Source organism: Cervus canadensis, chromosome X (genome assembly GCF_019320065.1).
Source record: "Cervus canadensis isolate Bull #8, Minnesota chromosome X, ASM1932006v1, whole genome shotgun sequence".
Lineage (NCBI taxonomy): Eukaryota > Metazoa > Chordata > Mammalia > Artiodactyla > Cervidae > Cervus > Cervus canadensis.
The window spans coordinates 47,095,855-47,167,943 of NC_057419.1; positions in this window are offsets into that span (position 1 = coordinate 47,095,855).

Consider the following 72,089-nt stretch of genomic DNA (forward strand, 5'->3'; position numbering starts at 1 on the left):
GATTTACAGTATTATAGTAGTTTTAGGGGTACGGCACTGTGATTCAGTATTTTTACAGATTACATTCCATTAAAACTTATTACAAGATTATGGCTATAATTTCCTGCACTGTACGATATGTCTTTGTGCCCTTCTTTCCTAAGGACACATGTCATTGGATTTAGGGGCCACCCTAATCCAGGATGATCTCATCTTGTGATCCTTAACTTGATTAGGTCTGTAAAGACATTTTTCCCCAAATAAGATCACATTCACAGGTTCTGAGTGTACATATCTTTTATGAAAGTTGGGGCACCATTCAATCCACCACAGTCTTTGATGTTGGCCCCTTTGAGTTTGGACTGAGGTTGATGGGAGAGAAGCTGTTCTCCTGAAAGGTTTGATTCTCCCAAGGAGGGGCACCAGCAAGCGGCTCTGGTGCCCAGGGGTGAGGGGGAGGGCACGTTCCCTCCCCCTTCCCAGAGCCCAGTGTGAGATGGAGACAGGGGGGTAAGCAGCACCCTTCCGCCTCCAGAGCTGAGCTGCTCAGTTAGAACATTAAATTGTACATTTCACCTGTGGCGCCAAAGACAATAGCTAAGAAATTTCAACGTGAGACCAAAATGCAGATATCTTCAAAGGAAATATCAAAGAACCAGTTAAAGGACTTCAAACCCAGAGGAGAATGTAAAAGAGGAAGAGAGGGTACACTGGGTGTTCCATGAGCAGATTTCTTTGGTCTCTTGCTGGGAGCCCCACCAAAAAAAGAAGGTAAAAATATCTGGACAAGGCAATAGGGGAAGAGCATTAGCCAAGAGCCTAGAAAGAATGATGTAAGTGCTCCATGTGGAGAGCCTGGTGATGCTGATATTTGACCCCAGCAGTGATCCAGGAGCTGTGGACTGAAATCCCACACGTGTCAATATTTCTCCCCGGGTGGGGGCTGGTGGTGCTGCAGATCAGTGGTGGGTGAATCACAGGTAGCAGGCACCCAACCTGGGTAGGGTCCAGATGCATCTCTAAGAGGGATTCAGTTAGGAGGGCTGCATTGGTGTTCTTGGTCTTTCCGGGTAACCCCTTAGCACTCATCCCCTATAAGCCCAGATGTTTCTACCTGAAAGCACTCTCTCCACTTAGAAATGTGCTTGGGTCCTGGCTGGGTGGTCTCAAAGTTCTATGGAGTGAATGGCCCTTGGGAGCAGGGCTCAACTTGACCAGGTGGGAATTGATGAGCTATCAATTGATGAGCCCTCACTCCCAGTTTCCTTCCCTCGGGTGGGACACTCTGATGTGTGTTCTCTACCACCTCCAGGGGATAAACCCAGTTGTCCATAGCAGCGACCTGTTCAGAGCACAACCTGGACTTGCTGTCTTCCCTCGGCTATGATAACTCCTGGCGTCCCCTCCCTAATAAATGACTTGTATCAGAGTCCTTGTCCCTGAGTCTTCTGGGGAAACCCAAACTATGGCCAGAGCTTCTGTCAGAAGCTAAGGGGACCACTCGCAAATATCTATGAGAGAGGGATATTCATGAGGGCAGCAGGAGTGTCCATCCAAAGGCAGACCATGTGCCTGCTCACAGAAGATGCTGCTGGAACCTTTGGAGGGCCCAGAAAGGCTCCCATGGAAGACCCTTCCCTCCCCATGGAGGAACTAGTAGCCTTGAGCACTGGGCTTAGTCCAGGAGCACATCGTACATCTGTGCTGTCACATAATAAAAGCAAAACTAAACAAATGGGACCCAATGAAACTTAAAAGCTTTTGCACTACAAAGGAAACTATAAGTAAGGTGAAAAGACAGCCCTCAGATTGGGAGAAAATAATAGCAAATGAAGAAACAGACAAAGGATTAATCTCAAAAATATACAAGCAACTCCTGCAGCTCAATTCCAGAAAAATAAATGACCCAATCAAAAAATGGGCCAAAGAACTAAACAGACATTTTCTCTCCAAAGAAAGACATACAGATGGCAACAAACACATGAAAAGATGCTCACCATACTCTTATAGAGAAATGCAAAATCAAAACCAACAATGAAGGTCATTACAAACGCACAGTCCAGGATGGCTGCTAATCCAAAAGTCTAAAGCAATAAATGCTGGAGAGGGTGTTGGAGAAAAGGGAACCCTCTTAAACACTGTTGGTGGGAAGCAAACTAGTAACAGCTGCTATGGAACAGTGTGGAGATTTCTTAAAAAACTGGAAAATAGAACTGCCATACATGACCCAGCAATCCTACTTCTGGGCAATACACACTGAAGAAAACTAAAGATCTGAAAGAGAAACGTGCACCCCAATGTTCATTGCAGCACTGTTTATAATAGCCAGGACATGGAAGCAACCTAGATGCCCATCAGCAGATGAATGGATAAGGAAGCTGTGGTACATATACACCATGAAATTTTACTCAGCCGTCAAAAAGAATTCATTTGAACCAGCTCCTAAATGGATGATGAAGCTGGAGGCCCATTATACAAGAGTGAAGTAGTAGAAAGATAAAAGAAACATTAACTGCATACTAAACTATATATGGAATTTAGAAAGGTGATAACGATACCCTATAATTGCAAAACAGAAAAGAGACACAGAAATACAGAATCAGACTTTTGAACTTTGTGGGAGAATGTGAGGGTGGGATATTTCAAAGAACAGCATGTATACTATCTATGGGAACAGATCACCAGCCCAGGTGGGAGACAAGTGCTCCGGCCTGGTGCAGCTGGGAAGACCCAGAGGAATCGGGTGGGAGGGAGGTGGGAAGGGGGATCGGGATTGGGAATACATGTAAATCCATGGCTGATTCATATCAATGTATGACAAAACCCACTGAAATGTTGTGAAGTAATTAGCCTCCAACTAATAAAAAATTAAAAAAAAAAAAAAAAAAAGAACCTTCTCCACCCCTTTCTCCTCCTCCCTACTCACCAGGGAGCAGACGTGAATTTCCAAGACAGGGCTGCCTGCCTCGGGGGCTCCTCCGACCTTGCTGTCCAATCTCAGAGTGTGACTTGCCCCCTTCTGCACCGGGTGGCATTTCAAAAAATAAATAACTCCTCTCTTTCCTCCTCCCCAATCCTGGGAGACACAGAATATCCTGTCTTTAATCACTGCCTAAAATGCAGGATTTTTCTGTCCTGGATTAAAAACATGTTTTCATCCCAGAGAGGCCTGATGCTCCTTCCAGGGAGCCCTTCCTTCTTCCTTTGATCTTCTGGGAGCCTTTCTCCTGCCACCGGCTCTTGATGAATTAAACAAAAGGTGAGAAGCTGGGGATTCTACAAGAAGAAAGTCAACTGGTCCAAATCATGCAGGAAGGCACCCACCACGATGCTGGGAGGAAGTCGAGAGGAGATTTTGGGCCTCCCCTTACAGCTTCTTACTGCAGCTCAGGTGAAGGGGCTCAGAAGGTAACAGTTCCCTGGAGTCACCTGGAGCCCTTTGGAGGATGAGGTTGCAGGAGAAGGAATGGAAGGGCAAGGATGGATGGGAGAATTGGCCCTCATCTAGGGGCTTCCCTGGTAGCTCAGACGGTAAAGTGTCTGCCTACAATGCGGGATACCTGGGTTCAATCCCTGGGTCAGGAAGATCCCCTGGAGAAGGACATGGCAACCCACTCCTGTATTCTTGCCTGGAAAATCCCATGGACTGAGGATCCTGGTAGGCTACAGTCCATGGGGTCGCAAAGAGTCAAGAGACGACTGAGCGACTTCACTTCACTTGGTGGTAGTTGCATTTAGCCCAGGGCAAGTTAATTGGAGGACTTCCCTGGTGACTCAGTGGTAAAGAATCCACCTGGAATGAAGGAGGCATGGGTTTGATCCCTGGGTTGGGAAGATCCCTTGGAGGAGGAAATGGAAACCCACTCCAGTATTCTTGCCTGGAGAATCCCATAGACAGAGGATCACAAAGGCTACAGGGTCACAAAGAGTCGGACATGAGTGAGCGACTAAACAACAACTCGAGGACATGCCTTTGGGGCCTGTGCCACGTGCTTCCACGTGGCTTCAGTGATGGCATATCTTGGAATCCGGGTCTGCCTGGCTTGTTCCCAGGAGATATTTATGGGATCAAGGAATGAGCAAACCGTTTCCAGGATCCACAACGAGGTGTGATTAATTACCACAGCTGATGAACTTGACTTTCTTGCTTGGCCGGTTGATGGCCCTGGAAGAAGTTTGCAGAAAATAGTTGAGTGATAATGTCAGCTCTCTAGCATGGCCCCGGAGTTCATAGCACCGATACCCACTGCCAGAAGGAACGCCATGTTTCCGAGGGAGCTGCCTTTGCAGATTCCTCGATGGTTGGGACCATCATCCTGTGACTCTGGGCACCTTGCCAGGGCTTATTCTGCTCCGAATCTCCAGCTCTGAGCACAGTGCATTGCACACGGTGAGTGGCCCAGTCTGTGCTCTCTCAGAACAGACCCTGAGACAAAGAGATCCCAGGGTTCACATTGAGGGCATGTGGAAATGAGCCAGGGAAGGGAGGCAAGCTAGTGCAGGTGTGCTGAGGGGCTGGTGGGTGATGGGCTCAGGGTGGCTGGTACCTTTGGGAGAACTGTGAGGAATGTGCCCCAGGTTGGCCTCCACAGAGGGGCAAGGAAGCTGCATTTCTTCTGTACCAACTCCTGCCCCATCCCATTGGTTGAGGGTTGTTCCTTGGGTATGGCCTCTCAGCACTTCCGGGCTGCCTGCATGTGGCCTGAGCACACTTCTGCCACCAGAGAAAACCTGGAGGCAGAGAGATGAATGTCTAAGATAGGAAGCCCTTGGAGTGTCTGGGACTATCCACCTGCAGGGGCTGTTTCTGAGGTCTGTGTCATTTATTTTCCTAGAGGCTCTCCAGGGGAACTGGGCCCCAGTTGCCTACAGGGGTGTATTAGTCAGGGTTCTCCAGACAAAGAACCAATAGGACAGCTCTCTCAATATAAAGGTAGATTTACTAAAAGAAATTGGCTCACGTGATTATATAGGCTGAGAAATTCCAAGATCTTCAGTCGGCAAGCCAGACTCAGGAGAATTCAGAGTGTGAGTTCCAGTCTGAGAACTGGCAGGCTGGCAGCATAGTAAGAGCAGATATTTCAATCCAAGCTCAAAAGTGGGAAGAGACCAATGTCCCAGCTCAAATAGGCAGAGGGAGTTTCCTCTTACTCAGCCTTTTTGGTCCATCAGCCCTTCAACTGATTGGATGCGGCCCATCCACAGGCCCACTGCTTTACTCAGCCGACAGGTTCAAATGTTAACCTCATCAAGAAACACCCTCACAGACACACCCAGACTAATATTTGATCAAATATCTGGGTACCCAATGGCTCAGCCAAGTTGGCACACATAATGAACCATTTGTAAGGAGTAATCTCTTATTGGCCTCCTCCTCTCTTTGATCTCACTCTCCCTGCTCCCTCACTGTAATCCCTGGGACGATCTCTCAAATAAATGACCTACATCCAAATCCTGACTCAGGCTCTGCTTTTGGGGGGGGAGCCAAACTATGACTCAGGCAAAGTATGACAAGAGACCTTCAAATAGCTTGCTAAGGAAAGATGAAAGTGGAGGAAGGAAGTCTGTGGGAAGATCCGGGAAAACTTTGAGGAGGTGTGATTCGATCTGGGTTTTGGGAGAAGTGTAGGAATTTGACAGGCATCAAGGATGGGAAGGGAATTCCAGGGAGAGCAGAAGTCCAGGGACAGCAAAGAGAGAGATGGGGGAAATATCAAAATAGACTTAGGGAATTGGGAGAAGGGAAGTGGAGATCAGAGCACATGGATAAAGCTGGGAAGGTGAGGAGAGGCTGTAGGATTAAGACTGGAAAAAAGGTCAAATCCAAGTTGTGATGGGCATCACGTGCCCATCACAAGGTAAGAAGTTTTCACTTTATTCTGCAAATGTGTTCACTTTGTCCTGCAAATATTCTGAATGCAGGGTCTAGGTGACTGCAGCAGGGTATTCAGGCAGGAGTAGGATGGAGCCTGCTCTCTGACTGTTGGCTGGTGCTCCTGAAAAAGAGGGAGAAAAGACAGCCTGTTTCTTTACACCTGACACACTGCTTCTGTTTGCCCTACTTCTTTTTTCTGAGGATTTTTAGCCATTTTCTCCCTTTAGCATGATGGAGTCCTGGATAAAATTATGACAAAAGCTAGGTGTGTCTGCAGGATACCTTTTCCTTTTCTATTCCTTCCTTGAACCTCTCTGCCTATCCTTTGTCATAACTCCCTCCCTCCACTCAATGTCTTCATGTTCTCTTTCTCCCTCCTTTCCATGCAATTTACTTTTAGGGTAGTTTCTAATAGAGACGTGTATACTAAAGTATAAATGACTGGTAGGAAACCAGCATATTAATGTACATCAGGAAAAGGCATAATTACAACCTAAAAGGGGACAAGTCCCTTGTTTGGCTTGAGCCATAAGAATCGACCTTATAGTAGAATTTAAGTATGGAATGAGCTGAACAGTTTGTTGGACTTCCCTAACTCCATGCAACTGTGCCCTTTCTGCCTCCTGGCAAGAGCAGTGGGACCTGTCTCCCTGCCAGGCTGATTTTGGAGACATCTTTGCAGAACTTCCTGCCTGAGTCCTCACTAGTGGAAGGAATCGCTGAAGTGAGGCAAAAAGCCAGACTTCTGTTCTGTTCCTCAGTTATTTGGGTCCTGCAGACTGCCTCCTCCTTTCTCCTATGTGAGCTTCTTCATGGGATGCTCTCCCCCTGTTCCAGGGGCTGAACATGGTATCCTGGGCCACCTGGGGCCTGGAGGACCCCAGGCTCGAACCTGCCTCCCTGGGCTTCCCCATGGCCCAGCACAATCCGGCTTCCCAGCTGAGGACTGACTGGCCATGACAACTGCCTGAGCTTAAGCAAGACTTTTGGTAATGAAAAAACGGGGAAAAAACTACTTTAAAAAGGTGAAAACACTGCCTTGAGTCTGAAATTACCCGCAAAGTCACCTTTTTCAGTGCTCACAGACACACAACGCACTCTGCCTCCGCTCTTAGCAAACCATATGCTGCCGCTGCTGCTGGCCACGTCCTGGGGGATGGCTTTTTTCCCCTTCAGCAAGCCTCCAGAAATGTCATAGAAATTTATATGCTTATTCACAGAGCCGATAAAGCAGAAAACCGGCGTTTCAGCTATTTTTGTTTTGCTTTGCAGATGGAGAGTAAGAGGCATAAATCTCTTGCTCATTGGACTCTGTGGCCCGCCACTCTCTGTTTTGCATCAGATGCTGCTCAGCCCATGGGGCCAGTTCTCTGGGGCTTGGGACCCACCCCTCCCATGCCACCAAGCCTGTAGAAGAGTTGACTGAAGGAAGGGGCAAAACCAAGGAATCTCTACTGTCTCTTGGGGTACAGAATGCCAAAGACCCATCACCCTGGGTGCTCAATGGGGATTAACCGGGAGGAGAAGAGCCCCCAGTGGATGCTGCCCTTGTGGCCTCTACCCCTAAACACATGTGTTGGGGATGTCATGTGACCAATCCTAGTCTACCTACAGATCCTTGCGGTGAGGCTCCAAAATCAAGGATGTTTCAATTATTACTGTTGGGCAACCATTCATCCTGAAACTTTGCAGCTTTTCTTTGCTCATGGTTTCCTGGGCTAGGAAATCAGGAAGGGCTTGGCTGAGCAGTTCTCACTTGGAGTCTTTCATACTGTTACACTCAGCTGCCAGCTGGGAGTCATCCGAAGGCTGAACCATATTGGACATTCAAGATGGCACACCCCCAGGGCTGGCGTTGACTTGGCATGTCAGCCTGGAGGTCAGTTGACCCTGTGGATGGGGTCACCTCTGCGAGGACCCTCCAGCATGACAGTCTCAGGGTGGTTTGACTTCTTCATGGCAGTTAGCAACCCCCAGAGTGGGCGTTCTGACAGCTGGGTGGAAGCCACGTGGGCTTTTCTGACCCGCCTTTGGATGTCATGCAATGTCACTTCTGCTCCATTCTCTGGGCTATGGCGAGTCACTGAGGCTTGTGCAGGTTCAAAAAGAGGGGCCTAGGCCCTACCTTCTGGCCCAGGGGGTCACAAGAGGGCACTGAGCAGAGGAAGGACATGTCTGACTTAGATTTAAGGATTCCCCGATCTGCCTGTTTGCTCCAGAACTGGCTCTGAACCCCACAGGAACTTTGCTGTGAATAAGCAAGGAGGGGGAACCAGGGGGAACTTCTGCCACTGTCCCTCACTGCTGAAAACCGCTTTGGTGGGACAAACCCTCCACACTCACGTACATAATTTCTGACAAGGTGGGCTTCCAGGGTCAGTAAGTGCCTACCATGCCAAGCAGCCAGAAAATGACCTGCCGGCACAATATTTCTATTGGAGGAAAAACAGGGGAAAGGGCAAAAGTGGGTAAATGCACTCTAAGTCCCATTCTTGGAACAAGCATGCTTGCCTCTTGGCTCTACATCTTGCTCAAAACAGCCCAAGTCTGACCACTTCTCCCCATCTCTGCTTCCATCTGCCTGGTCTGAGACACCATCATCTGTCACTTGAATTATGACTGGGGTGCCTGCTGCTCCCCCTTGACCCCTACAGTCTGTTTCCCACACAGCAGAAAGGAGGGTCCCTCAGCCCAAGTCAGACATGTCCCTCCTCTGCTCAGAGCCCTGCTGTGACACTATATCTCTCTCAGAGTAAGAGCCAGAGTCCTTACAATGCCCTGCAAGACCCTCCGGGATGTGACCCCCTGTGATCACCTTGGCCTCACTTCCTCCTTGTCACTACCCCCCTACCCTTTCTGTTCCAATCACACTGGGATCCTTAAAAAAATTTTTTTAAAAAAATTGGACTATAGTTGATTTACAATGTTGTATGAATTTCTGCTATACAACAAAGTGAACCAGTTATACATATATACCTATAACCACTCTTTTTTAGATTCTTTTCCCATATATGTCATTATGGAGTATTGACTAGAGTTCCCTGTGTTATTCAGACGGCCCTTATTATTTTATATTAGTTATTATAATATTATATTATATATAATATTATATTATTATATAATTTATATTATATTATTTTATTATAATATATTATTATATAATTTATATTATATTATTTTATTATAATATATTATTATATTATTTTATATTAGTTATCTATGTTATATATATAGTCATGTGTTTATGTCATTCCCAATCTCCCAGTTTAACCCTCCCTCTTTTCTTCATGGTAACTATGTTTGTTTTTTTACATCTGTGACTATATTTCAGTTTTGTCAATAAGTTCATTTGTACCATTTTTTAAAAAGATTTTTTAGATTGTACCATGTTTATATCATATGCATATAAGTGATACCATATATTTGTCTTTCTCTGTCTGACTTACTTCACTTAGTATGACAATCTCTAGGTCCATCCATGTTGCTGCAAATGACATTATTTTGTTCTTTTTCATGGCTGAGTAATATTCCATTATATATATGCACCACATCTTCTTTATCCATTCCTCTGTTGGTGGACACTTAGGTTGCTTCCCTGCCCTGGCTATTGTATATAGTGCTGCTGTGACCACACTGGGATTCTTATGTGCTATGAACAAACCAGCTGTGCCTCTGCCTCAGGACCTTTGCACTGGCTGTTCCTTCTGCCTGGAATGCTTTTTACCTTAGATATCTACATGGCTCACTCTCATGCTTCCTTCAGGTCTTGCTCCAATGCTGCCCCACCAGAGATGTCCTCCCCATCCATTCAACTTAAGATCTTAGGCCTGTCTTATCTCTATCCTTCTCTCCCATGCCCTGCTTTAATTCTCTCCGTAGCCCTTATGGCCTCTTGACATATGGCATATATTTACTAGTTTGTTTACCATCTAGTGCCTTCACTGGAGTATAGGCCCCGAGGGAGCAGGTTTGTTCACTACTGCAGTCCCAGTGTCTACAACAGTGACTTGCACCTTGTAGGTGTTCAATAAATATTGAATGAGTGGACAGATTCCAGTCCTAACTCTTGAGGCAAGACATACAACAGCACCTTAATTCAACAGACCAGGGAGCAGCCAACTTTTTCTGCAAAGGACCAGATAGTAAATTTTAGGTTTTGTGAGCCATACAATCTCTACTACAAGTACTAAACTCTTCCATTATAGCCTAAAAGCAGTCATCACTAATGTTGAAACAGATGGGCATGGTTATGTCCAAATAAAATTTTAATTATAAAAACAGGTGATAGGCCAGATTTGGCCCATGACCCATAATTTGCCAACCCCTGATTTAGCAACAAAAATGCCCTCCACAGTCAAAAGTGTGGTTCAAACATGTGAAGCTCAGAGAAGTTGAGTGGCTGTTCTAAGGTCACACAGCATGCTGGAGGCAAAGTGGGGTAAAGAACCCAGATCTCCTGATTTTCGATCAGGGCTCAGGTTACCCAAGTTGCCTCCCTGTGGGCCACTTGGGGAAGGCCAGAGAAAATACTAACATAGAGCTCAGCTGAGAAGCTTCCATTAGCAGCATGGGAAGCTCGTATTAAGAGCTAATTGTGTTAGGTGTTAATTGCACCCAGTGTCAGGTGTTGGTATCACTGGCCTTAAATTGCTATTAAGAGATGGAGTGGGAAGGAGAGGCTGAAGGATTGGGACAAAGGCCAGGGGCCGAGAAAACAGGGTTGTTGCAGCTTGGGTCTAGGAAGCAGTCTCTGAGATGGAGCTTAAGGTACAGAACAATAAAACTAGGGAGGACCCTTGAGACTGACCCTTGATTTTCCCCTCCCCTGGAAGGGAGGTGGAGAAAACAGGAGTGGGCAGGAGAAGTTGATGTGCAATACAGACTCCCAAACAGCCTTGGCTAATGCCCCACGGAGCTCTGGAGCTAAGGGATGGTCCATTGGACGGGTCCTCAGTTGGGCTGAGATGGTGAGGCCTCCCTATTTCTGCACCAATCAGTCACACGGGTAAGAACCATGACCTTAGGGGAGACACTCGCTCTAAAAGACTGATATGTGTGCATGCTAAGTCGCTTCGGTCATGTCTGACTCTTTCCAACCCTATGAACTGTAGCTTGCCAGGCTCCTCTGTTCATGGGATTCTCCAGGCAAGAATACGGGAGTGGGTTGCCATGCTCTCCTCCAGGGGATCTTCCCGACCCAAGGATCAAATCCATGTTTCTCAGGTCTCCCGCATTAGCAGGCAGGATCTTTACCACTAGCGCCACCTGGGAAGCCCCAAAAGATTGACAGTCAAAGGCTATTTGCTGACACCACTTCCAGAGGCTGGGGCAGCAAGTCCTTCCTTCCTGAAAAAGGCTCTGGTCAGTATACCCTGCTATCCACTGCAGGGGTTAAGAGAGAAAAAGCAGAAGTACTAATGGGAAATTGGAAGGGGAAAGAAAAATAACTCACACAAGCCATAGCTAGGGCCATGGTCATCCACAGCCTTTGCATTTGGAATAGAAGTGCTCTACCTTCACTTTACCTGTTAGGATTCAATTTGGCAGTGAGTGATAGCAAACCCCAAATAATGGTGGCTTCAACACAGTAGAAGTAGATTTCTGTCAATGAAGCTGGAGTTACATAGCCCAAGGCTGTTGAAGTAGTCTCACAAAGTTGTCAGAGACTCATGCTTCTTCCAGCTTTTTGATCTACCCTCTTTAGCGCGTAAGTGCACTTTGTGGTTCAAGATGGTGGCAAAAGTGCCAGCCATTACCTCTGCAGGCCAACAAGCAACAGGAAGGAGGGAGAGATGAAGAAGGCATGGCTTTTCCATTTAAGGACATCTCCTGGAAGCCACACAGGGCAACTTAATCCCATTGACCAACAAATTTAGTCACATGGCCAGCCCTAGCTGGAAAGGAGTTTGGGACATGTAGATTTTATTCTAGATGACTTTTTTTTCTTCAACCAAAAGTCTGGAAAGAGTGTAGGACAGTTATTGGTAGGATGTACGCAGTGTCTGCTTCATACTGAGAAACTCTTCATTTTTAAAGATCAACTCTCAGAAAAACCTTCAAGGCCCCTTACCCCTAATGCCCTCCCCCACGTCCAGCTGGTGGTTTGTACTCTATAATTCCTCAGGACTTTCTCTGGGATTTATCTGTTTTTGTATCTTGACTGTGAACTCTCTGAGGTTGGGGACCTTGCGCTATTCATCTTCTCCCCACAGCATGTAGCACTGAGCCAGCTGTGCATAGTAGGTGCTCCATAAATGCTTGTTGAGCAAATTCCCGGAAAAATCTAATATGAACCTTAGGAATGTGTTGTATTTGACACCCTTATTCATTCCACCAAAGCTATATTTTTAAAGGGATTAATTAATAACTTTCATAAAACTTGATACACTGCTAACGAGTCCTAAGAACCCACGCAATATGAAAAAAAATATGACAGGTAATAGGTGGTTATTGATGACTGAAGATTTTCTCAATTTTCTTAAAGTTCAGCTAAATGTAGAATTGTGGCTGGTGTGCTATTCTGATCCATGTTGTTGACGGTTCACAGAAGCACATATTTCACCTGGAGCCTTGTCACCTGCATCAAAGAGGCATTGGTGAAAACCTCCAACAATGCCGTTAGCTCCTGTAGGAGGCAAGGGACTGAACCAACCTACCTGGAAACATGCCCCCTGCAGCTCCCCAGGACATGCACCTCTGCCAACTTTGCTGTCTCTCAAGGGAGAAGGGGGGTAACTTGTGACTTCAAGGGGTGAGGGGCCATGGGAAGAGGTTGTTTTTCAGAAGCCAGGTTCTTCACATAGTGGACACTGTTGTTGCCTTGTCCAGATCCCCTTTATGTGGTTGGTGCACCTGCCCATAGGTAGGGGCCGGTGTCGGCTATCATCAGTTCACAATTGCCTCTTTCTTGGGGGACTGCTCTCAGTCAATAGGATCCACTTTTCCCAGCGGTATCTGGGAGGTTACTCCCTACTCGGGGGTGGGGGAGAGGCACAGCCAATGACCTCTACCAGGGATGTAAAAGTGTGGACTCTGCTTTCAGGGGAGGGGACAACTCCATGGTGACTTTCCTGGTCCTGAGCTCCCTGTGGGAAGAGGGAGAGGTACGGAGCCCAGTTTGTCTCAGTTTCCTTGGGACGGTCAACTTTCATTCTGAAAGTCCACATCCCAAGAAACCTTCCTTCCTGGGCAAACCAGGTCAGTTAATTGCCCCCACCTTCAACTAAGCACATCTCTGTTTCGCTGGTTGACCTCACTCCTGTTCAGGTTTCTCCGGAGAGCCCGCCTTTAATAAATCGTGTGCACAAGCTCCGCCCCCACTCCAGCCCCGCCCCTTTCCCCCTGATCCTGACCCCTCTGAGTGCCGGCCAGTTTCCACAAGTGCTGTGGGCTGAGGGCAGGGGCTCCCATACTCATGAAAGGAGTTCACAGCTGAACTGAGCTTTCTGGTTTTCTGGTGACTCATCATGCCACTGCTCTTTTCAGACTTTCAACTGGTAGTTGCCCTCATGATCCTGCCTCCAGGTCCTTCTTTATATTCTCCACCCTTGGTGGGCACCAGGCTTCTGGCAGTCACTCCCACTATGGCCCTTTGATCTTAAATGAAGGCCCTTTCTCTCAGGACACTTGGTTTCTAGAAGATTGAATTCTTTTCCTTCAGAGAGATGGCCCAGTGTGGAGTGAAGTGCAGACTGGCTTCTAGCTCTGGCCCAGGGCTAGTCTGTGAACCTCTCTGTGTCAAGTTTCACGATCGCAGAAAAATGGCTCAGTGGGTTCTGGTGCAGGCCCAGAACTCAACAGAGTCACTTCTGGGCTCTGGGCAGTTTCCTCATCCACAGGGTGACTGGCCTGGATGTTCTCTAAGGGTGCATCACTCCCATGCATCTACATTTCATTCTGGGTGGGCTTCAGAAGGAGACCATTGTCTTGACTTCTTTGCTTGCCCAGCCTTGCAGCTTACCCCTGCCTCTTGGAGCTTTCTAGACTTTTCGTATAGGTCAGATCCTCCTCTCCTTTCTCCTGGGCTATTGTGGAACCCCTCACTGGTCCTCTGGCCCCAGGCTTTTCTCTGGCACATCTTCTTAAAATATCACGCTGCTTATCTACTTCACTCTTTAAGAACTTTCAGTGGTTCCCAATTGGTACAAACCAAAGCCCAAACATATTGGTAAGATGCTAAAGGCTCTCCATCTGGGATCCAGCTCCAGGTGTGGCCCTCTTGCACTGCTCATTCCGTGACCTCACCTAGCACCTCTTTGGACCTTTCTCGGTGAGAGGCCAAATGGGACTTGAAGAAGGATGCTCCATTCTGTGCAGTTTGACCCTGCCCCAAGGGCAGAAAATACGTGGTGCCCAGGTGCTGGAGAGAAACACCCCTCTGCCCCCTTTCATCACTTTTTTGACACCCAACCCAGAGGGAGAGCCAAGACATGGGTTTCATCCTATCAACAAGTGCCCAGAGGAGCTGGGTCTAGAATCAGGGAATGAAATGGGATGGAAACTTGCAAAGTCCTTGGAGGGTTGTTTTTTTTTTTTCAGGTCCAGTTCCAAGGCAGGGAGGCGGGGGGGGGGGTGCGTGAAGGGAGGGAGGGAATGGATGTCCCTGAGGAGCCGCGGGAGGAATGGAGGGCTAAGTGGCAGCAGATGAGCTTGCACACTGCAGTCACCTTAGGGAGCAGGCAGCGCTGCAATGAATAGAGACGGGCTGGCTCCGCGTGTCAGGAGCACAGACGGGTTAAACGCGGGGTTAACAGCGACTGAGTCACCATTTCACCTCCCCTAGGAGAGGAAGACTCAGTCTGCCACCTCAGCCGTAAGGAAAAAAGCCATTTTGATGGTTGGATCCGAGCCACACCGTACATCAGCAGCTGGCTCGGGAGTGGCGCTGTGGCTGCGTGGGGCTGCGAGTCCTCCCGGGGTGGGGAAGTGATAATAGAGGGCTGTCTGCAGGCTAGTCAGCAACTCCCCTCTCCACCTGCAGTCAAGCTTCAGAATCTATTGAGGCTGCAGATGGGGGGTGGGGGCCTGACTCCTCCCTGACTTCCGCCCCTGTCTGGGGAGCAGGACACATGGGCAATGACAGCTGAACAGGAGACATGGCTGTTTTATTCATCACTGGGTAGATTGATCTTGGCCTGAGATGGCTCCTCCCAGGACCCTTTGCCCTCCCAGGTTGTGGGTCATTGGCAGCCTTTCCCATTGGACCTTGACTCAGTCTCTTCTGGGCAGAGCTGCCATGTCCAGTCGTGTCCGACTCTTTGCGACCTCATGGACTATAGCCCACCAGGCTCCTCCATCCATGGAGTTTTCTAGGCAAGAGTACTGGAGTGGGTTGCCATTTCCTTCTCCAGGGGATCTTCCCAACCTGGGGATCGAACCCGGGTCTCCCGCATTGCAGGCAGACGCTTTACCGTCTGAGCCACCAGGGAGCCCTTAAGGAAAGCAGGTCTCATAAAATACAACATGAATGATGTCCCCAAGAGCAACATGGCAGCCCTGCCCATTGGTAACCTGTTCCTTTGGGCATATTTTCTGCACAGGAAGGGCATCACTTGTATCTTTAAGGAGCCAATTGGTCTTAGGGTCTTGCCCTGGTCTAGCTTGTACATAATTATGAAATAGGAGAAGTTTCCAGCTTCTTCCCCTCCTTGCTTGTCCTCACTTTGGTGGAGGGTACACCTTACTGTTAGTGTAGGTTCCACCTGCTTTCCCTTATAAAGTAACAATACACCAAAGGGGTAGTTTACATTAGGGCTACAGAAAGAAAACAGCACACACACACACATTAAAGTATATGTATGTGTAAGTGTATATATAATATGTATATAAAAGTATATATATATATTATTCAATTAACAGGGGAATAACTGCATACATCAAAGTCATAGTAATTCACAGTGCATTGTGCTATCTAGTCCCAACTGCTCTTCCTAGTAATGATTTTCATTACTAAGATCCTTACCCCCCTCAACTCACACAAGCCAGGAAAGTCTCTTTGCTAGATAATTGTCTTCCAGTTTTACCAGAAAGACATTGAGGAGGACTCTGAGGTCTTGTCCCATCTCAGAGGCCCTTGATTGATTAGTGATGTCTGCCAGGGGTTGGCAGGGAGATTGGGGGCATGTATGCTGTGTAAGTGCCATCCTTATCTTGAAAGGCTCCATGTGCCAGACTTGCTCACTTACTTCAGCTCATACTCAAAGGCTCCTCTTGACCTAGACATCTGCAGGCAATGTCTAAGGAAGTCTGTTCCCTCGAGGACTGGCCAGATCAGGCCCTCCTCTAACTAGAGACCTTGGTTCCCAACTGTGGTCAGTCCACTGCTGTAGAGCAGGGAGCACTTAGTTGCTTAGTCATGTCTGACTCTTTGCGACCCCCATGGACTGTAGCCTGCCAAGCTCGTCTGTTCATGGAATCTTCCAGGCAATAATACTGGAATAGGTTTCCATTTTGTATTCCAGTAGAGCTGGGAGAAAGAGTTTAATTTCCTTTGGGTTAGGATGAGTCCTTTTCTGATGGGGTCTGAACTAAAAATGGACATTCCATTGGAGGGATGCAAAAATGCTATGATATTTCCTGTGAAATACCATTAACATAGCTCCCACACCACCCACCTCCCATTACTGCAGCAACTTAGACACTATTCCAGGTCGATAATTTCATGTCTGATATTGAATATGTTACAACAACACTGATCAATAGATGAATTTGAGCTGAGAAATTAATGGCTGACAATGACCTTCATGTGATAGCCTGGGCATAGAGCATCATGTTGAATGTGCCTTAACTTTCACTATTGGAAACAAAATGAATGTAGATTTTATTCAAATGTGAGATAATGATGACAAGTGCACAAATCATAAGTATACATTTGATGGATTTTCACAAACTGAACATACCCGGATAACCTCACCCAGATCAAGAAATGGACCATAGAAAGTCATATCCTCCAGAGAGCAGAATAAGACTTTCCTACCATTCCCACCCCGCCCCTACCACTCCAAGAACACAGATTTTGATATTCTCTCATGGATGACACTGCATTTGTGGAAGTCTCAGAGTCAGTACACTGTTGGGGCAAAAGTTTCTGAGATTAGATGTTTTGAAGAGGATAAAAGGAACAGGTTCACTTTACATAAATCACCCCTCTCCCAAGGGGAGAATCATCCCTCTCCCCAGGTGGCACATCTCAGTACCAGGAAAGATCCCATCAGCCCATGCTTTCTTCTACAGAAGAAGTGAGAGTATGTGAGTAAACACTTGGCTCCCCTGGCAGTGTGGGATACTGCCACAGAAAGTCACTTCTTTTTTGGTCACACCTAGAATGCAAGGTGAACAGCATAACTAAAAAAGGACCAGGGAGGAGTTGAAAGAATAGCAGCCAGAGACTGTAAGCTATCATATTCAAGGGAACGCCCATAAGGCTATCAACATATTTCTTAGGAGAGATCTTGCAGGCCAGGATAGCATGGGCTGATATATTCAAAGTGCTAAAAAGAAAAAAAAAAACCAACCAAGAAAACTTCACCCAGCAAAGTTCTCCTTCAGAAATGAAGGAACAATAAGATTATCCTAGATAAAGAAAAGCTAAGGAAGTTCATTACCACTAGACCTGCCTTACAAGAAATGCTGAAAGGAGTTAGTCAAGCTGAAATGAAAGGATGCTAATTAGTAATGTGAAAACATGAAAATATAAAACCTACTGGTAAAAATAAGTATATAGCCAAAACCAGAGTACCCTAAAATTGTAATCTGGTGGTGTGCTAATCACTGAAGTATAAAAGTTAAAGGACATAAGTATTAAGAATAACTGTGGCTACAATAATTTGTTAATGGATACACCATATAAAAAGATGTAAAGTGTGACATCAAAAACATAAAATGTGGGGGGAAAGTGAAAGGGCAGAATTTTTGTATGCCATCAGAGTTAAGTTGTTATCAGCTTACAATAGATTTTTATAACTCTAAGATGTTTTATGTAATCCCCATGGTAACCACAAAGCAAAACCCTACAGTAGATACACAAAAGATGAAAAGAGGGGAATCAAAGCATACCACTATAGAAAAAGGTATCAGATTCACAAAGGAAGATGGTAAGAGGGGAAGAAAGGAACACAGGGACTATAAAACAACCAGAAAACAATTAAGAAGATGGTATTAGGAGGTTCTTAAGTACCAGTAATTATTTCAAGTGTAAATGGATTAATTTCTCAAATCAAAAGACACAGAGCAGCTGAATGGATAAAAAAATAATGCCCAACTATATATATATGCTGCCTGCAAGAGACTCATTCAAGTTTAAGAACACACACATAGGCTAAAACTGAAGGGATGGAAAAAGATATTCCATGCAAATAAAAACCAAAAGAGAGCAAGGGTAGCTATACTCACATGTGTAGCTATACTCACACACACAAATACACACACAGGAAAATTATTCAGTCATGGGAAAGAAGGAAATCCTGCCATTTGCAACAACATGATTAAACCTGGACACTAGGTTTACTGAGTGAAACAAGTCAAATACTGGATGATCTCATGTGAAATCTTTAAGAAAAAAGTCGAACTCATAGAAACAGAGAATAGAATGGTGGTTACCAGCGGTGAGAGGTAGGGAAAATGAGGAGATGCTGGTCAAAGGGTACAAGCCTTTTAGTTATGAGATGAGTAAGTTCTGGAGGTCGAATGTACAGCATGGTGACTATAGTTAATGATACTGTATTGTATACTTGAAATTTGCTAAGAGAGTAGATTTTAAGCGTTCTCATTACACACACAAGGCAGATAACTGTGTGAGATGACAGATGTGTTAATTAACCTGATTGAGTAATCATTCACAAAGTATATGTATATCGAATCACCACAGTGTACTCTAAATATATATAATTTTATTTGTCAAGTATGCCTCATATGGGCTTCCCAGGTGGTGCTAGTGATAAAGAACCCACCTGCCAAAGCAGGAGACTTAAGAGACATGGGTTCCATCCCTGGGTGGGGAAGATCCCCTGAGGGGAGGGCATGGCAACCCACTCCAGTATTCTTGCTTGGGAAATTCCAAGAGTAGAGGAGCCTAGCAGGCTACAATCCATAGGTTTGCAAAGAGTTGGACACAAATGAGGCGACTTAGCTCGCACATCTCAATAAAGCTAGAAGATAAAAAAACCATGACCAGTGCATTGGGGTTGTTTTCCGAGTGGGCGTGGTCAAATTGTTCTGAAATGAATGTTCTTTGCACATGTCTTGGTGAGCATATGGATGCATTGCAGTGAGTATATACTTAAGAGTAGGATTGTTAGGTCACAGGGTATGCTGATATTTAGTTTTTAGGTGAACTTTTCAAAATTATTAAAACATTGAAAAATAAGAAACATTCCAAACACAGAAAATTATGGGAAGTAATATGAAACACCCATGAACCTACCACAGAGGTTGGATGAATTTAATATTTTGCCACATGTCCTTCATTTCTCTTTCATATATTAAACAATACAAATTCCTAAATACAGCTGACCCTTGAACAACATGGATTTGAACTGCCTGGGTCCACTTATATGTGGGTTTTTTTCAATAGTAAATACTGTAGTACTACACCATCCATGTTGGTTGAATCTGCAGATGAAGAACTGTGAGTACGGAGGGATCTCAGATACATAGGGCAGACTCTAAGTTATACTCGGATTTTTGACTGTGAGGAGGGTCCATGCCCCTACCCCTGTGTTGTTCAAGGGTCCACTGTACAGTGAAAACCCCCTCTCCTTCCCTCCCTGCTTTCCTCCCCTCAGGGGTTGGTGTGTTTTAGACATGTACTACAGAGGTATGTACCCATAAACCACATACATCATTGTTTTGAATGTTTTTAAATTTTCAAAAGGTGGAAGCATCTTTCCATACCCTACTGAAACTTACTTTTATTCACTCAACATTGTTTGCCATAGCAAAGCAGTGGAAATCTTAACATCTGTAATAGAAGGCATATTCCATTGACAGAAGTAAATCAACACATATCAACACGTATAAATATAGAACACATGATGTGTGCCTTGATATGGAATTTTTGGTACTTTGACAGGCTAGGTGTGAGAGGTGGGTGAGAGAGACTGCACGGATGTGTCTGTGTTTGTGTGTGTGTGTGTGTGAGTATATAAGATTGTGTGGGTGTGTATGTGATTGTGTATGTGTGTATGTGAGCCCTTGCATGTGAGTTCAGTGTTCAGTGCGCTGCCCTTTGGAGGTTCGCTTACTCTGGGAGCTTAAAATGCCAAGTGTCTCAGAGACTGGGATGGCTAGGCACAGACACCCACTCAAACCAGGCCAGACTCAAAGGGAGAACTGTCATGAGACAAGTGCTCGGGCCTGGTGCACTGGGAAGACCCAAGGGAATCAGGTGGAGAGGGAGGTGGGAGGGGGGATCGGGATGGGGAATACATGTAAAACCATGGCTGATTCATGTCAATGTATGACAAAACCCACTGCAATGTTGTAAAGTAATTAGCCTCCAACTAATAAAAATAAATGGAAAAAAAAAAAAAGGGAGAATTGTCATCAGGTCCCGGAAAGCCTTCACAGCAAGCTGTGAGCCCCAGGGAGAGGCACGGGGCAGCACCAGGCCCAAAGCCCTGGCAGCAGGGGTTGGTGGACCCAAACCCTGTGCTCTGCCCCTGCCGTGGCTCATCTGCACCCACATCTGTGCTGCTTTCTTGTCGGATACCTGTGACTCGGACTCTTGGTGTCTGCATCTGTCAGGACCCGCGGTTGCCACTGACAAAGCAGGCTGATTTGTCAGGCTGCCACCATCAGCGTCAGGGCACAGGGACCAAAGTGCTGCTGGGCTCCTCAGACCTGGGGCTGGAACCCAGCCCACTACAGTGACACGTGTGTGCTCAGAGGCTGCCCTGCTGGCTTCTCTGGGACTTCTCTGCCCCCTGGCTCCTGGCCGCCACGGAGTCTCGGTTAAGCAGAAGCCAGGAGTCTCATTTCGCTTGGACGGGGGTGGTCTGTGTCATTGGGTGGGTGGGGAAGGCTACTGACAGTTTTGTCCAGAACATCATAGCCCACTCCCAAAGTTCTTCATCCAGCCATAGAGATGGGGCAAGAGGAGGGTCTCCTGCCCAAGAATGCCGGCATCCTGGCTATCTGGGTGCTCCTTTTTCAATGAAGTTGTCAACCGTGGCGCAAGTTGCTGGTGCTCTGCCCAGATTCACTCCCATCTCTTTTGCCAGATGTGAGGGACAAGCCCCCAGCTTCAGGGGGCTCTGCTGCCAACAGCTGAGACTTTGGGAGGGTTGCCCTTGGCCACTGGTGTCTCCCCAAATGTAGGGAAAGCTGGAAGCACCTAGAAGTTTTCTGTTCCCCTTTCCACCTCCACCCCAGGGTACCCATCAGCCTGTGGCTGGTGTGGAATAAAGAACGCCAGGTCCGTTCCCTGAGCTGGACCAGCTCTGGCATGTAGGTTGTCTCCCAGAGTCCTCCCATCGGATCAGGCTGAGTCTGGGACTGGAGTTGACACCCTCCGCTGGCTTCCTCTGTTCTGCCCTTAATAGTTTCTCTGGCAGAGCCTGAGACACAACACCAAACTCTGTCCCCCACCTCGCCCTCCCCGAGGGAAAACTAGTGCCCTGGAACCAGGCAAACCTGGCTTCCTTCTGCTTCCATCTGTGAGATTTTCCTCATGTTTTACCCTCTCGAAGCCTCAGTTGTCCCTATCCGATACATGGGGACGCTAAAAAGAAAATCACCTCAGAGGACTTCGTGAGGATTTAATGAGGTAACACTTTGAAAGCACTTAGCAGGCATATAGCAATCACTTCAATGCCAAGTCCTGGGACTGCAGTGAGAATTAAGAATATAATGTGTGTCTGATGTGCTTGGCACTTAGGAAATGGTCCATGAATTTCCACGCCTTTCCCCTCCCTCTTCCAGGGCATCTGGTACAGGTGCTTATGTTTCATTTTTAATGCAATGGACAGTCAACCCTGCAGGACTGATCAGGGGGTAACCATCCACACAGCAAAGAATTAAAAGACAAACGCTGAAGAAAGACAGGATGGTGATTACCTCCACATAACTCACTTCTGGGGTTAATTTTTTTCTTTTTTTCTCTGGGTATGTTTTCCCCAGTAAAAGTTTTAATTAAAAAATATCCAGACCCTGGGGACTTACAATAAATTTGAGTGCAAAACTCCTCGGAGAAAATGTCTTGGCTAAATAACACAGAACAGATTATTATTATTTATTATTATTTCCATTCCAAGAAATGGCGAACTTTCTTCTGCACTTTTCTTGGTGATTTGCGGCTTCAGCCACTCTAGGCCCAGACTAGAGGGAGAGAAGAGTGATGCCTTTTTGCCTTTAGAGATGCCCCGGTTTTGCGCTAAGGGAGGGGAAGCGGGTGTGCTGTGTACAGCGGTCTTGCCTCTGCATTTATTACTGCGGCATTTACCTCCCTGGGGCCTGTTCCTTTTCCAAACCAAATAATTCAGACCCTGTTGTTTACCTCTGCAGAGGGATCAAGGTTACACCCACAGTAAAAAATGGAGAAAAGTGACCCAGAAGCTTGGCCCTGAGTCCTGCCCTGACTTGGGGGTGCTTGCCAAGTTATTCTCAGCCTTGGGAATTATCTTCCAGGCTTGGGAACGCCAGGTGTCTGAGCTGCGGAGTGATTGATGTGCCCGAGAGACCCCCTCCTCCTTTCCCATGCCTCCTTGCCTGGAGTCCTCCCCGCCTCCCCACTGCGGCCAGACCAATCCCCAAGCCGTGGAAAAACAAATGGGGAAACTGAGGTGGGGAGTGAAAGACTTGACAGGTGTGTGTGTCTGGTGCAGAGGGGAGGCAGTGAGGATGACAGAGCCTGGACCCGGACTTGAACACAAGTAGTTTATTTGGAAGGAGATTACAGGAAAAAGCAGCAGGGGAGCGGGGAAATGAAGGGATGGGAAGGAACTGCAAGAGGAATCGGGCACTCGGTTATGCCAACCGAGGGTGGAGGAGCTGGGCTGTCAGTCAGGGCTTGACAGCTGCTCAGGGGGAGGGGGTCGCTAGATATCTAGGAATTCCTGCCTGCTGCCGTCACGGGCACAGTGGGCTCCAGAAGCCAGAAAATCCAGTAGCAAATACACAGCGCTGGCGATTGGAAGTCAAAGCCATGGGCACTGATTGGTTAAGTGCCGATTGAGGCAGGCAGGTCGTGACAGCTTCTGCTACACCATCCAATTCAGAAACTTTACTGCCTATGTGCTCACAGTCTGGATTCGTTTTTTTAAACTTACTTATCCCCCAAAGTGTTCTCTGAGGAACACTGTCCCTGGGAAATGCTCCGTGAGCAGAGTCCAGGCCTGGGATCCAAAGATTGGGGGGACATACAGCAGCCTCATATGTTTCTCTTATAGGCTTCGAGGTGGCGTCTTTCAGTAACTGAGGCTGGCTGGCTTTGTTTTTACCTAGAATTTCTCAAATGGAATAATGGATGAGCACTGATTTTTGCTGGAACACGTACTTACTTAAGTTCTGTGGAACTAGTGTTCCACGGAACACCCCAGAAAGCACAGATTTAGCAAATTAATCAATATGGTATCTTGTGACGTCCCCTATACACCTTACACAAAAGGAGTGTTGCGGGAAGAAACTGGCACCTGGAGATGGATGGTGAGAACTTGTCTGAGCACCATTTAGGGCACAAGAATGGCTCAGGGGAGATGTGACAGCTGTCTGTGCCCGTGCCAGGAGGGCAAACAACACAGGAAGCCGAATTTCATCTTAAAGTAAAAAAAAGACATTTTTCCCCCCTCACAATTAGAACTGAAAAGATCTGGCCTCCAGCATGGTCAGGCTGTATGCTTCCTGTCTCCAGGTTTATTTCAGCAGGGGCAATAAATCTATGGGGAATAGAGTAGGGAGCTTCTTGAGTTGGGTGGGAGTTGAGCTGGGACACCATAGACCCCTCCTGTCTCTCAGAGTTTTGTGCTAGACTTAAAGGCATTGATTCCTAGGTAGACTGGGAGTTATCTGAGAGACCAGTTGTGTTTTAAATTTCTTTTTATTTCCCACACTGTCTGGACTGGTTCTGGGCATGTAATTTTTATAAATAAAAATCATTCAGCAGAAACTAACACAACATTGTAAATCAAGTATACTCCAATAAAATTAATAAAAAATTATTGATTGATTGAATGAAAGAATGGATGGGTTTCTGAGGGCCCACTTGCAATGCTGCACTTTAGCAGGGCTGCCATAAGATATTTAGAAGAGGGTTGCCACAGCAGCAGAGGGTGCCTGCCTAGACTTACTACAAGGCTCAACCCGGGCGTCAGAAATCTAAGAGACGTATGATGAGAATATCCGTGAATCACAGGGTGTTATTATGTTCCCGCCACTGTCCGTGTTTTCCTCAGAAAGCCCTCCTTACATCATTCCTCTGAGCTAGGTATCATCATATCCAAGGCGGAGGTGGTGCTAGTGGTAAAGAACCTGTGTGCCAATGCAGGAGACTTAAGAGATGCAGGTTTGACCCCTGGATTGGGAAGATCCCCTGGAGGAGGAAATGGCTACCCTCTCCAATATTTCTGCCTGGAGAATCCCATGGATGGAGGAGCCTGGGAGGTTACAGTCCATAGGGTTGCAAAGAGTCAAACATCATTTGACCATTTTCTTGATGAGAAGACTGAGGCTTGAGAGGTCACCAGGCTACACAGTGGCGAGGCTTGGATTTGGTTCTGGCCAGCCTGACTCCAAGGCTGGGACCAGAACCACCCTGATCACACTTGCATGGCTTCAAACCCTTACTGATGCCCCGGAAGCACTCTGCTGCCTCACACAGCCCCCAGGGCCGGTGGGGGGTGGGGGATGAAGAGGATTCTACATCTGTCATTACAGGTGGTGATACTGAGGCCTGATAGAGAAAGCAGTTTGTTTCTTTAGGCAGATAAGAGGCAGTGAGAAGGACAGCATATCTGGGGCAGGAAGAGCTCAGTCAATCCCTTGGCTCCATTTTCCAGCCCTGTATGGATGGGATGGTCCCCTTGCTAACTCAAGACAGAGAGGAAGGAAGAGCAGGCACCTGTGGCCTCAGGGAGGAGTGTTGCTGGCACAAGAGGCAGTGTGGCTTGTCTGGTTGGCATTCAGGTTGTCTGAGTTTGCTGACCCACTTTCCCTGTGAGCATCCCGGAAGTGATCAGGGCCTCGGCTGTGCTCCGAAGGGGTGTCTGATTCAACAGAGAAATTGAATCTTCCCTGGTGGCTCAGACAGTAAAGACTCTGCCTGCAATGCAGGAGACCTAGTTTTAATCCCTGGATTGAGCAGATTCCCTGGAGAAGGGAATGGCAACCCACTCCAGTATTTCTGCCTGGAGAATCCCACAGACAGGAGGAGCCTGGCGGGCTATAGTCCATGGAGTCGCAGAGTCAGATGTGACTGAGAGACTAACAGAGAAAACCACTGCTCCGTTTGTGGTCTGGGAACACACCTGAAGAGGTCACTTGTCCCCACGTCCTCTGTTGAGCCCAGAAGTTTCCTTGCCTCCTTCGGCACTCCTGTGGAAACCTTGGGCCTGAATTCAAGATGCAATGGGATATCTTGTCCCAGAATTTAACATACAAAGTAACACAAGTCTCCATCCTTCCTCCTCCCTCTCTGCTCCTTCTTCATGAAATAAAAATATGCTGATGACCAGATCTTGCTGAATTTTCAAATGACCCCACAGTACATTACATAGCCATTTCCAATCTCTCCCTCCTCCCTCTCTCTGTACCACTGTCATCCTTCCCGTTCGAGGTGGGGGTCTATTTCCCACCCCATGGATGCTGGACTTGGCTGTGTAACTTGCTGTGGCCATGGGTGTGTAGGTGGAAGTGATGACGTTCCAAGCCTAAGCCTTATGTGATATCATGAGTTGGCACTTGTCCTCTTGCATTTCTGTCATCATTATGAGAGAATGTGCCCCAGGGAGCTGGTTTCAGAAGAACCAGATCTATGAGCCTGAGCTGAACCCAGAGGTTGGAGTTCAGTCCAGCCTGGACCAGCCAACTGGCCATGGCATAGGTGAAGCCAAACCACTCCAGCTGACCCTCAGACTAGTGATTATGAGAACACATGCTTATTGTCTTATGTTGCTGAGACTTCAGGTGCTAGTATTGCATTACTAGCAATAGCTGAGTGATACCACCAGTATTTTCTGGAATCCACTTCCCACTTCCACCTCTCTGAGTTTGGGTCTTAGACACACATACTGTCTACACTATAAGTCATCACATAGGAAAAAAAAAAAAAACGGAAGAAGAAAGGGAAAAGTTACAGCACAGAAATGCTTGGCTCAAAGTTTGCTGTGTGAACTCATTTCTGACATATGCAGCAGTCTATCTAGGGATGTTAATTTAATTTGAGAAGATGTGTTGATAATGCCAGAGTGGGGTACCTGGAGCTATCGTCACACCACATTGTTTTCAATCCTGGTTCTACCACTTACTATCTGGGTACCTTTGGGAAAGTTACTTTTCTTCTCTCAGCCTCAGTTTCCTCATCTGTAAAGCGACTATCTTCTCAGAACATCATTTGGAGACTTCAATGAGAAAAAGTGTGTCAAGTGTTTAAGGCAGTGTCTGGCTGGTGGTGAGAATGCACTAAACCAGTTAGCTCATGTTATTTTTATGGTACTGTCATAGCAAAAGCACCGAGTGATACTTTAAAGAGATCTGACTCATCCTCTCTCAAATTTCCATCCAATTTCTGCTAGCTTTCACTCTTCTGCTTTTGCTAGAGAATCTCCCCGAATCATTTTTTGTGTGTATGGGCAGAAAAAAATTAGTGCAGTAAACCATGCCCCCTGATTTGTGGCCCCAGATCTTCTACTAGCTTGCTGAGTGACCTTGAACAAGCCAGCTTCAGTCTCTGGGCCTCAGAGAACAGTCAGGATTGATCTCATTTCTAAGGACCCTTGACGCCCCTCATTTTGCACGTTCCCTTTGGAAAAAGATCTGGAAGAGTTGAAAGAGCTTTTATGAAGATATCGATTATAACTTTGGTATAGCAAGGGAAGAGGTGATTTTTTTCCCATAGGGGATCAGGCATGGAATTGAAGAATCACAGACCATTTGACCCAGAAGGGCCTTAGGAAACTTGTAGTCCAGTGATCTTCCTTTCTAAAGAAGAGACCATGAAGCCCCAGGGCAGCTCAGTGGCTCACTCAGGGTGAGCTCGCCCTCAGGGAATATTTGTTGAACACCTTGGTACGCTGATTCTGGGCTGGACACTGGGGCTCCAAGTGCATGGGACAGTCTCTGAGGCCTGCTGTGGAGAAAAGACAGATGGCTCCACATTCCATAGAGTCAGCTGTGCTGATGCTAAGAAGTGGTGGCTGCACTAAATCCAGTCTTAGCGGTGGTCAGGAAATAACCATAACTAACTCATCTTCACTCCGGGTCACTCTGCAGGAATTAACTCCTACTCTGACGACCCTGTGAGACAGCTCCTATTATCACTACCTTCCCAGTTTACTGGGGCAGAAACTGAGGTTCAGAGAGGTTGAGTAATTTGTCCCAGGGTACACAGCTAGCAAGCAGCATAGCCAGAATTTGAATTCAGGGAGTCTGGCTCCGGAGTCTGTACTTTTAAAAAAAATTAATTAATTAAATTTATTTGGAGGCTAATTACTTTACAATATTGTGTCTGTATTTTTTACCACCATATGATACTGACTCTCTGGGGAGGATGACATCACAGCTGTGACCTAAAGAAGAAGTGGGAGCTATACAGGAGAGGGCAGTTGGGTAGAAGGAGGGGCACATGCAAAATGGTAAAATCTTGCAAGTGAGAATGAATGTGGTGCGTATATGAGTTATGAGTGTGTTGTGTAGCCTAGAATGTGTGTGTGTCTCTGTACACATATCTCTGTGTGTTTCAATGTGTATATTTGTATATCCATGTGTCGTCCATGTGTTTTCCTATGTCTGTTTGTGTGAGTCTGTGTATATGTATATCTGTGTGTGTCTCTGTGTATATGTGTCCTCCTGGTGTGCCTGTTTATGTCTATAGATATGTTTGTGTTTGTATGTATGTGTGTTCACGTATGTGTACACGTGTGCACATTTGTCTATGTACATCTGTGTGGGTCTGTGTATGTCCATGGATATGTTTGTGTGTTCCATGATCGTATATTTGTGTATCTGTGTGTGTCTGTGTAGTTACATGTGTGCCTTAGTGTGTGTGTGTGTGGTGGGAATGGACAGGGTCAGGAGGTGACTAGAGCTATGCAGAGACCAGATCATGGTAGGCTCTGGAAAACTTTACCCTTAGGACATAAGGGAGTCATCAATGAACTGAAAGGTGAGGTTGACATTTTAGAAAAGCCATGCACTCATCTATATATTTTTATTGAGCATCTAGTATGTGTCATAGCCTATTCCAGATTCCAAGGATGAAATGGTGAATAAGAACAAAATCTATGTCTTTGGGGAGCTTATATTCAAATGAGGGCTTCCCTGGTAATTCAGTCAGTAAAGAATCTGCATGCAGTGCAGAAGACCTGGGTTTGATCCCTGGGTCGGGAAGATCCCCTGGAGAAGGAAATGGCAACCCACTCCAGTATTCTTGCCTGGAAAATCCTATGGACAGAGGAGCCTGGCGGGCTACAGTGCGTGCGGTCACAAGAGTAGTACATGACTGAGAGAGTAAACCACCACCACCACCATATTCAAATTTCGAGGAAAGGTAGACCATAAACACACAAAAGAGGTAATATAATGTCAGAATAAGTAGTTACAGAAAGAAAAAAGCATGTTAAGGGGAGAGATGATGGAAGATACCATTTGAGCAGAGGTCTGCACAAGTGAGAGTGAGCCTGGGACTGTTTGGGATTGGAGAGCACTCCAGGCAGAAGAAACAGCAAGTGCAAAGGCCCTGAGGCAAGTGTGGGTTTGATCTGTTCAAAGAACAGCAAAGAAGCCAGGGTGACGGAGGTGTAATGAGGTTGGGGGCAGAGTTGGGGCCACTTCCCATAGGGCTTAGCAGCTGTGGTGAGGGCTTTGGATTGTGTTCCTCAGATCATGAGAACCACTGGAGAATCCTATCCCTGTGGCTGCTGTGTAGCCTATGTGGAGGGAGAGGTCTTGTTGTCACACTCTGAAGTCAGTGCTCCCTCCACACTGCGACCTTGACAGTCAAAACCAAGGTCAAATATTCTTTTTTTTTGCCATGCTGCATGGCATGTGGGATCCTAGTTCCCTGACCAGGGATCGAACCCGTGCCCCCTGCAGTGGAAGTGCAGGGTCCTAACCACTGGACCGCCGGGGCAGTGCCGTAAGTTGGACTTCCTGATGTCAGGTGCAATTGATATCACACAGAAAAAAGTCTGTTTTCAAGATATGTTCCTGTCACCATTGATTGTTCACTAGATTCAAGTCCTTTTCACAGAGGTGGTGTTGATCATGAGCAAATAATTTGTGTAGTTTCTTGGAGCCCAACTAGGCTTATGGTGGCAGAAATTTATCACTGGCTCCTGGACAGAAGTAACTAAGGCTACCCACACGTGGTGTTGTTTCCGGAACATAGTGAGCACTCAGCAAACACATGTTATTATCTCCTTGAATTCACTCATGAACCCTTTGAGGTGGGTGCCAGCCATATTTTACACATAAGGAGCATGAGGCTTTGAGAGTTTACATAATTAGCCTGAAGTCACATAGCTAGTTAGTGGTGTCCCAGCCCCCAAGCAAAAAGCAATTTCAAAAGGAGTTAGTGATTTTGCTTCCTAGTGCATGATCGTGGCGCTTTTAGCTCCTGGCATTAGTTGCTGGAAGAGCCTAGGAGAGCAGCTTTACAGTGGCGGCCCCTTACTGAGCCAGGTGTGTGTGGGGAGGGGATAATGGGTGAGTTAGACTGCTCAACATCAGTGTCACTGCCAGGGTCACCATTAAAACGCCATCTGTCCGCGGGACTGGGCTAGACCCTGGGCTGAGCATTGCTGCTTTGAGAGTCTTTCCAGCGTGAGTGGGCCATGCAGATGGAAACAGCCAAAAGGGAGATGAAAAACATCTGAGCAAGCCCTAGAGGGGCCTGACTTTCACAACTGAAAAACTAACAAATTCCGGAGACACTTGCTCCCCCGACCATGTGGCTTTGTTTCTGTAGATGCAGAGGGTTTTCTGAACTTGCCAAGTCACTGATGGGGCTTGAGGGACCCGACGGGAAAAGGCAGGTGGCCTCCCTGGACAGTGTTGTCATGAGGTTATTGTCAGAACTAATCAAGAGACAAGGCAAGGCTGTAAGTCACCCCAGTTGGTCCCATTATCATCTGACAAAGTGCTGTCCCCAGTTCTTACAAAGGACATCCCTGCAGAAACACCAGCAGGTCACACTTCAGAGCTGTGAGTCAGGGGATGGTGTTAGGGAAGGGGGGATGGGGCCTGGAACCCCCACACAGAAGTTGTCCTCTTGCTGTTGTCCCCACAGGGCTGGACCAGTGTTAGACAGACCCTGTAAAAGGCAAACCAAACCTGAGAATTTGGGAAGCTTATTTTATTTTTATTTTACTTTAAAAATTAATTTAGTTTAATTTGATTGTTAAAATTGCATATATTTAAGGTGTACAGCATGACAGTTTGCTACACACATACACAGGGAAATGGTTACTAAAATGGATTTTTCAAAGGTAGCCACAAAAATGTATGTATCCCATCTCCCACACTCGCTAATGCTGACTGCCATTCTTCCCACTAGGAGATGGGGAGCTGTTCCCTCCCCTTGAATCTGAGTGGGGCTGGTGACTGTTCTGGCCAATAGATTATGGGAAAGGTGAAGCCACATGACTTCCTAGGCAGGTCCAAAAGGGATCCAGCTTCTACCTGCTTGTCACTTCCCCAGAAGCGCACTTTGGGCACCCATAGTGAGCGAGCTCAAATCAACCCCAGGAAGGCATTCACACAAAGTGGGAAGAAGGACTGTGGGTCCCCAGCTGCCAGCCAGCATCAGCCATGGATTTATTTATTGATCTCTGCACATAGTTATCTTTTGTGTGTGTGTGTGTGTGTGTGTGTGATGAGAGCACCTGAGATCTACTCTTTTGGCACATTTCCAGTATACGATAGCGTATTATTAACTATAGTCATCATGCTGCATGTTGGATCTCTGGAATTTATTCCTCCTACAGAACTGTACCTTTGTGCCCTTTGACCAACATCTCCCCATACCCTCCACCTCCCCACCCCTGGTAACCACCATTCACCTCTCTGTTTCTATGTGTTTGACTTTTTGACATTCCATCTATAAGTGAGATTGGGCTTTATTTGTCTTTCTGTGTCTGGTTTATTTCACTTAGCATGATGTCCTCTAGGTTCATCTGTGTGGCAGGCTCTTGGAAGCTTGGGGTTTTTGTTCCTATGATTGCATTACCAATCACACCCTCCTCCTCCGCAACCTAGTGGATTAAAACAATCATCATGTTGTACACTTGCAGATTCTGTGAATCAGACGTCTGGACAGGGCAGGTGTCTGGGGTCTCAGCTGGAAGCCCTGAAGACTGGTGGCTGGGACCATCTGAAGGCTTGTGCACGCACATGTCTGACGGCTGATGCCGGCTGGCGGCACGGTCCTCCTCTCCACTTTGTGTGAATGCCTTCCTGGGGCTGATTTGAGCTCGCTCACTATGGGTGCCCAAAGTGCGCTTCTGGGGAAGTGACAAGCAGGTAGAAGCTGGATCCCTTTTGGACCTGGCCTACGGAGTCATGTGGCTTCACCTTTCCCATAATCTACTGGTCAGAACAGTCACCAGCCCTGCTCAGATTCAAGGGAAGGGAACAGCTCCCCATCTCCTAGTGGGAAGAGTGGCAGTCAGCGTTAGCGAGTGTGGGAGATGAGATACATACATTTTTGTGGCTACCTTTGAAAAATCCATCTGCCACACTATGAGTCTCACGTGGTCCTCTGAAGGTCTGTGCCTGGGAGAGAAGAGGTAAGGGTGCCTCCCCTCCCCCACTCAACTGTGACGGCAGTGATAGGAGGAGGGCCAGGAAGCTGGCAGTAGCCAGTTTATGTGCCATTTTCCCAGTGACCTTTGTTAGAGAGAGTGAGGTGAAGTCCCAACTTCGAACAGAGTCCTGAAAAGGAATCAGAGTGTGACCTTCACAGAAGCATCCTGGCTGCCTGTGAATGCTTGGCCCTCGGGTCTGGCCGAGGCTTGGTGTGGGAGTAAGTGGGACCCTGCCAGGGACAGGGGGACCTAGGACAGTACCATATTTCCTGACAGCCCCCAAGCTGGGGAAAAACACACATTAAGGCCTGTGTGAATGATGTCCAGGCCACTTCAGACCCTCCACCTCATGTGGGTACCTGGCAGTCCAGTGGTTAAGACTTTGCCTTCCAATGCGAGGGATGTGGGTTTGATCCCTGATCGGGGAGCTGCGATCCTAGGTACCTCGCAGCCAACTATTCCCCTCAAAACAAAATACACCAAAGCAATATTGTAACAAATTCAATAAAGACTATAAAAAATGGTCCACGTCAAAAAAAAAATCTTAAAAAAAAAAAGATTTGAGTGGAAGTAATTTATGTGAAAGGTGACCCCAGGAAGCACTGGTCGGGCTGGAGTCATGAGCCAGGGAAGACAAGATAGGGTTTAGTGCAAACCAGTTACCATTGTGAGTGACTGAGGCTGAATCCCGGCAGGAAACTCTGGGGGTGATTGTGGAGCATGAGCCTCATAGTTGTTTCATCCTAGGGGCTAGGGAATGGGGGTATCTGTCCTGTGGTTCCCATCAGGCATTAGCTGAGGACTGCCTCTGGAGTGGTGGTAATTCCCTGGCATTTCTGGCCAGCCGATTGGGTGGGCAGAGCAGGTTTTGGTGGCTAGAGATGCCCTCAGGCAGAGATGCAGGTGCTGGCAGCTGGGAGTTGAGAGCACACGCCAATGTCATGGTAAGATGGAGGGGACAGAGGTGGGGTACAGACCCCTTCAGCATATCGCCAGTGCTCCGTTCATTTGCTACTCACTGAACTTTGTCTTACAGTGTTCATTGTATTTTAACATTTAATAACACTTCCAGAAGTTTCTCCTCCCTCTGGCATCCAAAGCCCACTCCCCCCTCTCCTTTAAGCCAGGGATCACGTAACAGAGGGCTGGAGACAGCATATCCCACACTGTGGACTGTCTAGGTTTGAATCTGGGTTGGGAAACTGGGTTTGAAGTGGTGCTACAACTTACTAGCTGTGTGGTTGTGGACAAGTCAGTTACTTTACCTCTCCAGGCTTCAGTTTCTTCATCCAAACATGAGGATACTAATAACACGGTGTTGCCAGGATGAAACGAGTTTGATGAAATGTGTTTCAACTAGCACCTGGCACGGAAGAGGCACAAGGTAAGGAGTAGCTGTTACTATTAAGTCTGGGTTTGCCTGTTTCTCAACAGAACCCACAGATGCTGAGAATGTCTTCCCTGCAGTACGCAAAAACTTCTATCCATCTTTCACTGCTTCGGCCACTTGGATCAGACATGCCGGGCTTCTTCCTTCCCCTGAGCCGAGGTACATGCTATTCCCTCCATCGGCAAGGTTCTCTCCACCCTCTTCACCAGACTAACTCCTTCTCAGCCTTCAGTCATTTCCTCAGGCAAACCTTCCCTGACCGCCCCTAGATAGTCAATAACATTCCCTGTCATATTCCCCAATACTTCCCCTACCTGGAACTTCTCCCAGTTCTCCTCAGATGACTAATTAGGTAACTGGATGTTTACTATCCATTTCCTCAGCTAGAATGTGAGCTGCCTGGAAGAGGGACTGGGTCTGTCTTGTTCACCGTTTGTGGCAAATACAGAGAGGCCTGGCTTGTGCAGCATGCAGCTAGGGTTCTGGAGTTGTTTCGGTTTTCATCAATGAGGGAACTCAGCAAGTCTCGAGCTGACTCACAAGCACGTGATGACAGGCATCCATTCTGTGGGGTGGCTCATGTGGTCCAACAGCCAAGGCAGTGGTGTTCTGATCCTCATCACGACAGAGCCTTGGCAGCCCGCTCCTGTGGTGTGGTTTGGAGAGTTAGCTGCTCCTGAAATCTCCATCTAGAACTTGCTGCTATAGCCCCGCCAAACAGTCTGCAATAATTCTTTTTCTACTCAAATTAGCAAAAGTGGATTCTGTTCTCTGCAGCTGATCTCAGACCTCTGGATCTTAGATGGTGCCTGGTATTAGTTGGTGCTCAGTAGGATTAAATGACTGGTTGAAGGAATCAAGAACTCTACCTTGCAATCTGAAGACTGTCCTCTGCATGTACTTGAGAAAGTTCAAATCCATTGGAAAGCCCCTGCACCCTTCAGCTCCTCTGTTTTCCTCTCCCCATGACAGAGGAGTCGGCATTTACCTGAATGGCATCTTGATTTGTTTCCTCAAGTTGAATCAGTCAGAACCCCTGGTCCTTGCAGCCCTAAATAGGCTATGGAAGAATCTATCCTTAACCTCCAGAGATGCTTAAGGGCTCAGAAGTGGACACAGTGTCAGAGATTCCAGAGGGTGATGCCCCTGACTCAGCCAGTGACACTGAGGGTGTAATTTGCATGCTTGCCAGGTATTACTGATGATGCTCCCCACATCTCCCTCCTAACTGACGCCGTAGCTGACTTCATCAGGAAGAGGATGCAGTCTGCTAGGTATCTGGTCTCTACCTGGACCTTTGTGTGGCTGAAGAACTTGCCCAACTCTACCCGAAGAAGGGCTTGGCTAGACTGCACCTGGATCTCAGCCTCTGGAGCCGCAGTGGGACCAACCATCTTGCTCCAAGAGCGTGCCACCCCAGCTCTAGCATCCTCCACCCAGAGTCTTTGTTCAGGAAGCCGGCTCTGGTCAGGCAAGAGTCAGAGTGGCGACTGAAGAAGTGAGAAGGCACTAAATTGAGAGGCTCTGCCCCTGTCTGTGAACTTGCCCTAGCTGTGACCCACCCATGGAGGCCCAGATGCTGAGCTGGCCTTGAACTGAGCCACCTTCCCTGGGCACATTCCTCTCACCATCCTGCTATGCCCAAATGGCCAGAACCATCAAACAGATGCCTTTGGGCATGAAGTGGGTGAAGTACTTTAATTGACGTGAACTCAAGGGTCCTCCCCTCCTAACAGAGTAGGACAGATTCTTTCGAAACCCACAGGGAGTGAGGGCAGCAGGCAAAGCTGGGCCAGGTGATGACAGCTGTCCTGGGTGGCATCACTCACTTTGGGCAAGGCACCCCGATGCTTGCAGGTGAATGAAGGGAATTGATATTTGTTCATACTTTTAGTGTCCTGCCTGTGATTTAGATCAGGGACCATAGGAAAACCTGGGCAAGCTGCACAATGCTCGCCATTGTCTTTTGGGAATGTTGAGGTTCAAATTAGTAAATGAAATCCTGAGTCATAGACCCAAGGAACCAGGATGGGGTGGGGAGGCTGGTGAGGTGGGGTGTGCTTGGATCCTTTAGAAGGGCTGCGATGGAGGAGACACCATCCTGTATTAGTAGCCGGGGAAGGGTTTGTCCCTTGGTGGGGAACGGTTGTTGCATGTGCCTGACATTTCCCCAGTCTTGTCCCTCCTTCTCCAGGGAACCCTGTGGCCAGTCATTTGAACTTTCCACTGGCCATTTGAACTGTCAGGATGATGTGTTTTGAAGCCCTGGCTTGATGGTTCAAGAAGCCAGCCCTGCATCCCGAATGACAGCACAGCCCCTGCTTGTGGGAAGGCACTTGGGTGGTGAACATGTTGGGGGATCTAGTAGTGACCCACATGGGGCGTGTCACATCACCTGGAGAGGTGAGCCAGGTCTTGTGAATCATTGAAAACAAAACGATTCTGGGGACTCTTCCCAATGTTCTGAACTCTGAACCCCAAACTCGGGCTCAACATCTTTGCAGTCTCAGTGGATAGTGTCCTGAACACTGCAGCCCAATAGAGAATGGGCTCCCCTGTTCCTACTTCCACTTTGTATTTTACTGTTTCCAAAATCAGGATGCCATTGTTTCCATTTGATCTAGTCTTGCCTGCCTGCCTTGCCTTCTTTGAAAAATTAAAACGTTAGTTGCTCAGTGGTGTCTGACTCTTTGTGACCCCATGGACAGCAGTTCACCAGGCTCCTCTGTCCATGAGATTCTCCAGGCAAGAATACTGGAGTGGGTTGCCATACCCTTCTCCAGGGGCTCTCCCTGACCTAGGGATCGAACCCAGGTCTCCTGTATTACAGGCAGATTCTTTACCATTTGAGCCACAAGGGAAGCCCATTTAGCCCCTTTCTTTTCTTAATACCTTATGATTGAAAACATCAGGACTCACAGATTGATGGATCAACTGATCATGGACCTCCTTTCCTGGGGGATGGCACAGTCACCTCCTGGCAGCCCATATTCCTTCCTGGGGGTGTTTGGCACACAATGGGTACTCAGCAAATATGTGAGTGATGAATGAATGAATAATTAGGTGTTAGTGCTCCCCCTGCAAACAGGGCAAGGGTAGAATTTAACAGTCATCCTCGGGATTGCAGAGGGGGTACTTTCTTTTGCAAAAGCGGAAGGCAGGCAGCCACCAGTGGGAGGAGGGGGTGCAATTGCCCCAAAGGGCATTTGTAAGTCAGATCCACTTCACATGTAGTCACTTGGGGGGTGTCAGGCTGAGGAGGCCACAGCCACTGGAGGAATTTCTTCTCGGGGGATGCAAAGACCCAAGAGGCCAAGGGGAACCTGGCCATGCTGTCAGAGCCCTCTCTGCTTTGTCTCATTTAAGGGGCCAGAGCAGATTACAGGAGCAAATCTAGAGTCAAAGGGTCGGGACTGTATTGGATTGGCCCAAAAAGGTCATTCAGGCTTTTCCATGTTGGCATACAAAAACCTAAACGGGCTTCTTGGCCAACCCGATATTTTTGCTCCTTTAGTGGGAGGAGCTGTGAAGAGTCATGCTGGAGGGTACGGCTACAGGCAGAGGTGAGCAATGGGGTTCAATAACAATATGAAACAATATTGTGGCCAACTACTGCCTACCTCACAGTACCGGCACCTGTCCCCAAATGGCATGAGCATAGAGGAGAGCAGGACAGAACCCATGACGGGAGCCTTGCACGGTGCCCGGGATGCTGTTCCTAGGAGCAGACTTAGCACTTGGAACCCAGGTGGCCTGGTTCCCCGGCCTGGGACTCTTCCGACACATCACACTGCCCGCTCAGTACAAGTTCATCACACGCTGAGGCAGCTTGTCAAACCCAGACAAGTCCTGTGGCTATTTTTTTCCGCTGACTTTTCACCAGGGGGACGGCAGCCAAACAGAGCGGTGTCAGGGCCTGACGGGTGTCAAGGCTGGCGTGTGAAGAACGTCCGGGCGCGTTACCCTTCCTCCCTCATCCCCCAAACACTTATCTCATTACGGAGGGGCCAGTGGTGGGGTGGGAGGTGGTGGAGGGGTCGGGGAGGGAGGGAGGCAGCCTGGAAGTGTTTATTCTCTTCAGGAACGAGACTCTCTCCTAATTAGTAGGTGATTCTGCGAGATGAAGCCCAGGTGGGGAATGAAGATGGGGGTCTGGAGTGGTGCTCCAGGCGCCCCCTGATTACCCAAATCCCCAGCTGGGGTGAGGACCCCTCACATGAGGCGGGAAAGCAGGGGAATATTAGTTCCCGATACAACGAGAGACAAGAGAATAATTCGACGAGGCCGTGTCGAACAAGCAGAGAGAGAAAAGCTCTTTGAGTGCAACAAGGAGCGGGGTTTTAAAATTTCATTTGCACAGCGGCAGGTCTTGCCAATTGGATTCTTTCCAGAAAGCAATCTGCTAAGTCTGACAGTCGGAAGAAATGCCGGGCTGCTGAGCGAGGAGAGGCTGGGTTTTTTTTAAGGGTTTATTTTTCATCCAGGTCCTTTGTGAGCAATGGCTTTTTTTTTTATGCCATTTTAAAAGAAAAAGACACGCAGAGATCCTCTTTGTGAGGCGGGAAAGGGCTTCCCTGACCATCTGGGCCTCAGAGGGACTCAGGGAGAGGCGGCCTTTGTGTGGGGCCAGTCAATGCCCGCGCGGCCGCCGTTTATCTTTGCTGCCACTCACACCAGGCTGGCCTCGCTGCTGGCTGGCCCAGGGCACATGCAGCGGCTCGGAGCTGTCCTCCAGGTCCTTATCTCTGTCACGGGCAGGAGGCTGGGGGGTGGGGGGGGGTCCTCTGAGCCCACCCAGAGGTCCATTGTGTTGGCTGCATGGAGCGACAGATCCGCACCGCAGAAATTTCTTTGCTCAGCCCCATTCTTCAGGGCACAGCATCCTCTCTCTAGCTCTCTCTTTCTCTGCCTCTCTTCTTCTCCTTGCATTCATCCCCCTCCTGCCAGTGGGGCTGGGGGCTTTGGGGCGAGCGTGGATTCTCGGCTGAGGGCAGTTGTTCCAAGAGCATTTCGTTGCACACACACGCACACACCCTCCCAGCCCTGCCTGTCAGCCGGGCTCCGGAGCCCGAGCAATCTTTTTATAGAAACGCTGAGGTAACGCGACTGTCTTGTGGCGGGTCCTTGCCTGAGCGCCGGGGCTGTTTTGTCCTCGGAAAATTGCACTTCAGCAATGCCGGCCGAGGAGACTCGGGCAGACTCTGCTCCCCCAAGGAAACAGGTTTGGCAGAGAGGGCATTTTATCTGTGCAGGGGCTCGAGCTATTTGGAGGCTCCTTTGGGGTGTCCGTTCTTATAGCTTCTGGGGCTTACTTTCATACACAACCTCCTTTGATCCTCACAATAACCCTATGGTACAGTATGTAGATCCATCCCAACTCCTGAATGAGTAAACTGAGGCAAAGAGAAGTGGCCTGATGTCAGCCGCAGAGAAATTACATAAAAGCAAAGTGAAGTAAATTGCCTACACCTCATTTGTTTCCATCCCAACTCATGAGATTTAAGGATACACCATCTACTAGCTATCAACCAGCTCAACATCTGTTGCTTTAAAATCAAGGTGACCTCACCTCGCAGAAATGTCACAAAGTCCCTGACACTGAAGCTGCTTTATACAAAAAAGGTGATGTCTTGTGGACCCAGTGTCCCCAAGTAACTGTGGCCCCTAAGGCTAACATAGGTGTTTGAGATGAAGCCAGAAGTAGATAGCAGATTCTTTACCATCTGAGCCACTATGGAAGCCCCTCTTCCTGGTTAGGATCATGTTTATGGCAATGAGAAGATGGGAAGGACAAAAATTGGGGAATGGGGGAGTATTGGCAGGGCCATCCCTTTGGGTAGCTGTCATAGGTGGTTGGAAGTGTCTAGAATTGCTCAGAATGTAAAATCCAGCCTTGGAGAAACATGCTGGGAACTGCCAGTTATAAGTTTCTGCTTTAGATGGGCAAGGACCTTTGAAGAGCCAGTCGTCTAATCCTGTCTACAAGGGCACAACTCTGTATCTGGAAGCTTTTGGCTCAGGGGGGTTCACGCACGCTGTCCTGGGCACCAAATGATGAGGTACTATGGTGCCCCCAAGCTTGGCTCAGGAAGGGGCTTCAGAACCAGGGCTCACCTATCTGCCCTACTAGTTGCCATAGAATTGAAATGCATCTGCACCCATTGTCCCAAGTGCCCTCTCCACCCTGGGGCTCTGAGCCCGGGGCCCAGGTTGTCCCAGTTGTTAAATATTTTGCTATCACCCCCCCTGGAGCCCTGCAGCTCGCTCCCGCAGTCAGCATGGGTTTTCGGTCCCACCCAGCCAAGGCCTCTGAGCTCAGAAATGCCAAACGCTCAGTGAATTCGGGTTAAGCTGGCCTTGCTGCGTTCTGTGAGCCGCGCCGCCCAGAGAATAATAGCAGCTCCCAGGATGTCAGGAAAACAGCCCCTGTTGATTTTCCAGCTCTTGAATAGCAGCTTCGTGGAAAATGTTTCTGATTTGTGCGGAGGCTCTCCCCTAGCCCCGGCCCCCGAGAGGCCGATGTAATACTTCTTTTCATGTGGCAGGATCGGATGTGACCAGCGTGGGTTCTTTCTGTCAGATATTACGAGTGGTTATTACCGAGGCAGCCCAGCTGCCGTGCAGGGCTCGGCCCTCGCTCGGGGTCTGGTGAGGTGCCCCTGTCGTTTCTGAATTTCTTCATCTACAAGATCTGAATCCAATCTAGTGGCTGCGAGCCTGTTTGTGTAGCAGAAGTGAGGGGGGAGGGGAGGGGGAGGGGATGGGGGAGGCCCACGTGAGGTCACCCATCCTTCCAGGAGGGAGGCTTTGCTGCTTAATGAAATCTCTGATTTGCTGGCTGGGGGAGGCCCCCTTAGGCTGATGTTGAACAGCTGATGGGGACATCGGCATGTCAGGATGCCAAATGGTGATAGTTTGGACCCTCACCAACAGAACATGGTATTTTCCACCCTGATTGCCTCCAGTTCAAATGAGAGTGGGCTTATTTGAATCAGGCAGATCTAGGAAACAATCAGACAGAAAAGCAGAGGCAGCCTTCAGCTCCGTGTGCGCACGTGTGTATGTGGTGGCGGGCCATCATTTATAATTCCACATTTATAGAATTCGCAGGGCTGCATGTGTTTTTAAGCTTTATTTGAATCCTGATGCTCTATAGACAGGCCAATTATTTCTCCCCTGAGGAATGCAGGCCCCAGAAGGATGGGGGCCTGAGCCCCCGCCCAGGCTCTGCTGTGCAGCTCTGGGCAGGAGGAATATTGCTCTAGCCGGGAGCCCACTTTCCAGTGAGATCTCCTGTGCATGCTGAGCCTAGGCTTGGAGTCCATGGTTCTTTGATTCCCCGTGGGAAGTCACTGGAGAACATTCCCAAAAACAACGTCCCCCAGACACAAGCTGCTGTCTGTCTGCATAGGCCCTTCCAAAGGGCAGGCACGTTTGCCTGCCTCGGCTGTGGTTTTGAGAGAGAGGATTAGGTAAGATCTGGTCTTGCCTCATCTCCTCACCTAAGGAGATCCTCCTTGAGGATGGGCATGGGAGTGGGGCGTGCTGCCGTGGGGTAAGGGAAGGCGCCTTCAGCAAGGTGAGCCTTTCTGCTTGGATTTATTTAAGTGAAAATCCATGGCTTTTCTCCTGGGTTAACACCAGCCCCAAACACACATCAAACTGTGCGTTGATAAGCTGATCAGTTGAAATAACGCATCGCTCTGTCAGCCCAAGGCAGCCGCACCCTGAGTGTTTCGTGGCTGGCCCTGCAGGCGGCAGTCCCTGGGTCAAGAAAGATGAGGTGGTGAGGAGGGAGGTCTAGGGTGCCCCTCCTCTGTGCTCAGGTGGGATGCGGGCAGCTGTGCTCCAGCCTTTTCCCAGGTGCTGGGTAAGTCAGGGGCTTTCCCAGTGGCTCAGTGGTAAAGAATCTACCTGCAATGCAGGAGACGCAGGAGATGCAGGAGATGTGGGTTTGATCCCTGGGTCAAAAGATGCCCTGGAGGAGGGCATGGCAGCCCACTCTGGTATTCTCGCCTGGGAAATCCCATGGACAGAGCAGCCTGGCGGGCTACAGTCCATAGGGTTGCAAAGGGTCAGACATGACTGAAGCAACTTAACACGGGGAAGTCAGATATTATTTTGCTCGGAGGGTTGCTCAATGAGTGAGGTGGGGTAGGGGTGGGGTCTGGGAGGACACGTGCAGGTGGGTCTGTTTTCTTTCTGGATGCTGGGAATCTTACCGCTCCAGGAAAAGCTCTATGGGGCAGGAACCCCTGAGTCACAGTTAGGGTGCTTTCTCTGGTGGCAGAGCCAGAATTAACTGCTTCTCTCCTAGCCTTGTTTTTCATTCATCCACCCTGTTTTTGATTACTCCTTGTGTAACCAGCACAGAGCGGATATCCTTGAAAAGCTCAGGATGGGGGAATGGGTGCTAAGGATGGTGAGTACAACTCAAAAGGCTGGGGCTCAAGTGTCAGATCCCGTCTGGGGGATGTGGAGGTGCATGTGGGTGGGGGAATTGTATTCCTCAGGGGAGAAGGGAGAGTCACTCTAATTATAATGGACACCCTGATTTAAACATTTTTTCACTTCAACCACACAGATACACATGTGTGCACATGCACTCAGCACAAACAGCAGGGAGGCAGCGTGCTGGGGGGTCTACCTTTAGCTACAGCTGGAGTCTTTCTACCGAATACTCTGCCTTTTCCGACTGAGTTTGCATCTGATGCCACACAGTATCCTCCCACACCACACAGACCAGTGACCTATGGTGGACAGTTCTCAGGGCTTCCACGGTCTCTGACGTAGGTAAAGGTGCTCTCTGGTCTTGTAAGAACCTGGTGACTGTTCCTTCCGGGGTGCTGTCCAGGTGGAGTTCCCCCAGGAATTGGGCTCTGCTCAGAGATTTGCACGTGCAGAGCTGATGGAGGAATGCTCTCAGAACAGCATCTGTAAGGAGGTACAGGCGGCAGGATGGGCAGAGGAGAAATTGAATTGCATGCAACATGATTGCACCAGAGGCTCCACTGATCCCACAGGGAGCTCTGGAAGCAAGAGAGCCCTGCAGAATTGTTCTGAAATTGGAGCAAGAAGGCAGCGGGGGCTTCCCTGGTGGCTCAGTGGTAAAGAATCTGCCTGCCAATGCAGGAGACACAGGTTCAATCCCTGATCTGGGAAGATGCCACATGCTGTGGAGCAAATAAGCCCATTGTTGTTTTTCAGTTGCCCACTCATGTCCAACTCTTTGTGATATCATGGACTTCAGGACACCAGGCCTCCCTGTCCCTCACCATCTCCAGAAGTTTGCCCAAGTTCATGTTCATTGCACTGGGGATGCCATCCAGCCATCTCATGTGCCACAACTATTGAGCCTGTGCTCTAGAACCCAGGAGCTGCAACTACTAAAGCCTGTGTACCATAGAGCCCATGCTTCACAAGGAAAGCCACTTCAATGAGAAGCTCATGCACCACAACTAGAGAGTAGCCCCCAGTCACTGCAACTAGAGAAAAGCCCATGTAGCAATGAAGACCCAGCAGAGCCAAAAGGAACTAAATAAATATATAAAAATTATAGGATAATTATTCTTATTCCATAGGCTAATGATTTTCCTGAGGTAGATTAGATTACTATTTCCAATTCTTCACTCCCTCCCTGTCAGGAAATGAGCCATAGCCTTTGCCATGTAACTTTGTGGTACTTCCTACCACTAGAGTCAGCTATATTTCTGCACCCCATCAATGCTAGACTTGGCTATGAGACTTGTGTTGGCCAATGGAACAATAATGACTGTGATGTGAGCTGCTTTACACATGCTTGTGTGATTTGGTTTCTTAGTTCCAACTATCCTGTGGGGGAAATTTATCCTGCATAGCCATTTGTCTCAGGATAAGACAAGCACAGCAGACCTGAATCCAATTTATAATCTGATGTTGAATCCAACTGAGTCCAGCTGAAATCAGCTACATTGCAGCTGACCTGCAGATCTATGAGTGAGAAAAACAGATGTGTATTGTTATAAGCGATTTGGCTTTGGGGGTTTATTTGTTATGCAGGAGTATCATGGTGATAGCTAACTAATACATTAATACTGTTTGTCCTTTAGGATGATTGGGGAGTTTCAAAATATCCCTATCCTCAGGCATTACCCTTCTCAGAGATTCTAATTGAATTGGTCTGGGGTGGGGTCCAGGCATTGGTAGTTTTTCAAAGCTCCCATAGCGGGAGAGGTTTCCAAGGTGCAGCCAGGGTTGAGAACGATGTATCTAGACTAACAAAGTCATAGCAGCCCATACTTACATGTATTAATCAGGGGTGGCCTAAGCAAAATTATGAAGTTTTTAGTATACAACCTCTTGTTTTAATGCTCCTTCTGTCTTTTTACTATTGTTCCCCCTCCACCCTGACTCCATCCATGTAACCTCTTTTTTCCTTTAGACGCTCTTATTTTCACTGTCCTTTACACCTTAATGTGAATTCAGATAAAGGAGTTGCTTCCCCTGGGATTATTTGCAAATGAAACTTCATCTCTGTCTTGTAGAATAAAAGAATTATCTCCTGTAAAAAGATCTGTGGGTAAAACTAGGCAGAAGAACAGAAGGGTTTTAGGGGAACAGGCAAGTTATCCCAAATCTCTTCCACACCACAAATTTGGACTTTCTCCTGGAGCAGAGTTGGGTGGGCTGCAAGCAGGGGTCAGGCACCAAGACAGAGGCACAGCAGGTATATTGAACTTGTTTACAATGCACAGAAATGGGTGGGATCTATCTGGGTTGATGGCCTGCCTTCCTGAGTCTCCTGAATGTTAGGGAAAATATAGTCACTGTTCTGAATGGTCAGTTAACGTGATGTCTGCTTCCCATGTCCACAGGTCTCCCAATCTCCTGGACCACAAACCAACCCTGATGATCTAAGGCGGTCTCTTCCACTAGGTTTGGAGCCCCAAGTCCCCTCCCTGGCCATTCCCTTGCCCCCTTTTTGCTTCTGGGGACCAGAGCCCCCTCCTTTACAGCCTCTGACCCCAATGAGCTGATCTTCCCCTCTTTTTCAGGCAGTTGATCTTCATTATCTACAACTGGGTCCAGACCTTTAAGTCACAAAAAGCCCTTTATACACTAGCTTCAGGGAGGCCCACATGGGCCTGGTGACTCCCTATTTTTGATCCTTAAACATAAAAAGCCAATTCTTATCCAGCCTGGTGGGACGTCATGCCCCAGTGCTGACTCACGCTCCCATAGGGAGCCCAAGAGTTTCCCTGGTCCTTCTCTAAACATAATAAAGTGAAAATTCAAGTTGAATCTCCAACAGAACATTCCACTACAACCTCTTTTCCTAAATGTTAAGGTGTTACTGGAGACATGGGCGGCATGTAAGATGCAGTAACAAGCACTATTTTCATTACATATCTAATATCTTCCATGAAGTTTGGTGCAAATGACAGCACTTGGGGTGGGCACTGTGATGCAAGTCCCAGGGCCCCTTTAGTAAAGGATGGGGGGCTGTGGTGGTACTGAGTCTTCTACATCTTCAGGGATGGCCTCAGAGAAAGGGACCCTCAGTCACAACCCTTTCTGGGGCAGCTCATGCCCAATGACTAATCAGTAGGACACTGACCAAAGAAGGGGCGGGAGGGGGGCAACTCGGAAGGTCATTCCAGTTTCAGAGGCCCCTGTGAAGCCAAGGTCTTAGTTCTCTTTTGCTAACAGTGCCCTGGACCCCTCACTTTTTGATGACTCTGAGATGAACTCGCATTCTCTTTGCTTCTGTTTCTCCTTGTCTCCTAGCCTGCTCCAAGAGGCTATTGGTCCAATGACACTGCTGCCCCATCCTTGACTTCCTGGGTACCAAAGCACTGCTGTCCTACGTAGCATTTGCAACAGCTGTTCATAGAACTTGTCACAGCCAGTTTTCAGTTGTCAGTGGGAAATTCCCCTTACTTCTTAACAACTATCCTTTCATATGGATACATTCCGTTCTCCATCGTTAGAAAGAAGGTCTGTGTCATGCTGGAAATACTTAATTCTTGATAACTTACCGTCTCAGAAATGACTAGATAATACACTCAGAATCACCAGATGATGCTGATAATAAAAATAATTACAACAAAACATTCTGCACTATTTTACAGAGTTGTTTACCTTCCTTTTTATGGAACTTGGAACCAGTTTATCAGCAAGTAAGAAAATTTACTGACTTGAGCTTTGCTTCTTGTATCTTCCCCATAAGAAGACTTCTTCCAAACACTGAAATGGTTGAAAACATGCAGCTGGAGTGAGTGCCTAGAGGGAGAGCCGAGGGGAGACCCAGGTAACCATCCCCCAGACATTGGAGGATTTTGCTGAGCTTCACTATTTATTTTGTAATTCTAGTCGATGTTAGTGTTTTTGCCTCCCTTTGATCTAGTCATGGCATCTTGGCTCTCTTTTGAGAAATTAACTGTGAGGGTTAATTGTAGGTGTCAACTTGGTGGGGCCATGGTATGCCCGGATGTGTGGTCAAACATTATTTTGGATGTTTCTGTGAGGGTGCTTTGGAATAAGATTAACATTTAAACTGGTAGACTTTGAATAAAGTGAATCAACCTCCCTTGTGTAAGTGGGACTCATCCTATCAGTGAAGGCCTGAGTAGAACAAAAGACTGGCTTCTCCTGAGCAGGAGGGAATTCTCCCAGCAGATGGCCTTTAGACCTGAACTGTACCATTAGCTCTTTGTGGGTCTCCAGCCTGCTGGCCCACCTTGCAGATTTGGAATTTGTCAGCCTCCATAATCATCTGAGGAGTTTCTGCAGTGGCTCAGTGGTTAAAAAGTCCACCTGTAATGTAGGAGACACGAGTTCGATCCCTGGGTCAGGAAGATCCCCTGGAGGAGGGCATGGCAACCCACTTCAGTATTGTTGCCTGGAGAATTCCGTGGACAGAGGAGCCTTGTCGGCTACAGTCCACGGGGTTGCAAAGAGTCAGACACGACAGCGACTTAGCATGCACGCGAACTTGACAGTTAAGTGATTTAGGTGAAGTTCCCTCTCCCTCCCTGAATCAGACCCTAAGCTGAGATTTGAGCATCATTGGCAAATAAAAAATGGTGCTTCTAGTAGGCATCAGAAGGAAGCAGAGGTGGGGAGCCAGAGTAGCCATGGGCAGGTGACTGCTGTGGGCAACTGGGACCCTGTCCTCCCAGGGAACTCTGGGAGACTGTGGAACAGGCCTCAGAGCTGTTTCCCCCAAGTTCAAGGGCACCGGGGGATTCGTTCTCTAACTCCCACCCTCATTGGCTGAAGATGGCTCCCGGGAGTCTCAACTTTTTTGGCATCTCAGTCCTGCCCTGTAGAAAGTGGCATTTGCTCCTACCACCAGAGAAATCCCTCAGGCTTCTCACAGGTTCTTGCAGGAAGCACCTGCCAGCTTGCTGGGGAATAGCAAGCAACGGGTGCACGTGAGCAGGCCATTGGCAGCATCTGCCACATTAAGTACTTGCCCAGGGTCATAGCCAGAGGAAGCAGGAGCGGCCACCTGAACCCGGTGGGCCTGACTCTAAGTGTGTGCACCTTTCCTTGTGACAACCCATTTTAAAGGGTGTTAAAATAATTCATTCCAATCAGGGCAAAAGCCACAGCATCCACACCTTGCAAGAACCCCAGCAAGTCTGGAAAATAAATACATCATGACACATCCCTGAGCTGTAGCTGTTTAAGAAAAATGCTCCCAGCAGATGCAGACCTGCCATTCCAGGGAGGCCCTCAGAGGCCAGCATGACCTCGGGTTGGCTGCACGTGTCCTGAGAGGGTGTGATTGGCACCCTTCCAGGGGCGGGGATTGAGATCAAAGGCCTCACTTTTGAGGGCTGGGCGAGTTGGGCCATTATAAACGTCTTTAGAGGCTACAGCAGGCCGAAGGTGTGAACACAACACGGTTCGTCCATCCAGGCTGCCTAGGACACATGGCCTCTGGTCAGCCCAGATTTCCATTGCAGGCTGGGGCCACAGCGTGGTCTTCATGGCTCCAAGGCAGAAAACGGGGCAGGGAGGTGGGCAGCAGGGGAAGAGCAGAATCCAGCCTCTGAAGGAGGGGAAGGGGGCAGGGCGGTGATGCCCAGGCAGGTATGCTGGCAGGGCTCTGGTGTTTTTCTGGGGAAAACCTTGAGCCTCAGGAAAGCATGAACCCCATGGAGGCAGAGATTAACCCTGCTCCTCTGGAGAGAACCTTGCAAATCCAGCCTCAGGCTATAAGTGATCCTGAAACTGCCTGGGAGCGCTAGGCCCCAGTGGGCCGGGCTTGAGATGGAGAATTGGTGTTCAGCGGTAGAGAGCTTGAGTGAGGCAGCCTCAGGGATACTCAGGGCCTGAGGAGTGGCAGGACCTGGCTGATGCTGGCATGACCCAGGAGGGCCCATAAGCCAGTGTTGATTCTCAGAAGCATAGGCTCAACTGCCTGACCCAGGGTTGCTTGGTGGTGGGGCTGGTAATTCAAATCTGTGGGCCGAGAGGGACAGGCTGAGCAGAAGGCAGGTGTGGCTTTTCCCTTGTCCTTCTCTATAAAATAACTCAGCTTTATTTTCTCTGTCTCTGTCTTCCCTCCTGCCTCGAAGCTGTCAGTTTCCATAGTGCATGAATTTCCGAGCAAGTAGGGAGTGCCTCTCCCATCTCTCTGGAAATACATGTTCTTTGAACCCGTCTCATCAGTATGATGAAGAAACAGAGAGCAGATCTAATCTATTGGCGTGTTTTTCTAATTACCAGATTGATTTACCAGAGAAGTCTCCCCAGGAATTTGACTTCACTGCGAGGTCTTTGCAAGCTCTAAATGTGTTCTCTGAGACAAGCCCAGCCAAATCCACACAGATTTGGGGGAACTGGGTCCCTCTAATCAGGGCACAGAGCTTATTTGTTTTCTAATGGAATCTGAATAGAATTTAACGCACAGCCATTCCGTGTGGAGTGCATTCATATTTTTAATTAACAAATTAGGAGCTATTTTGTTCCCCTTTGAACAGCAGTCATGTGGGCCTGCTTCCTTTTCGGCCAATTTAGTCAACTCGGATGATTTTAATTACAACAGTCACGAGCACCAGAAATTCCTGCCTCTGACAGCTTCGCGACCTGGTCCATTGACTCTCATTTAAAAGCAAGTTTTCCCAGAACAGAGATCTCCAAGGGCGCTGTTGGGCATCGGGAGAGGGGACCAGGGACTGTGCCCTTGGGCACAGGCAGAGGAGAACCTCATTTTCCATTTTGAGACCCATTAGTCCTGATTACCAGGTTGCCAGTTCTTACCGGCCCCGCCTTCACATTTTTAAGAAGCAGCGGCCCCTCACGGGAAGTGCAGGTGAAATGCAAGGATGTGGAGAGAAAAACTGATCCCAGCCCTCAAGCTCTTGCCCTGGCATCCTCTCCTCGGGAACTTGAGCACGCACATGAAGCCCCTGGGGATCTTGTTCACTCACAGATTCTGACTCAGTTGGCTTGGGGTAGAGCCTGAGACACTGCATTTTCAACAAACCTGCCAGTGCTGCTGGGCCCCACGGACCATATTTTGAGAGGCAAGGCTTTGGCTGGAGTATCTGTCTCTTGGAATGGAGGTGGGTTCCAGAATCTAGAAGGGTGGGGGGTAGTTGCCTGAAATGAAGTCACAGAAAGTGCAGGTGCAGTGGCACCCGTGAGAAGACATGTGGGAGTCTTTGCTACAGCCACGGTATCTCCTTGGGGCTGCTGCAGCACCAGACACCCCCACTCCCACATTCTGGTCCCCCTCAATGCACTCCCCATCACGGTGGCTGCCTGAGCCCTCAAGCCAACACCTGTCACCTTGGCTGACCATCATGCCCATGGGCTGGTTGATCAGAGGGTTCTGGGGGAGGTTGGGAACTTTGTGGGGGCTGATGGAGCCAGCCAAACCACTTTGGAGGCAGAGACAGTCCATTCTGGAAACCAGTCTGTCCCCCAGCCCTCCCTGCGCTGGCAGAATGGATGCTGAATTAGCAAAGCAGAGAACTGGGGAACACAATGTTCCCTGAGAGGTTGCAATCAAAAGGGTCCCAGCCCCCCCACCCCCTGCTGAGAATGCTGAGAATTTATGATGTGTCGACAGTTTGAGACCCAGCACATAACAGTCTGATGGGCTACAATTAGGAGTGTGTGCTAAGCCCCTCCCGATTCCTCCATCATGTATTCATGGAATTTATGTGGTATCAGCAAAGTGAGCTATGTGCACATTTGGGGCAGGAATTTTAGAACTATGATGTAATCATCCCATGAGAGGAGAAAAGACTAACAGTAAAGATGAATTAAAAGTCCCAAGCCTATTTGGATCTGGATTCAAAACAATGTGTCATGATCATCTCTACGACATTTTTGAGACAACTCAGACACTATGTACTTGATGGCATTAAGGAATTTTTGTTAATTTGGGGGTGTGATAATGGAATGATGGCTATGTTAAACAGAGAGTCCTTATCTTTAGTGATGTGCACTGAAATATTGATGGATGAAATGGTATGAGGTCTGGGACTTGCTTTAAAATGATACAGGGACAGGAGAAGTGGCTGAGGGTGTGAAAGAAGATTGATCATGAATTAGTAATGGTTGGAGTGGTGCAACGGCTACATGAGGGTTTATTACATGATTCTGTTTTTGGATGTTTCAAGTTTTCCATATGAAAGTGAAAAAAATTCTAACTCACATCATGCATCTTGCTGATACCACATAAATGCCATGAATACTTGATGGGGGTGGGGGAGATATCCAAGATTGTGTAAAAGACTTTGCTTTCATCTTCCCTACACTCTGGGCTGGAGAAGGGGAGAAAATTCATCAGAACGTGATGAGCCAGTTCACACACACCTCGGTGATGTACTGCAAAGGAAATGAATGAGACTTCACTTTTGAAGATGGTGTGGGGGCTTAGATATTTACTCTGTCTCCAAAGCACTCAATTAGTTCATCCGTCTCCCTCTGTGGACCTCCTCCTGAATTTCCAGATAAATAGAATACAGGGAATTTGTTTGATTTGTTTGACCCTTATCCCCATCCAAGGTTGGCAGACCATCTCCCCAAGCAGACTGAGGTGAGTCTCTGAATTGGGAAGGTGGCCTTCACTGGGTCTGTCATGGCCAAAGCAATCCAAGGTAAAATTTTTAATTTAGCCTCAAACTGAGTTGTCCAGGGAACGCTGAGGAAAAGGACCATCATGTGACTAGATGGGATGATTATGAGACTAAGTGGAGTAGGAGGGGGGAGGAGGTATGGGTTATAGTCATTTTTGCTCAGAGTCACCTAAGTTTCTAACAATCTCATTCTTAGCAAAAGTCAACCTGGTTTGGGTTTAAGTAAAACAAAAGATAAATGTCATTGAGCATTTGCGTGAATCTAGCACTGTGGTACCACTTGATGAGTACATCTGTAGTAGGTATTATTCTCATTTTCCAGATGGAGAAACTGGCTTAGAGAACTTAAGTCACTTGTCCAAGATATATAACTAGTAACAAGCAGGATCAGGGTCTGGACTAGGTTGAGGCAAGGAAGGACTTGGGGTGCAAAATATAAGGACACCCTCACTCTCAGGGTCAAGAGAATGCTGATCCTTAAATTTTTCTCCCAGTCACCTTGTTTGCCTCTTTCTAACCCTGGCCCTGATCAGGATTCAAACCCACGTCTGTATACGTTCCAAGTCTACATTCCTAAACGAAAGCCCAGGGATTTTTCTTTCTTTCTTTCTTTTTTTTTCTTTCTTTAGTAGGGGACTGATTGGATGGAATGAATAGGCAGTTAAGACCTAGGGAACAAGAACTCTAACCTGGAATTGGTGGGATAAAAGGAGAGGAATGGAGAATAATCCCTTTGTACTCCATTGTGCCAGAACTTGACCTTTTAAGATCATTTTTGTTGTGGGCTCTGTTCTCTCTCCATGCAATTGCATTTTGCCTGTCTCACGAGTCTGGGTACTGGAAGTCTGAACTTTCCACCTGAACTTGTGCAGCCCAGGGTCTCTGCAGTAGAATCGGGCATAGACTTCTTTGAGGTCTTCACCTCAAACTTCTGGTAATCAGTATCACTTCCAGTATGATCAGTCCTGGTAGATGTGGACTTCCTTACTCTTCAAGCTTATTGTAATATTAAACAAAGAAACTTGCCCTGTACACTGCTAGTGGGGATGTAAATTCCAACCCCTTTGGATGGCTGTTTAGCAATATCTGCTAAAGTTAGTCCTAAGCTGACAGACCAGCAATTCCACTTTCAGGTATGTGCCTGGAATATTCACAGTAGCTTTATTCATAGTGGCCCTAGACTGGAAGCCACCCAGGTGTCTGTCAATATGAGGATGGAGAAATAAACTGTACACAGCATTGAAATAGAAGGAGGAGGGATGAATTTCACAGTAAAAAATAAAAATACTGAGCAAAGAAGTCAGACACAAGAGCAAAGTTAGAATGTATGACTTATTCCATGAAGTTCAAAACCAGGCAAAATAATCCATGGTGATAAGAATCATAGCAATGGTTACCTTTGGAGGGTTACTGATCGGGAATGGGTACAAGGATGTTTTCTGGGCTCCTGGCAATGTTGTATGTCTTAATGCTTGCATTTAAAAAAGACTTCCCTGGTGGTCTAGTGGTTGACTTTGCCTTCCAATGCAGGGGGTGTGGGTTCAATCCCTGCTTGGGGAGCTAAGACCCCACCTGCCTCTTGACCAAAAAACAAAAACAAAGAAGCAATATTGTAACAAATTCAATAAGAACTTTAAAAATGGTTAAAAAAAAGTAAACACCACTGAGAGAAAATATTTTCTTTAAAAAAGACAATAGTTTTGTCTCTTTTTAATTTGGCAGAATATTTAAATTGCTCTCCGGTAGCTCAAGGTCCTCCCTTGCAAACAAAGTGTTCAATCTAAATTGTTTAAGCAGAAAGAGATTTATTATGAGGTGTGCATGCTCAGTGGCTTTAGTCGTGTGCGACTCTTAGCCCGCCAGGCTACAGTCCATGGGATTCTCCAGGCAAGAACACTGGAGTGGGTTGCCATTTCCTCCTCCAAGGGATCTTCACCACCTGGGGATTGAACCCCACATCTCTTGTGTCTCCTGCATTGGCAGGGGGGTTCTTCACTGCTGCGCCACCTGAAAAGCCCACTTATCCCTCAGTAAACCTAGATACACATATGATTGTTATTTTTATTGTTGTTACTAGTATTATTGTTGTTGTTATTGTTATGGCTGACCACTTGAGAGTAAATTACCGACATCATGATATTTTAATCCTAAATACTTCTGCATGTACCTCTTAGGCACATGGACATTCTCGCATGTCACCATAGGAAATCTGACATTGAGACGACTATTATTTACTATTCAGGCCTTATCCAGAGAGTGCTATTTGTCCAATAATGTACTTTATAGCATTGGTTTTCTGATCCAGGATCCAAATCAAGATCCCGTGTCAAATTTCATCAGAGACCTTGTAAAATCACTATTGAGTTGGGGTCTGTTTTCTGTGAGCTAAGGGTGCCTGACAACTCATCTACAAATAATGAGTGTTTCTCAGGATTGACAGCTCGAGAGGGCTTTAAACTTTTCAAAAACTTCTTTCACTTATTTATCTCACTTGATCCTTACAACAGGCCTGTGAGGTAAGTAGGGGCATAGGTTAGTATCTCCATTTTATGGATGAGGAAACAGAGCCTCAGAGGGTCATGCCATGGGTTCAAGCTGGGAGATCTGTGGTCTTGCCCTGGCTTTGTGCTAATCCCTGGACCTTTCCTCCACTCCCCCAGCAGATTAGTGGGCAGACGAGAGTTTAACCAGGCCTCGTCTCTGTGGGAGTTGGTGCTGCTGCAGAAGACACCATCTGTCTCCCAGTTGGCTATTGTCCCTCTGGTGCCAGGGACTAGGCAAGCAGAGGTCTAGAAGAATGCCAAGGTAGGCAAGAGGGGAGGGCCCTTCCCTCTCCCCTAGTCCTGGCAGCAGTGTTACTCAATGATATCTGAGTGCCGCAGTGGGGCAACGAGTGGCTCAGGGGCAAGTTTTTCTATCCCCTGCGGAAGAGGCTGGTCCAACTGTTTTATGGTCCTTTCCTGCCACAGAAATCCAGAATGCTGGGGCTGCCCCACCCAGAGCCCTTTGGTGTAATGTGCTCCCTTCCAGCTGCCAACCCCTCTGCATCTCTTTGTCCAAGAGCTTTTACTGCGCCTACACACACAGTGAGAGAGTACTGGTGTCGACCTTTGCCTGGGACCAAGCCTCAACCAATGCACGGGTACATAAATACCGCTGCTCTCTCACCCCTCACCTGGGTGAACTCTGAGACATGGCTTCAAAGTGTGGCCCTTGGACTGGTGCCAGTCCGAGCACTGTCTTTCAGTGGTTTGCAAAAAGTACCAAAATTGAGAGAAAGCAGTTGGAAACTTCTGCAGTAATTTCATAGAGTCGTCGTGGGTCTTGCATTTTTTTTTTTAAATTGGGGCTTGTATATTGCATGTTTTTAAATTTTTAGAGTAATTCATTTTTATTGTCTATTCAAAAGTATCATGGCGAGGGCAGGGACTAAGATCCTGCATGCCATGTGGTGCTGCCAAAAAAAAAAAAAGTATTGGGGTGGGGGAAGTACTAGTCCACTGAAGATTAAAACAAACCCTAGTCCTTCACCATAGGTTTTTTGAGAACTGTTGTTCACTGTTTCCCAGCAGTGAAATCAGTCCTGGGTCCCACTGCTCAGGAATGCACTCTCTGTCATTTTATCTCCCTTCCCTGTTTTGCTTCCTCATCACCTACAGTGCTTCCTGAGATAGCCCCCTAAATAAACTGTTTACACATAAATTCTTTGTTGTTGTTTAGTTGCTAAGTCGTGTCTGGCTCTCTGTGACCACATGGACTGAGCCTCCCAGATTCCCCTGTCCATTGGATTTCCCAGGCAAGAATACTGGAATGGATTGCCATTTCCTCCTCCAAGGGATCCTCCCAACCCAGGGGTTAAACCTGCATCTCCTGCATTGGCAGGTAAATTTTTTACCACTGAGCCACCAGGGAAGCCCAAATTCTTTTTAAAGTATTTTTATTTATAGGTTTATTTTTGGCTGCCCTGGGTCTTTGTTGCTGTGTGTAAGCGTTCTCTAGTTGTGGCCAATGGGGGCTACTCTCTAATTGTGGTGCACAAGTGTCTCATTGTGGTGGATACTCTTGTTGTGGAACATGGGCTCTAGGTGCAAGATCTTCAGTAGTTGTGACTCATAGGCTTAGTTGTCCTTTGGCATGTGGGATCTTCCCAGACCAAGGATCGAACTTGTGTCCCCTGCATTGACAGGCAAATTCTTAACCACAGGATCACCAGGGAAGTCCCCCCACATAAATTCTTGCCTCAGTGTCTGCTTCGAGGGGGAACCCAACCTAAGACAATGATTCCTATTCTGTCAAATTTATTCTAGAACCCAGTGACATTCTGTGATGTTTCAAGTGTTTATACTTTAGGAGATGAAGTGCCTAATGTTTTTACATGGAAATACCCTTTCACAAAACCCCAAGACTTCAAGAGCCTTTAGAATCATTCAGGAGGCATTTTCTTTTGTTTTTAAATAATAAGAAAAATGTATTCTCTTCCATTTCAAGAAGCTCAGTCAGTACTCAGGGTCAGGTAATTCAGCGCTATCACCATCGACCCAGGTTTTCCATCAGGAGGCATTTTCTATCCCCTCCTATGTCTTCATTCATTAAAAAAAAATTATTATGAGTGAGACTTCCTGGAAGGTGATGATCTAAGCCTATCCACACCTTTATTTCACAAAACCATCCAACTGCCTACTGCCTTCTACTCCCTCTACCCTGCTTTGCCCCCATGAAAGCCTCGAACATTGCCTATATTTTGCATCTGTCTCCTTAGCCCCAGAGTTCTCAGGACCCTGGGAAAGACCAGGGATGTGAAGAAGGATCATTTTCATTCTGTCTTCTAAATACAGGAGATTTCAAAAGAACTGATCACAAATCAAAGTAAAAAGCTACAATCTTGGCTTTGTTCCCTGTCTGCTGTTTGTATATTTTATATGATACACAGGCCGGGGGTGCCTATGGTGGGCCCTGCTGGTTATAACCACAATCAATCAATCCCAACCTATTTTCAGGACCTGCCAGCCATCAGGATGACTCCCAGAACTCTTGGAGCCTTCTTTTTGTTATTTAAAGACTGGTGAAAGGATACAAAAATACTTAATGAAAAGATCAAGCTGACCAAGTGACATATTGGCTTAGGACTGGAGGCCCAGGCTGTCAGAAGGCCATTAGCATCTTGATCTCTGATTACAGGACAGGTGGACAGATTGGGCATCCAGACATGGTTTTATCCCTGCCATTAGGATAGGGTGGCTCTGAGTAAGCCTCACTACTATAGTCTAATACAAAAGAGGTGTCACAGGGGCTAACAAGATAGTACTGGTTTGCCACTGTCTTTTTAGCCTAGAACTTTGCCCCTAGCCACACCACAGTAGCTAATACTCCAATACTCTAAGCAGTGGCCCAGGACAATACCAGAGTTTCTACAGAACACATGCACAGCAGCAAAGGCCTACAGTGTCCCCTTTGAACTAGGGGTGCCTGATAGACTACAGGACGACCAGGTACATTTGCATTTCAGATAAACAATATTTGTCAGTATAAGTATATCCCAAATAGTGCATGTTGTTGTCATTGTTTAGTTGCTAAGTCATGTCCAAGTCTTTTGTGATCCCATGGACTGTAGCCCACCAGGCTGCTCCATCCATGGGATTCTCCAGGCAAGAATACTGGAGTGGGTTGCCATTTCCTCCTCCAGGGGATCTTCCTGACCCAGGGATCGAACCTGCATTTCATTCGTCTCCTGCATTGGCAGGTGGATTCTTTACCGTTGTGCCACCTGGAAAGCCTGAACTGGGGGTATCCTTACTAAAGAAGAAGATAGCCTATCTGAAATGCAAAGGTAACTGGCCATCCTGTATTTTTAGTTGCTAAATCTGGCAGCCTTACCTTGGATCCCCGTTGCCATTTCTGCATGCCCATCCCCACAGCTTCCAGTGATTTTGCTCCCAGTGGGCTGCATCTCTGATTCTTCTTGGCAGGCCTGCTCTTGGGCTGCTGGAGCTGCTTTGCCTGCAGATGTGGAGAGTGGAAGTGCCTGGGAGTTTACACATCCCCCCCACCCTGCTCCAGGGTGGTCCTTAGCCAAGGATTGTGGGGCACAGGAGTGTGAAAGACTAGCTCTGATGCCCTGGGTCCAGCAAGGTCAGACTGAAGCTCCCCTCTGCAGAGCTGGTGGGCCTAAGAGTACACATGCACATGCAATTGGCTTTCTCCCCTTACCTGTCCTGCGTGCCCCACCCACTTCCCAGTGTCTCCAGGGAGCACTTCTTTCAGCAGTTGTTTGCTCTGGAATCTTTAGCTCAAGGTCTGCTTGGGGAGAACTCTGCCTAAGATAGCTAAGCAAGGGAGAGGTCTTCAGGTGGTAGGTAGGCTGATGGAGTTTTGAAGAGGGAAGGGAAAGGCAATGGGGAAAGCTTCCAGGGAGAAAAGCTGTATGTGGGAGAGGGAGCCGGTGAAATTAAGCCACTCTGATTCCTGATTCCTTCGCCAGAACAGCCAGTTGGCCTCCTGAGAGGGGACTAGGCACCTACATCTTTCCAGGGAACCCACTGTTATCAGTGATGCTCCAAAGTGCAGGTTCGTGTTGAGGGCCTATTAGCCAGATACCAGCTGTCACTCTCTGAGACTCCTTGGCTCAGTCTGGCCGCCGGTAAGACTTAGCAAGTGCTTAGCATGCTGCCTGGCAGGTAGAAGGTACCCTGGATATGCAGGAAGAGTGAATGACTAAATGGAGTGACTCCACATCCTTACAGCCCATGTGCCATACTTCCCCAAGGCCTACCTGGTGGGATCCAGTCTCTTAAAAACACTGCAAATATGCCCAATACATAGGACGTTTAACAAGTCTTCAGATTCTTCTTTTTATTTTTTTAATGAAGTATAGTTGATTGACAACGTTGTGTGAATTACTGCTATATAGCAAAGTGACTCAGGTATGTACATATATACATTTAAAAAATATTCTTTTCCATTATGGTTTATCCTGGGATATTGACTATAGTTCCTTGTGTCATGCAGTCAGACCTTGATGTTTATTCATTCTATATGTAACAACAAACCTTTAGATTCTTAAGAGCTGGGGCATGGAGGATACATACAATGCTGGACCAGCTTGGGTCCCTTAAAAAGGAAAGGTCAGTCTCAACCTTGACTGCTCATTAAAATAACCTGGGAAAGCTGGAAAAAAATCCTGATGCTTGGGTCTCACCTCCAGAGATTCTGTTTCCATGGGTTAGGGTGTGATCTGGACAACAGAATTTTTTTTTTTTTTTTTGGACAACAGAATTTTTAAAAAGCTTCCGGGAGAATCTATTATGTACCTAGAGTTGAGAGCCACTAGACTAAAAAATTCTGTGCCTGGATGGAATGCCTCAGGACACCTTAGATTAAATAGGATGACAGCGTTGGAGATAGTCAAGGCGTTTGGTTAATTGGGCTCCATTATTTAAAATTCTAGAGTGTCTGCATTTAAGGAAATAAATGGTTCTTAGATTGAAAAAAGCTTTTTTACTTCAGCAGTTACTAAAGTGGTTCTCAAACTTAAGTGAACATCAGAATCACCTGCAGGGCTTGTGAAAACACAGGCTGTTGGGCCCTGCCCCTAGAATGTCTATTTTGGTGGGTCCAGGGAAAGGCCCCAGTATTTGCAATTCTGAAAAGTTCCCAGGTGATGAAGGTGCTTCTGGTCTGTGGAGCTCAGCTGGAGAAACACTGAGTTACTATGAACTGTATTTGGGGCTGAGCTGACACTCTTGTGAATGCATTTTGCTTTCACTCATTCATTCCCTCTGGGTTTATCCCTCAAAAGTATCCTTAAGGATTGTGTATTGTTTTTTATTTTATGTTACCACACTCTGTAACAAACAGTCCCCCCAAATCTCAGTGACTTACAACTACTGATGTTTATTTCACAGTTGCAGATCTGGAGGTTGCCTGGGCTAGATTTGAGTCCAGGCTTCAGTTTGGGTTCATGTTTGTCCTACATAGATTCATTTGGAGACCCAGGCTGAAGCAAGGGCTACCTGGGACATGTTCTTTTAAAAAAGGAAGACAGAAGATTCAAGAGGGCTGGTGGAAATGTAAAGCTTTAGCTTTTAATTGAGACACTGTCACTTTCACCCACATTCTACCAGCCAAAGCAATTTACATGGCCAAGCTCAAAGTCTGAGGATGGGGAGATATATTCTGTCTACAGTAAACAGTGTCAGAGACAAGGAGTAAAGAAAGAACAATGGACAAATATCATTCTATCTATCGATCTATCCCAGCCTGTTAGGTTTCAGGCTACACATGAAGTCCTGCAAAGATGCAGGAAGATAAAATAGGGTCCTAGCCTCTGAGACACACAGACTGACAAGACAGGCAGACAAAGATACAAGAGGGTGATATGGATGAGTGGAGGGCAAATGAGCAGCAGCATGGAGGTGGGAATGGCTCCCATTGCTGGGATGTCTATCCTCCCACATGGTGCAACCAAGGCTCTTGGAACTGTGCCCAGGCTTCATTTCTGGGGGCCAGGACTGCGTGTGGGAGCAGCCGAGCTGGCCCACAGCTGTGAGGCATAGAGCAAAAGGAATTGAATCTGTGCCTGGGCTAGGGCAAGTTTGTTCCAGAAAGAAAGTACCTAGTCCAAAGCAGAGAACAATGGAGAAGGAGAACTGGCCTTTTATCAAAGGGCTGGCACAGAAAACCAGAAACACGAGTGAGAGTTTGGGGAAGCGAAACCTATGGTGATTTTTGGAAGCCTAAGGTTGGAGGGTAAAGGCTGCTTGATGGGGGCTCTATTGCACTGAGTTGGAGGCAGGGAAGGCTCTATGAAAATCATCAAGTTGGAGGACAGGAAAAGGGATGTGAATCTGGGGAACTTTCCCAGAAAAGAGGGCATTCCAACTGGGGCATGGCTAGTGAGTAGGAGTTTGTTAGTACGTGGAGGTTAGATGGTGGGAAGAGGAGTTACAGGGGTTTGGGTGATAATTCCAGGGGCACACAGACCCCTCCTTTCCCTATAAAATTTCTTCAATTGTTATCTTTGACTCGTTCACGGCCCACCACCAGCCAGCATTCTGTTTGATGCTCCAAGCTACCCTGCTGTCCACAGCTGTCTCTATTTTGCAGGTCACTGAGGTTTTATTGCCTCTGAGGTTCAAGGATTTTTCCTCTTTGAGTAATTACTGCTGAAATTATGTGGTTTGATCTCTGAGTGATTATAAAACTCTGAGACTCCCAAACGGTGAAACTTAGATGAACTTTTCCAGGAACTGAGGCCCAGAACCGACATCCCCAGCACTGGGCTCAAACACATGATCAGTCAGGACGCCTTCCCTTCAACTACCCTCCCTGTGTGGGTGGGGGAGATCCCTGACTCCTGGCAGTCCTTGCTCTCCTCCCAGAGATTGGGTCAACTTTTGGTGAGAGCTTCTATTTTTAGAGAAGCATAATAAATCCCTCAGGGTGGCATGATTAAACACTCCAAGGTCTTAAAGTTATCTTTTAAGGGATCTAAAGGTGCTCGTGAAAATGCGATTTCTGGGGAGTCTGCCATGACATCCTTAAGCTTCTGAATTGGATGAACTGATAAGGCCAGCAGGACAACTCCATAAAGAAAGGCATTTTAGACGGAAGTGAAAACTTGCTCAAAGGCATGAAGTACGCACGGCGGAGGTGTTGGGAGAACATGCTCAGTGGGTCTGGGCCAGTGGAAATGGTCGGGGCTGGAGAATGACACCATTGCAGGGGACAGACAGTGGCTAAGAGGGTTGGGCTTTGCCTTCTAAGAGGTGAGAACCACAAAAGCCGTTCAAAAGGGGAAGTGGCATCCTCCAAACTTCATCTAGTTTCTGCTGAAAGTCTTGAGGAAGAGGGAGGAAACTGGAGAGAGATGAGAGGGAACCCTGGTTAGGGTTTCCCTGGTGACTTCGAAGGTAATGGATCTGCCTGTAATGCAGGAGACATAAGAGACATGGGTTTGATCACTGGGTCAGGAAGATCCCCTGAAGAAGGGCACAGCAACCCACTCAAGTATTCTTGCCTGGCAAATCCCATGGACAGAGGAGCCTGGCAGGCTACAGTACATGGGATTGCAAAGAGTCAGACATGACTGAGCAACTAACACTTTCACTTTGACTGGTTAGGGTCACGTCGCTGGAGCTGGGGAAGAGAAAATGCAGTCCAACCTTTAGTCTTTTCAGCAGAAATTTCAAAGTCAACCTCCTAGAGGGATGGAGAGGGTGATGTAATGGAGGGAGCAGGCTGGAATTTTCTTTTTCCCAAATGGCATGATAGGCTTTGTGTGTGAGATGCAGATACATTTTGCATAGTAATCATGGGAGAAGTATCTCCATTTCCACCAAGATATACATTCACTTCCACTTTCCTTTAAAGACTTGCTATCTCTTTTCTGAACTTTTGAGAGAGACATGGGTATATAAGGAATATTTCACTCTCCTCTTAGTAACACCATGCCAGACCCACCAAATGAAGAGAAATGATTTATGGCAACTGATACCTGGCCTCAGTGTTAAGGAGTAAGAGAAGGTGCTGGGGACGGTGAAACACCAGACAGACATGGGGCCATGGCTTCTCTGCTTTAGCTGCTGAGATCAGATTTTCTTTTTCCTTTTTTTTTGAGATCAGATTTTCTAATTTTGCAAATGAAACAGGGAAATTATTTTAACATAAAGTCTTTTCATCGAAAAATTGGCTCTAATTCACATTTTTTTTTTACAATGCTATATATAGAGGCCAGATGGGGGTGTGGATCCTGATTTGCACCTGTGCCCCTAGATCTTCACTGGGCATAGTCCCCTTCAATGCAGGATTGTCATCTTCCCCCAAGAGTGACATTTTCAAGACAGACATGATCCAGATGACAGGGCTGTATCAAAGGGCCAGAGGACTGGGAAGGGCATGGGGGCCTAGATGGTGATTCTCAAAGAACTTTAGGGGGGAGAAGGCTTTTGCTTCTGGATCTGGTTCTTCCCTTTTCCTGGGACTACTTTCACCAACTGATGCTGCCTACTCCCCTTGCAATAGTGTTTGATACAGTGAAATCTAGATCAGTCAAAAGTGCATGGGTGGCGGTAGTCATGGCAGGGGGCAGACAGTTGCCTGGCGAGAACCCACTGAAGCTGGAGGGCAGCCAGGCTGACTGGATTCAGTTCCTAAGGCTGCTGTAACAAAGAAAACACGAGCTAGATGGCTTGGGGACGAAACTCTGGGAGGAGGAGCGGGAGCAAATAGATAGTTTGCCTGATGAAGCTCTGGCTGTTCTGAGGTAACGCGCCAGGGGCCCTCAGGAGCCTGTGCCTCAGATATCACAGTCCAGTGCTGCATATATATGTGGCTTTCCACATGTCCACCCTCCTTTGCTGCTGTGGGAACCTTGCATTTGAGACTTTGTGGCCTCCTCCCTGCTTCTGTGCCTCCCCCCATGCTGGCTCTAACAGGAGGGTCTCTGGTCCCCAAGGGCAGAAGGAGCCATGTCCATGTAGGAAAGGGGGCAGGGAGCCCGAGGAGCATGTGCACCACCTCCTTTGGAAGTTTGCCTCCCCGAGGCAGAGATGACATTAACTGCCATCCACTCTAACGTTCCTTGGAGCTTTGAGTCTTCTCTCCACGGTCTCTTCTCAGGGTCACCCCATCCTTGAAAAAAATCGCAGAGACAGGGCACTTGCTGCCCCCAAGGCAGCCCAATTCATTTTAGACAACTCTAATCTTTATCAAATTCGTCCTGAGGCTGAGTCAGAATCTGCCTCCCTGGCACTTCACCCCTTAATCCTGGTTTATCCACTGGGGCCTGGCGCGCAAGTATAATTCATCAAATCGTCGGCTATCAGAACAGAGGGCCACCAAAGGCCAACCCCTCATCTTAAGGTCCTTTTGCCTTGGCCGGAATTGTCTGCCACTTATATGTGTCTGCTTCTCCCCCGGATTTGAATAGAATGTGATTCTTATTTCCTTGCCAGGCTTGGATGCCCTTTCAGCAAAATCACCTTGGCCTTGTCATCCCAGGAAGAAGGGAGGGTGGCAAAGACGCTCTTTATGGCTCTTTGAAAAACCAGATCCAGAAGCAAAAGCCTTCTTCCCCCTATAGTTCTTTGAAGATCACCATCTGGGCAAGTGGAGGAGTCATGGCCGCAGATACGGCAATGGCAACAGGCCTGTCTGCCCGCAAACCCTGGACATCCACGTGACCCGTTGCTGCAAACAGCTGCCGCTCTTCCTGCTCACACCCCCACCCCCAGGCCCAATATAAAAGTACACCCATCATCGTATTTATAGAACTAGTAAATAAAGAATAAAATAGCAAGTTAAAGTAGGTTTTGATTGCCTACGTGTTGGTAAAACCCAGCTGGAATAATTTGATTCATGCATGGAAAAATGCCTCTGAAGCATGGCCTTTTTTTAGTGTGCCGGAACTGCTCCTAGAGTTTGGCTCCGAGACTAAGAATTAAAATCTAAAACGAGATTCCAAGAGAACTAATTATTTGCTCCCTTGAAATATACCAACTAGCCTTTCCCCAATCTTGCAGACAAAGCTGCTGAATGAAGGGGTAAAATGGTCCCCTGTGGCCTCCAGCCTCTTTCTGGGAGGTGTCTCCCCGAACCCCTGTGGAAGGGACCAGAGCCCCATGTCAGGACTCTGGACGTAGCCCCACGGTACAGAGAACTGTGTTTCTAGGCAAAATTAGCCACCTCGTGAATTCGATCGCTGTTCCCACTATCAAGGGGCTGTGGCTAATTTTATATTGTGCAAGTGGTTTTTGAGGAATGAAAAAATCTATCCTTCCTACCCCAACCACCCACTCCCTCAGAAAAGGGTTTCCCTTTCCCAAGATGCCAGATTGCTTTGCAGACAATGCCATTCACTTGTTACGGGAGATTCTGTGTGAAGTTGGCATGGAGAAGACATCATTACTCCTGTCCTAGGCTGTCCTCTGGTTTAATGGACACTAGATTTATCCAGCGGAGAAGGCAATGGCACCCCACTCCAGTACTCTTGCCTGGAAAATCCCACAGATGGAGGAGCCTGGTAGGCTGCAGTCCATGGGGTCACGAAGAGTCGGACACAGCTGAGCAACTTCACTTTCACTTTTCACTTTCATGCATTGGAGAAGGAAATGGCAACCCACTCCAATGTTCTTGCCTGGAGAATCCCAGGGACGGCGGAGCCTGGTGGGCTGCCGTCTATGGGGTCGCACAGAGTCGGACACGACTGAATCGACTTAGCAGCAGCAGCAGCAGCAGCGGATTTATCCAAGGTGGCTTGCAGCAGCTGCTGCTTCTGCCTACAAGGCTTCTTAATTATATATGTGCATGCATGTGTGTACACACACACACACACACACACACATGTGCATACATACATGTATACATTAAACTTCAATATGGTGACCGTAAGAGTGAGTTTGAAAAATACTTTTGTTTTAGAAACTGTGTGGGCTGATGGAAAGGAGCTTTAATAATTAAGAGCTGTGCTTTAGGGATCTGATCCCAGGAGACAAACTCTCAGAACACGTTCCTTCACTGCTCTTGACAGGTTTTCTTTTCCTTTGCTACCTGGCCTACCGATCTAGCATCCAATTGGATTTCTGAGATTTGTCTTAAAAAATACGAATTCTTCTGAGAGGATGAAGGCATTCCTGCCCCACCACCCCCTGCCTCCACCCCTGCCCCCCCCACCACCAAATCAGTCACATTTTAGTGAGAATTAGTCCAATAAAATTGCTTTCCTCTGAACACCTTTTTGAATTCAGCTATAGTGAGAAAGTGAGATTTGGAGAAAGAGGGACTGACTTTAGGAACAATGTGCCTTAGAGAGGTGAAGAGACTTACAGGGTCCGAGGCCTTGGATGAAGGGAGAGAGATGAGATGGAAAATGGGTAAGGAAGGCAAATTCCCCCTCTTCTGTCACATTACATAGACTTTTGGCTTTGCCATTTTCTAGCATTCAGCTGCATGTGACAGACTTTGGTGATTTGTCTAAGGAGACCGACCACTGTTTCCATGGGGGACATTTGTTCCCGGTTTTGAACAACCAGCTTGTAAGGGAATTTTTTCAGTCACTAATTTAGGCTGGGCAAATGATGAAACTGACATTCAGAAAGGCCAAAAGGTGTCACATGTGTCAGAGTGAAAAAAGGCATTCCTCTAGATGTAGGGTGCATGCCAGAGATCAAGGAAGTGCTTTCAGCACAAAGAAATCCACGAGGACAAGCCTGCGGTGTCATGGTCAAGTGCTTTGTCATTGCATTCTGCCCAACTCCTCCACTCCCTGCTAGCCTTTATTTTGAGTCCTACCTTGACAAGAGCTTTCTGCAGTGTTGCCCTGGAAGGGTCCGAATCCCTGTCTGCTGCCAAGGGCATCTCTGTAAGAAGTTCATTCTTGCCCTTCCGTGGAAACCTAATTATCCATATTGTAATGATTGCCACTGCTCCAGCAATTGAAATGATGCCCAGCTTCTTATCATCAGGATGCCACTAGAATGGTTAGGATCCTGTCCCTGAGATGTGTAGGCAGGAGCCAGGACATGGAGAAAAGAGGACCTGATCTGTCCCAACACTTTGGACTGGTGAAACCCAGTAGGAGTGGTGGTGACTTAGCATCTACCATACGAGAAAAGATGTTTGCACTTTGGAGTGCAAACACCTGCAATTGTATGCAAAGTGTCACGTGTAACATTTTGGAGGGACGGGAGCTCATTGTTTTTCAGTTGTCATAGGAGTCCTGATCATTCCCCCTGCCACTACCAAAGATTAAAGAATTGCATGCCAGAGATCAAGGAAGTGCTCTCAGCACAAAGAAATCCAGGTGAACAGGCCTGAAGGGTCATGGTCAAGTGCTTTGTCACTACGTTTTGTTACGAGCATCACAGCTAATGATTTCATGTTAGAGGAGATAGTCAAATGAGGAAGATACCTAGTAAAACAATTGCATCAGACAGAATAAGTAAAACTAGGCTGCAGTAACAAACTCAGTGGCTTAATATAAAAAAGCTTATTCCTTACTCTCCGTGCCTGATGTGGGTGGGCCAGGAGAGGATGCCCACCATAGTCACTCAGACACCCAGGTTGAGAAAGTTTTCACCTCTTATACAAGCTTTCCCCATCATTACAGCAGCAGAGAGCAATTTGGCCTCTAAGCTTGAGGGCTGTCAAGGCTCCACCCAGGAGGGCTCGATTGTAATTGGCCCAAACAAGCCACACATAGAGCTAACACCCCAACAGGAGGGGGATGTCCCATCCAGCCATGTGCCCAAATGGAGACACAGAATATTTGTGAACAGCCCTAATGACTCCCGCTGAGATATAAAATTTTTTGAAAGAAAACCATAAAATGTTCAGCTCATCCACTTTAAAAATTAAGAGCAAGGAACGTAAAACTGTATTCAATAAATATAGCAGATAATAAAAAGAATTTCACGTCCATGTTATGGCCAATTAAGATAGAAAAAGTTAAGGAGAAAGAGATTGAAAGAGAGGGAGGGAAAGAAAGAGGGAAAAGAATTGGGAAGAAAATAGGAGGGGCTGTTGTGGGGAGAAGGTGGGGCAGGACAAAGACCTACTGTGGCAAAGTGGGTCTTTTCTGCCAGCTGAGCCCCACATCTCATACCGTTCCACCCCAACCTGTGGCCCCAGGAGGCCAGAGCCTCAGGATCCTGGCAGTCTTCCAACTTTCCCAGCACCCCATCTTTCTGGGAGGTGCTCACAGGAAATAGCAGGCGCCCCCCTCCAGTGCCCTGATTGGGGCTTTTTGCAGGAAGCACCTTCACATGTGTGTTTCATGGAGGTAGCATACAAAAGGCCACTAAAGTGAAGCTAAAAGCCAGGCATGGCCCAGGGTCCAGTTTCCCACCCCAGGCCACCCCCCACCACTTTCAGCCACCAGGGGTTCCTTCAGTGTGTGAGGACCCCTGCACAAAGGCTGGGGACCCACCAAATTGTGTCAAAGCAGTGAAGTAAACCTCCTTCGCTATTGCAGGAACTCAATTCACTGCACATGATGAAACTATTACATAAATATGCTAAGCACATATTTTATAATAAAAAAGACTCGTTCATTCTCTCTGTACGTCTGTATGTTTTAAAGGCATCGGCTAGCCCCAAGGTCTGCATCTTCCTCCACCCGCACACTTCTCTCAGCTCCTGGAGCTGAGTCTGCCTTTTTCCCAAGGAAAGCAATGCGTGTGAGGCCATGCCCCTGTGACCATCTGCTATCCCCCCACCCCAAGGCCCACTGTTGAAGAACAGAGAGATTCCCCCGGGACTTCTCTCTGTGCCCCTGAAGGAGGTATGTATGTAACTGAGAGATGGGAAGAATTGGGGGTCAAGGGTGGAACCTTGGGGGACACAAGATTGGGGTGTCTTGTATTTTCCAGATCAGCCTTGGTTCCTTCTTCAGTGCCATCACCCTAAACTAAGATGGTGAAAACACTGCTATTCAAGAGCCGTGGCCCCTGCCTCAGTGAACTGCTGCTGTTTAACCAACTACCCCAAGATTTACCCCAAAAAATGATTGTATATTATTTTTTGCTTGGCCATGTGCTTCTTCCAGTCTGGGCTGGGCTCTGTAGATCTTCACTGGGCTCTTTCATGGGTCTATCCAGCTGATAAGTTGGCTGGGGCATCTCTCTCCTTCTGCCAGGCTAGCTCTGGGGCTGTTCATAAGGCCATCGTAGGGTTCCAAGAGCAACAAGGGAACAAATCCCAATGCTTAAGTGCTTTTCAGACCTCTGATTGGGTCACTTTCATTCCTATCTCATTGGCCAAAGTAGGTCACATGGCCAATACAGATTAAGGGCTAGGGAAATAGGCTTTATTCCTTGATGGGAGGAGCTATAAAGTCATATTGTAAGGACGGAGATACAGGGAGGGGAATAGTTTGGAGTCACTTGTGCACCCCACCACTCCTGAATCCTAGCCTTTCCCTTCCACTTCTTCTCTGGCATAGGCTCTGCCCAGTGCATCTCCCCTCCACCCCACGATCCAGGGCAGACAGTCAGTATGGGGCCAACTTGTACTACAGTATGAGAAATATTCATTGGAAGGACCAATGCTGAAGCTCCAATATTTGAGCACCTGATGCAAAGAGCTGACTCATTGGAAAAGACCCTGATGCTGGGAAAGACTGAAGGCAGGAGGAGAAGGGGACCACAGAGGATGAGATGGTTGGATGGCATCATCAACTCAATGCACATGAGTTTGAGCCAGCTCTGAGAGTTAGTGATGGACAGGGAGGCGTGGTGTGGTGCAGTCCATGGGGTTGCAAAGAGTCAGACATGACTGAGCGACTGACCTGAACTGATGAGAAATTTCAGATGCTATTACACATAGGCAAAGGGACCATCTCTGGGAATATATGACAGCAAAAACGAATCCAAATAACTGTGGGTTTAAATAAAATAGAAAGTTCTCTCTCTGAGGTTAAACAGCTAGAGACCAAGGGTTTTTCCAGCTCACTGATTTACCACTCCCTGGACAACTTCCCTTGTCTTCGTGGTTAATAAGGCTGCCAGAGCTCCAGCCACCACATCTGTAGGCAGTAATATGGAAGAAAGGTAGAAGAAGGACTTACCCTCTCTTAAAGGAGAGCTTCTTAAGTCTCATCCACTCTTGTTTCTTCATTGGTCTGAAATTAGTGATCCTCATGGGTGCAGGACACACCTACCTGCAAGGGAGGCTCAGAAAAAGCTGGGGCACATTGATACTTCTAATAAATTTCTTGTGACTAAGGAGGATGAGCAGAATGGATGTGGGGGATCTTTGCCAAACAAGGTACTTCACAAACATGTTATGTGACTGTGAAATCATGAGACATCTTTGCATAAGTGTCATTAGCTTAATCATCACACTTAGGGTGGATTCATGTCATCTAGCTAGTTCAGCTCAGGTAAAGCCACAAAATCCCCTAGGCAAATGTCACTCCCCTGTGGTCCAATAGCCCCTTGGGCAATGCTCTGAGAGGGCCCAGGACTGGCACACCTACTTCATCCCAAGGTTGTGGTTCTTTTTCATTTTCTCCCAATTTTAATTGAGATATGACAACCACACAGTAAAGATCACAAAGCTTAAGCATACAGCTTGATGACTTCTTATAGATGTATATATCCATGTAACCACTACCTAGATCAAGTTATAGAACATTTTCAGGACTACCCCCAACCAGAAGGTTCCCTCCTGCCTCTGTTCCATCAATGCCCACTCTCAGAAGTAACCATGAGTTTTATCACTATTGAGATAATAGGTTATTTTCAGGCTGTGCAGATTCTTCCGAAGGGGACCTGTGCTGTTGATCTCTGTTCTCTACCTGTGTTTTTTCAGGCAACCTTCCTCTTTCCCTGTCACTGCAGCCAAGCAGGAAGAGAATTAAGAAGCAAGGTTGCAGGACCCAGGGTAAGGTGGAGGAGTGAGTGAATATAAACCCTTTCTGTTGAGGTTGACTAGAGATACAGTTCCACATTACAATACCCTGTCTACTGCGATCGGGTAGGACCTTCAGAAACCCAGATTATAAAAGAGCATTAAAGTAGTCATGCCCAGGAATCTGCTCCTCTGCTCTCCTCTCACGAAGCTTTTATTAGTTCTCTGGTCCTGGTCTCACCATCTCTCAAGTCTTCATGCTCCCGAAGTAAGATGGTCTTTCCTGCCTGGTCATGTTCTCCCTGCTGGCTCCCTATCCAAAAAACCTTAATGGTTTATAGGATATTTGGACACATTCTTTGTGACTGCCACGAATGATGCGTGCAAGTATATGGAGACCCACTTTGGTTCAATCGCATCGACTTTATGGTATCACTCTTCAAAGCACTGTCCCCAGATCAACAGCTTCGATCTCAGATAATTGGGCCCCATCCCAGACGTTCTGCATAAGAATCTGCATTTTCACAAGATCCCCAGGGGATTCAACTGCCCATAATGTTTAGGTCATAACACCAAGAGGGGCTCTAAGGTGGCATGGGTACTTTCTCAAGAAGTAGGCATCCCCAGGAGCATCTGGGTCCAGGTGGTCGCCTTCTAGCCTCTGTGCTCCAGGTAGGAGCTGGGCAGAAGTGTCCTACTGCTGTATTATTCCATGAGGGCTTAGTTGCTCCACCTTCTTCTTCTTGTTTTTAAATGGCTCTTCTGTTGTTTATTTGGCTGTGCTGGGTCTTTGCTGCCACGCGGGCTTTTCCCTAGTTACAGCAAGTGGGGGCTACTCTCTAGTTGCAGAGCACAGGCTTCTCATTGCAGTGGCTTCTCTTGTTGAGGAGCATGGGCTCTAGGGTACAGGCTTAGTAGTTGTGGCTCACGGGCTTAGTTGCTCCACAGCATGTGGGATCTTCCTGACCAGGGCTCAAACCCATGTCCCCTGCACTGGCAGGCGGATTCTATACTACTAAGCCACCAGGGAAGCCCACTCCACCTTCTTGACTCTGTCACATCGGCTCTAGTTTTGGAAACTCTCTTTCCTTACTACCCATCTACAAGCCCTTATCTGCAACAGAAAGGCAAAGGTTTTATGTAAGTTTTGCAAAAATGTGTTTGGCAGCAAAACCTGGTTTGAGCTGATGTGAGGCTTTTTATAGTCATTATTTATCCTACTTTGTGTGACTGTTCATATGTTTGAACACAGCAATATTAACATGTCTGATTACCCGCCAGGGGATGCTTCATAAGATATGGTTTCTACGGATCTTGCTTTTCTAATACAGAAAAACCTCTCAATTCTAAAACTTATCTGACCCAAAAGGGCTGAATGGGTTCTAGACCTTTATCTTCTTTTCCTCCTCACAGATGATGCAATCGATTTCTTTAATTTTCCCTCTTGTTTTAAATAACAACAAAAATAATCATTATTGATTACAAAATTAATTCTTGTTTAGAAAAATTCAGATTATGAAAATAGAGGATCCTGCCATAGCTCTTGATCACAGACTGATATCTGTAATTTTCTTTTCTATGCATGCATACAGGTGCACATGGAAACACCGATGTGTACATGTACATTTTAATAATAAAATGCAATCATACCTTGCATAGCCATCTGCACCAACCACCCCCCAAACACACCACCCTACCCCACCCCCACCGCCACCATACACGCACTTAATGTATCAGAAGAAGTTTATGTTTGGCAGATGCTGTTGGTATCCGTCCGGCTGTATCCCTGGAGTCTTCCCATTTCCCAGCGTGCCTTCTAACTGCCAGGGTCCGCATCTTTGGGCTTGAGCACTTTCTCAATGCTCTGCCAAAAGCAGAGAGGGCTGGCTGGAAGTGCCAGGGAAGTAACTACCCAGGGAGCAGCCTTCAACCTAGGAATCTCAGGAGTTGCTGTCTAATTTTGCCAGCTCCTGCACTATTTCTTGGGCGTGATCACTCTGGGCCAGTTCCTTGAACTCCCCTGCAGGAATAGGCCCCAGCGGCCCACAGGGATGACTAGCTTGGGAACACACCTCTTTAAACCTGCCTTCCCTTCCCTGCCCCCCTTCCCCACTCCCCTCCACCTCCCGCCCACACCTCTCCTGTGTTTCCTCTACCTCTTGAATAAATAATTTGCACTCTAATGCTTGTCTTAGGGTCTGTTTCTGCAGAAACCCAAACTATGACAATCGAGAGGTACTTTTTGCTTGTTATTAACTGCCGAGGATGCCACAGTCTGGATACACCATTTCTTTAACCGTTCCTTATTACTCTCCTATTATTAGATAATTACGGTGCTGCTAATTTTTCAACATGACAAATGAAGCAGGTAGACCTCTCGGGGTGTGTATTTTTGGAGGCAAGCATTTCTCTTAAGATATTTTGAATGTTGCGCCATCTTCTCTTTTAGTGTGTCTGCTCCATCTAGGCGGGTTCTGTTCTGCTTCTCTGCTCAGAATCTGCGTTCCCCTGGGAACTGGTGCCAGACTGGCTCGGCCAAGGTGACCACCTGTCCCAGTTTTCCTGGGCTGGAGGGTTTCCTCAGGACACGAGACTCTCAGTGCTATTAATAAGATAGTCCCTGGCAAACCCAAATGGTTGGTCACCCTAATTTCTGTTCCTTCAGCCAGGCTCTCCAGAGCTTTAGATCCCTCAGCCTCCACACCCAGGATCTCCCATGCTAGCCGCCTCTGGGTCTGCCTTCCCAGCTCATGGTGGAGCAGGGGGGGCCCTTTTGCTCCCAGGAGCCAGCTACATTACTAAACACACGCACACCTGCAGTTGCACAATTGTCTCTCAGGCTGTGACGTCCCAGCAACCCTATGGGGTAAGGACTCGAAGTGCCTTTGATCAATGGGGTTCAGAGAGATTAAGCAACTTGCCTAAGGTCACACAGCTAGGATGGGATGCAGTCCAACTTGAGTTTGGCTCCGTGTGATCTGAAGACCCGAATTTTTTGCCACCTTTCTTGAGCCAGGCCTGCCACATCGTCACCAAAACTTGTCAGCTATTTTAACGCGTCAGCATCTTCTCCCATCAGGTGCCATTTTTTCAGGTCCCACCCCCACCAAAACCAGAGAAGATCAGGTGGTCACTTGGTTTCCTTTTCCCTGGCCCTGTCTCTTCCTTTCCCAGTTCCTGGCTCACTGATTCTCCTGCATTTTCCTCATCCTGGCCTCGCCATTGGCACTTACAGCAAGAAAGAAGCCCCGTTGCTTTTGAACAAGGTAGGGTTTCTTATTACCACACTGAACCGCAGATAGGAAAACAGAGAGCCACACAGGAGGTGTGAAAGGCTGAGGCCACACAGTTGGTGGGTTGGCAGAGCCTGACTTGAAATCCATGTTTGCCTCTTCGATCTCGGGTTGTCTCCATACACACACGGTGTTACCAAATGCCCTGTTGGTCCAACCTGCTGTCTAGATTCC